The following is a 72,089-nucleotide window of genomic DNA, read 5'->3' on the forward strand; positions in this document are numbered from 1 at the left end:
AGTAATGTAAAGTGGGGAATCACCCTGTCGGCTAACTAATACGCAAGGAACATAGTAATGCTATCGCGTCATACCCGTAACCCACCGCGGTGGATCAGTGGGTAAGGCGCTCGGCTGCTGAGCCGGAGTACCCGGGTTAGAACCCGACCGCGGTGGCCGCGTTTCGAGGGAGGCGAAACGGAAAGGCGCCCGTGTGCTGTGCGATGTCAGTGCACGTTAAACATCTCAAGCGGTGAAAATTATTGATGGAGAAGAATTAAATGGTTATGTTCCTTGTTTCGTGTCAGTAAAACTTTCTCTGCATGATTACGCCGTTCTCTTAAAATAAATATGCAAAAGCTTGATTGTGTTAGTGTGTGAGGAGATCTTACTGTGGGGAACATTAGGTTGATCAGATGGAATAGCCACGGACGTCGACAGAGCACCCGGACGTTAAAAAGTAAATTAATTAAAATAAAAATAAAACAAAACAAACAATAAAACAGAAAATTAATTTTAAAACACAAGAGATAATCAATATAAAATAAAACAAAAAGCAATAATGAAAGAACAAAAGATAAAAATAAAAATGAAATAAAAATATTGTGAGCACATTGTGCGCTTTCGTCGTTGTCGCCTCTTTGGCTGCGAATTCATCCTCTTTAAATGCACTGTACATTCCCATCGTCATCGCTTGGTGCTGTTCGCTGGGAGCACGTCTTTGCCAGCGGGCTGGAATAAGCGTCTCCCTTGAAGTCTTCCCTTAAATATAAACAGCTAGTGTACTGGTGTCGTGGGAAAAAATGCGTTCTAGAAAGTGTTACATGCTTTCGCATTCCTCCACGTAAGCAAAGACGTTTTCAATTTTTTTGGAGTCTTTCAATGAGGCAACTCTTAGTCCCTTTCTTCTTTCTCTCCCTTCTTTATCCCACTCTGCAAATAGATTGAGTATATTACTTTCCCCCGTTACCTCTCTTCCTCTGCCCTCACTCTTTTCATTTATTTTTCTCTCTGCCTGCTATTATTTATTTTCGCTGCCCCAGCTCAGGTGGTGGCGGTGGTTAGGAAGGATAAGATTTTTGCTAGCCCCAGCATCTGCCATCGATACTGAAGCATCTCAGGTGGGGCAGCAGAAATAAAAGTTAGCAGGCAGAATGAAAAATAAATGAAAGAGGTGAGGGGATAGGAAGAGGGGGTAGGGTGAGAAGTAATATATGCAAACAATTTATACAATAAGAAATGTGTCCAGGTTGTGCGCTTGGTTCATTTTAGAGGAAAAAAACACAAGCGCACAGCACTGTGTTGGCTACAATTGGAGTGGGGTGTCCAGTTTAATCTTTCAATGTAGAACTCGCGGAGCGTTAGGTCACTGCGTGTATCAACCTGACGGAGAAAAGACGGGACGTCAAGCCCGTGTGTTCGAGGAATGCACAGAGGTTCACCGAAGTTCGCTTACGAGTGCGCGCACTGCACTGCGGCCACAATAGTGTCTTAATGGAGTCTGGTAGTATGCCCTGCGCCCTATAGGCCGCGAGCATATCGCGACGAACATCAGAGAACGCGGCACAGTGAAGGAGCAGGTGCTATAGTGTTTCCACTGCACTGCATCCGCCACACACATCACTCGTCGCGATTCTGTTACGCACCCGTCATTCCCCGGGCCACACGCAGCCAATGCGCGCGCGGAGGATAATTGCACGTTGTGACCGTGTAAGTGCGCGACAGCCGGTGATACTGTCGATGCGCTCACCTGCTCATGCGCTCACATGCGTGGGTCGGGGTGCTGCTTTCAGAGATGGTCGCGGATGGCCGCACGCACGTCCTCCAGCCCAAGGGGCAGATCGCTGACAGACAGTTGGTGTGCGGCGGTCGCGAGATCGTCAGCTTCCTCGTTGCCGGCGATGCCGCAATGACCGGGCACCCAGAGGAGTGAACGCTGGTGATAGGATTGAGCGGACGCAGCTTGCCTGCGCTCCGTGGATTTTCTCGTCCTGTGCGCGCAAGATCCATTCGCACTTCCACATTTTTGTCCGGATCAGACGTATAACGTCGAGGATTACTCGTGGATACGCTTTGATCCCAAGAAGTGACTTTCTTGGCATTATGCGGGACTTTAAAGCCCAAGCCAAAACGTGGGATCGCTAAGCCTCGCAAGCACTTCGGCACCGGGCCCGGCGTCCGTTGCCGCGTTCGGCCTGACCAGCGAGCAGCTACTCCGCTACGGCTTCGACGATGGATGTGGACCACACCCATGGCTTCGACCCCGAGTCTGGAGGATTGGGAAGTGTTCCGAGCAGCAGCAAACAAGACGAGGGGACCTTTGATAATTCACAGCCAGAACCTGGATTGAAGACGATATACCTCAGGGCAGGACAGCATGCACAAGTGCGCTGGGCACTGAAGACATACGATGACGACCCGAAGTCACCAGCAGCGGATCCCACGAGCCGCAATAGGCCCCCGAGACTGCCTGACCTCGACAAGTATGAATTTAAAGTGATTATCAAGCCAAAAGACCGTTTGGACCTAAAAATGTGGGGTGGGAGTACACACCCACTTAACGTCGCGTTCGAAAACGCGTTACGTGGCAAGACGCTACGCGCCAAACCTTACGTCAGAGTTATTGAAGAGCAAAACATCATCATCGCGGCAACTTCCCATGTCGAAGACGCGACAGTACTTGCGAAGATCGATCACATCAACCTAGACGGGAAAAAGTACCACCTCAATGCCTACGTGAGAACACCGCAAGACTCATGCAAAGGGGTGGTGCACGGGATTGACCCCAACGCATCAGACAGAGACCTAGAGAAAGACTTTTCCTCAGAAACCCACGAAATATTAGGCGTCCGAAGGCTCGGCAGATCCAACTCGGCGGTGATACTGTTCAGTGGATACAAAGTCTCTTTCTTTGTTACGTACGGGTGGATCGAGCGCAAATGTTTTGTTTATAGGAAAACTAGACCGTTTTGCGTACTGTGCGGCAGGGAAGGGCATAGACCGGACGTCTGCCCCAGCCCAGCTGAATCGAAATGTTACTCGTGAGGCAAGCTGAATCCCGGGGAAGCTCACGATTGCACCCCAACTTGTGCGGCATGCCAGGGGAATCACCACACCTACTCAAGGGAATGCAAAGCAAAGTTTCTGGATCCCATCAATAAGCCTAGGAAACATCAACATTTCGATGATCAGGAAGAGAAACCGACAACCAGTGGCACCAGCAAGAGCTACGCGTCAGCTGTACGCACCAGCCGAAAAGAGCAGTTCGTCAAGAAGGAATCCAGAAGAGCGGCCTCCAATTCTACGTCCAGGTCCAGGTGAAGATCTAAGTCTAGTCAACGTCGCAACTCATCAGGCCGATCCGGAACGGAAGGGTCAAGACATCATAAAGAGCAGGGGACCACCAGGTCGGTCTCCTTTGCACCTGAGGCGGATCCACCGGCACAGGAGACGGCACACACCCGAGAACGCGGACCGTCTTCGGAGAAGCAAGAAGACTCAAGAGACATCGTAAATGTGGGCTATGCTGGGTTGCCTCCATCCCTCGCCGGAAACGCGATATCTAAGGAGTTTAGCGACCTAAAAGCAGAAATTATTCAGCTAAAAAAACTGAACGAGGCGTTGAGAGCTGAACCTAAATTGGTCAGGCTGCAGTCACAAACAACTCACAACAAAACACCCGAAGCCCGGCCAAACTCACAGTCAGTTTATGAGCGCGTCATTGCAGAGCTGAGGGCTGATAGAGAGGAGCAGGATAAAAAGTTCCTACAAGTTATTCAGATGGTCAAAACGAGCTCGCAAACGAGTCCGCCAACACTAGGAAATACATAAACTCTGACATTGCCACAGTCCGAGACGAATTCATATCGAAACTCAACGAGTGCAACTTCAGAAATAGGAAGTCTAAATATGCCGACAGGCACCCCCTTCCAGAAGAGGACGAATAAGGACCATGGCACATAGGGGACATGAAACAATTATTTGGCAATGGAATTGTCGGGGGGGATTTAAAAAGAAAAAAGCAAGCCTTCAATTTTTCATCGACACGTCGGAGGCGCCACCTGCTGTAATAGTACTTCAAGAAGCAAATACGGTCATCAGCATGAAGGGGTACAAAACTTTCTAAGACCAGCATAGTCTAGGAATACTTGTTCACAAGGAGTTTACCGCAACGCTGCAAGAACCGCTAGCCGAAAATATCGAGCATGCTTACATTGAAATTCTTCCCCAACACAGGGGAAAACGCAGTTTGCACATACTGAACGTGTACAGTCGCCCCAGGGACTCATGCCGTCAGATAGCCACGCTATTTAGTAATTTTTCAAGAGGGCAGGTAAGGACCCCCTCGTCATAGCCGGTGATTTCAATGCGCCCCATCAAGCATGGGGATATCACTTTAACAACCCGAAAGGTAGGAGGATCCTTGAGATCGCTAACAGAGAAGGGCTCAAAATCTTAACGGATCCCCTGCAACCCACCAGAGCGGGTAATAGCGTCAGCAGAGACACCTGTCCAGATCTCACGCTTGTGAAAAACTGCCTGCAGTCCACCTGGTCTAACACTGGCGAGTCCCTGGGTAGTGATCACTTCATCATCTCCTGCACTGTTCAGGGAGTTGAATGTCGGAAACCATTTGGCAAGGTTAAGATTGTGAACTGGGACAAGTGGAGAGAGGATCTCGCACGTCTCCCGGACGAAGATATCACAGATATTGAGGCATGGACAGCGCTGCAGATGAAAACTGTCGCCAGGCATTCTGCGACAGTGAACACCACGGAGGAAACTCCGGCAGTTGACCCGCACCTGTTACATCTGTGGGAAGCCAGGAGATCTCTGACAAGGAGGTGGAAAAGGCAAAAGTTAAATCGCAAGCTGACCTCGCTAACCAAAACTGGCTCAAGCTGTGTGATGAGCTCAACGGTAGAATGGGCACGGCTAAAGCATGGGGACTCCTCAGATCCGTTATCGAGCCGAACTCAAACCGGAAAGAGCAAACAGACACGCTCTGTAACGCCTTGCACAGCTACAAAGGGGACAACGAAGCCCTCATTGCAGAACTTGCACGAAAATTTCTCGATCTGGGATCCTCGTACCCTCTCCCTGCGTACACCGGTGCACCCAATGAAGAGATGGACCAAGACGTAACGGTTGAGGAACTGAGGGCGGAGCTTGACATCATGCGCAAGAACACCGCTCCTGGACCGGACCAGATAAACACCAAGATTCTCTTTAATATGGATGACATCTCTTTAAGAAAATTAGTGAAATACTTCAACACGCAGTGCTGGCACAAGGGCCAGATCCCCGACTCCTGGAAATTGGCTTTAGTGCGATTTATTCCCAAGCCCAATAAACCATGCGATATTGATCATTTACGACCGATCTCCCTGACGTCGTGTCTGGGTAAACTGTTCGAGAGGGTCGTGAACGCCCGACTGAAACGAATCCTGAGGAAGACTGACATCCTCCCTGAGACGCTGTACGGGTTTAGAGAAAAGCTGTCTACACAGGATATTCTCCTCCGTATCAGAGAGGATATTCTGGACAACCCCGTGAGATGTCAGGTCAAGGCCATCCTTGCGCTCGATTTAAAAGGGGCATTTGACAATATCAACCACCAGGGAATACTGGATGAGCTTAACAGCATCAACTGTGGTGACCGCACATATAATTACGTGAGGGACTTTCTCTCCAATAGAAAAACGTCAATACAAATTGGTGATCGGACCTCCTCTCCGTTCAGTCTAGGTTCCAAGGGCACCCCGCAGGGAGCGCTCTTGTCTCCGCTTCTCTTCAACCTGGGCATGCGTGGGCTACCAGAGAAGCTAGACCGCATCCAAGGCTTTGAGCAAGCTATAAACGCCGGCGACACTACGATCTGGTGTTGCAGCGGTAATGAAGGGGAAATTCAAGGCCGGCTTCAGGAAGCAGCGAATGTTGTGTGCCAGCATGCGGCGAGGCATGGGTTAACGTGCTCTCCCGAGAAATCAGAGTTACTCCTGATCGACCGTGGCAAGAGGCAGAATACGGGGCTTTTGCCGTCCCCTCCCTCTGTCGCCATTACGGTCCAGGGTATGAGCATTCCGATCAAGAAAGAGATCAAGATCCTGGGAGCCATCATACCCAGCGGCAACACTAACACCACTACAATCAGACAGCTCCAAGCCTATTCCGAACAAGTCTCTAGTATGCTACGCCGGGTAATCAAGAAAAGAAATGGGCTAAGAGAGAAGGAGGCCCTAAGATTAGTTCAGGCTTTCATTCTCTCTAAACTAACATACGCCACCCCGTACTTACGGCTTAGCAAAAAGGAGAAAGAACGACTAGATATTATTCGAAAGGCAGTTAAGACGGCGCTGGGACTCCCGTAATGCACATCCACTAAGCGCTTACTACAGCCGGGGATCCATAACACCATCGACGAACTAATAGAGGCCCACCGTGTAAATCAAATTGTCAGGCTCTCAACATCTAAGCCTGGCAGGAAAATATTACAGAAGCTGAGAATCAGTCCATCCCGGGAAGTCGCTGACAAGATCGACATGCCCATGCAGATGAGATCACACATTACGACTCACCCCATACCAAAACGCATGGATGAGGAATATAACAGAGGACGGAGACTAGCCAGAGCTAGACACCTCTCTAAGCGCTGGGATGGAAACAAGGACACGATCTACGTCGATGCGGCTGGACCCGTTAACGGAGTCGCGGCAATTGCAGCAGTTTCACCCCGGGGGGATATCATTGCAAGCAGTCTTATCCAAGCGGTGGATACCACATCGGCTGAAGAAGCAGCTATCGCACTAGCGATATCAAAGAACAGCGAGGCAACGGTTATGTCCGACTCACAAGCAGCGGTACGCAATTACCTCAGAGGCCGCGTTGGCGCTCCGTGTTGGAAAATTTTGGAAAGGTCTAATCCTTCCAACATCCAGATCTTCTGGACGCCAGGGCACCTCTCAACGACGGGCAATGAGACGGCCAACACAGCTGCTCGAGCTCTCCTCCTCCGAGCATCTGGCACGCAGCCTCTCTCTGACATAGTTGACAACCCCTCACCCTTACTAAGCTACGCAGAAATTACGGAGTACTATAAGATCACAAGAAGGGAATATCCTCTTCCTCAGAAAACACTAAGTAAATGTGAAGAGCACATAGTCAGGCGACTACAAACTAATACTCTGCCCAATCCTTACCTAATAAGTAAATGGTGCCCAGAAACCTACAATTCGTCCTGCCCCTTCTGTGGAGCAGTTGGCACACTCTTTCACGCGGTTTGAGAATGTCAAGAAAACCCAGACTTGGACAGCAATCCCGATCCGACTCATAAGCGCTTGGAGGCAACCCTTCATAGCCACAGCCCACTCGACCAGAAATTGCTGGTTGAGAGGAGCCGGATTATGATGACGACCAATGGGTTCTCGTACTGAACCCACCCAGTTTTTCTGCTCTGAATAAATGTTTTTCCTCCTCCTCCGGACACCCACTGTGCACGCACGGCACATCCTCTCCGCGCGAGGCGCTCGATGCGCGAGCGAATTTCCCGCCCTAGTGGGGTACCGCGGCCTTTAGATGGTAGGTGGCTGAGTGGGGCGCGGGAGTCGCAAAGCTGAGCACTCCTGGGCGGCGGAGGGACGAGGGTGAGCAGCAGGTCCAGCCCGAGCCGGATCCCCAACAGCGCCGCCGTGGTGGAGGAGCCCAGGAAGGTTGCGTGTTCCTATCTGTGCAGTCGCAGGGCGGGGTTGGTAGCCGCCGCTGCAAGGGACCAGCTGTCGCGGGCCACTCAGCCGTCGGTGTACACAAGGAGATGGTCCTGGAGCTCCTCGTGTATGACGGCTCTGGCCATCTGCTGCACAGCACAGAGGCGTGTTCTCCGCTTTCCCGCGATGCCGACGATCTCTCGCTGTACCTCCTAGGCAGAAGGCCAGGGCGTGCAGGAGCCCTAGGGGGTGGGCCTTGTGTGAATCGCTCATACTCGAGCAGCCCCGCGCCCATTCGTGAGTGCGGGTGCGAGCGCATACGCTGCAGCAGCGAGCCGCAGTCCGGTACGCGGTGAAGCCGGTCGATATGATTCAGTGCCCGGCGCGCTGCTTGGAGCTCAAGTTGCCACGCTCCTGCTTCGGCCAACGTTGCGGCGCACCGCGAGGTTTTGGGCAGGCCTAGGCACACGCGCAGGGACTTGCGGTGCTGGAGCTCGAGTTTATTCCACCACGGCTTGCGCACTGTGACGAGCGGCAGCGCATAGAGCACCGCCCTCAAAGCTGCAGCATTGTATAGCCGACGCGCGGCTTCCTGGGAGATGCCCTGGCCTCGAGCGGTGAGCTTGTGCACAGCGGCGGTGATCCTCTTCATTCTGCAGACAGGCCTTGGTCGCCGCGGGGCGGAAGGAAAGGCACCACTCGATGTCAAGGCCAAGGTACCGCACCGATTTACGCTAAGGAATCGGAGTCCCGTCCAGTGACAGTGGCGCAAGGTGCGCAGACGAGTGAGAAACGCAGGCCATGGCCACCGATTTGTCCGCGCTCAGCGACAGACCAAGGCCGCGCAAACTGGCATCGATTGCGGCCAGGGCTCCCTGAAGGCACCCCCGCAAGCGGAACGCCTCGCCCGGTGGTCCCCGGCACCAAAGAGCTATGTCGTCTGCATATATGGACATGAACACATGGTGTCGGCCGCTCGTGGGGAGGCAGTCCGGCACCACCGACATGGTCACATTAAACAGAAAGGTGATAGGACAGAGCCCTGCGGCACACCCACGTCTACCGGGCGAGGCTTGGAGAGCTTACCCCCTACTCGAAAGCGCATGGTACGCCCGCTCAGGAAGCCTTGAACGTATCGCAAAAGGCGCCCACTCACACCGACCCCCTCAAGCACCGCGAGAATTAGTGCGCGGTGAACGTTGTCAAAAGCGCCCGAGACGTCCAGTAGTATCAGCAGCGCAACCTTGCCTGCCACCCTGGCATGCTCCAGTGCTGTAACAACGTCAGATAAAGAATCAGCCGTGCACCGCATCCCACGGAAACCCGTCTGAAGCTCGTCAAACAAATCAGCCTCCGCATCCCGCTCGTTCAGGCGCTGCAACGTAATATGCTCCATGAGCTTACCTGCCGCCTATGTTAATGTCACTGGCCGTTATCCGCTCAGCTCCGTAGGTGGGCGCCCTGCCTTTCGGATTGGACAAACCACCGCGGTTCGCCAATCCTCCGGTAGCTCCCCGCGTACCCACACCAGTTTTATCTGCTGCAGGAGGATCTGTCATGTCTGCGCATTCAGGCTTCGCAGCATCTGTTATGTCACCCCGTCCGGTCCGGGTACCGAGCGGCGGCGACAGCGCTGCAGCGCATAGTTCAGTTCCGCCGCGGTAAACGTACCTTGGACAGGTCGTCTGCACGCGCGGAGTGGCACGCACTGCCCCACGCACTGTGGTTTGCGGTAAAATCACCACAGATGATTTGGCGCGGGGCACAGCACGAAGACACAGAACGAAAACACAGCGCGTTCCACGCGACAGCTGGACGCACATAAACACTGCCCACCGTCGTGTCAACACCAACGACGCGCTCTGTCACAACCACGCACTCCTGGGCGTCAGATGTCGCCGCCGCCGAGCCGACGAGGGTGTTCTAGGCGTCCTGCCGCACGTATATAGCGCACCTTGATTTCCCGGGGCGATGAGATGTGTCTCAGGTGGCTCAGTATCAATGGCAGATGCCGGGGCTAACAAAAATTTTTCCTTCCTTTTTACTATTATTTTAATAAAACAACTCACTACTACTTCTTTATCCCTTCCTTTACGGCGCGGCTCAGGTATCCATAGATATATTTGAGGCAGTTGCTGCGTCCTTTCCTTTCCTCAAATCCAATTTTTAATTTTTCATTTTTTTCTTGTCCATAAGGTGGAGCTCTTGTCGTCTCTAAATTTTTTTCGTTGCTGTTGTTTCTTTGCACCCATCAGCAGTGATGTCCTTAAATACGGAGCATTTATGCTTTAAAGTGTTTTTTTTGTGACATTTGATGTAAACACTTGTGGAATAAGAGGAGTACAAAATTCCTGTCATGTTGAGCACAATTGTTACTTGAGCTGCGATGCAGAAATAGCAGTGGGTTTTTTACAGCAACTAATGCGCTACAGTCCGTCCTGTATGAGAACGCAAAACTTTCAGCAAGAGTAGGCTGGCTTCGTTTTCGCAGTTGTCTGCCGGTCTCCTGGATCGAGTGTATTTCCTGTATTATCTGCGTCTTCATGCTTTTTGTCGTGTTCGTACCATCCTCTATAAGTTCTCTTTGTGTTATCATCCTGACCGTATAGAGTCAATCACCTACACTTTGTGTAATCAACCCACAGCTGTGCTTGAGTGAATTAGCAAAGAATATTCAACGCCGTTCATTACCTAGGCGTTGCCTGGCGCTGGAGCGTTCACTTCTCGTTGGCCAAAATTAGAGAGTGCGGAAGAGGAGCCGTTGAAAACAGCTCTGGAATAATTTTAACAGCGGCACGGCACGCGGTTGTCTTTGCAGTTTTGCATCCATCGAAATACTGCCGCTGCGGCTGGTTTTCTGGGTCCTCCTGCTCAGTAGTCGAGCAAACTTACTACGTAGCCACGAAGGCGGGTCGGAGCCGAGCTGGTTGTCGTCGTAGTGGGGTGCGAACTCTTGAGTGGTACAATCATGCTCCGTCCGTCTCTTGCGTTGGCGCTTTCGGCGTCTCCTTTGCGGATGTCATCGCGAGCTTGCGCATCAGAATTTTCTCAGCGTCCCCCCCGTGCCCTCCTCTCCATGGCCGTTGAAGTCTGAAATTCCGCGTAGCAGTCCCGGGTGCTCGTGTTCGGGGCAGTGTTCACGAGGGCGTATTAATGTGGTGACGGCTGCTAATTTTACATGTGCGGGGCGGACTTAATAAAACGTTGAGTACAGAGTCGATCACACTGGTCTACAACGCTCGAGCGGTGTGCTGAAGAGCAAATGAAGTTAAATCTTAGCGCAGCTGCTTTGCTGAGGGCAAGGCGCTGGTGCGTGTGTTTTCACGTGAATATTAGGCTGCGGTCCAGCGCAAGTATTATCAATGAAAGTCAATACCTACTTTATAATTTCACTTTGTTTCCACCTGAATGCAGGGCTCGAGAACTCTAGACAAGTGTGATCGACTCGGTACTTATTGAGGATAGTCTAAGGCACTAAAGTAAAACAATGAATGCCGACTTGCGCGCAGAATAGGTGAAGAAATTCAAGGGGGCACTATGTTGACCTAAAGTGCGGTGAGGCGAAAGCCTTTAGCGTGGTGTTGCTGCTTGTGTCACTGATGTGTGCTTAAGATGTTAATTAAGTACTTGCGTTTGCCCTCGTTCAGAGACTCCATAGAAGCGAGCGCTAGGAGGGAGGTTGTGCTGCACCCGACGTGGTCGACAGCTTCGAGACGTCCGAGGCGGGCGCGGCGCGTGCGCCAGTGGCGCCACCTCGTGCATGCGGGGTGAACTACCAATGGTGCAACATGGCCTCCAAGATTATTCGCGGGCACTAGCGCCGGGCGGGTGATCTCGGAAGCCATGGGCGCAAGAGCGTAACGGATGGACGGACGCACACGCGGACGGACGGAGCATCTGCCATTAAAGGCTTTCGCATTGAAATGTTCTGTGGAGAAGCTACCCACGCTCATTCCATCAACAGTCTCGGTGTTCCCAAAGGCGAGCTCTACAGAGGTGTGGAGAAAATGAAAGAATACAAAAAATAGGAACTGCATATAACGTCTTCTTGACTCCCTCCTTTATCCCTTCTCTTACAGCACGGTTCAGGTGTCCAACGATATATGAGACAGATACTGCGCCATTTCCTTTCCCCAAAAACCAATTCCTATTATTATTATTATTATAACGTCTTGCAAACCTCAGCGTCGTAGTCTTTCCTGCCACCCAGAACAGCTACTGACAATGTGGCAAGCTTTTTTCTTTCTGGCCTACAATCACAAAACCTTAAGTTGACGCGCTGCAAGTCTAAACAATTCACTTGTCCATCCAACAGGCATTATTGGAAGGCGAATAGATTATCCAGCAAAACAAAAAATTCGACTGATCCAGGAAATGAAAAAATATCGGGTAGCTTGGCTGTGGAACTGCTTAGTATGTTACGGGTCATAGAAGAAAACGGTGCCGAGTCCGGTTGGTCAGTGTGTTTATCATTCTAAAAAGTCCGAAAAGATTGCCTAGATATCTCTGGGTAGAGAAGTTCATGTGCCTTCATTGAGAGGATGAGTTAGTTTTGATCTCCGTCTGATTTTGGTCTGAGCCATGCTCCATTTTGTCCACGGGATGGTACAAATTGGGTCGTTTTGAAAGATTCGAAATGAATAACTTTACCTCTATTACCTTCCAACAAGCGTTTTCACATTTCATGGGGGGGGGGGGTGGGTAAGACCAGGACGGCTGGAAATAACTCGGCGATATTTGTTTTGAATAGCTGCGAATAATACAAATGGAGCCATGAAGAGCAACTTTGCGTCGTGTTTTGTCCCGCTACCCCTAGCTTTTATCCCCAACTTTCCTCAGTCCTGTTTCCTGGATACACCGTGGAAACACGCTGCGAGTATTACTGGAGAGATCGTCTTCCTTCCTGACACCTCATGTTTTATTGGGCATGTACTTTCGAGCAAAGCAAACGCCTGGTGATGCTAATATATTTGACGCACTACTATTGTGAAACTACATGAGGAGAAATTAAGACTACAATACAATGCTGTTGTTTGAAGTGTTTATTTACCGAACTAATTTTTAACCCCATGCTTGGATCCCCTGCTTCAGGTTTCTATTTGTCGAAGCTTCTAGAGCAGCACTGTTTACGAGCCATTTCTATGCCGCTGTGCCTGCGTTGAGCGACGTGACCTCCCACTGGTAAGCAAGGCCCGTAGCATATGTTAGATATCCGTAATATCTCCACAGAACCGACCTGTTCCCCAGTCAACTTCTGGATACCAGTTGTGTAGTGATTTTGGGGTGTGATACGCGTAGGTTTCTTTTCAAGCTTTTGTTATTTCCACGTCCTTGTTTAACTCTGTAGAAGATTTGGGACATTCTCTTCGTTCAAAGCTCTAGTGATGTAGTATTAATGCATTATTGTAGAGTGATACATCATGTTTCTGTTCACTGTGCAATAGTGCTCGGAACAGTACTTCATGTGCGAGGTCATAGGCCAGTTGATTGCTCCGTACCCCTTGTTGTCCAGGAGCCACATTATGAGTGCTGATTCCAAGTTCGTGTCCTTGAGGATCCGAGTGGCCCACTCATGGACCCGGCCCTTGATGTAGTTTCTACACTCGGTTTGAGCGTACTGAGGGCACGACTGCCTCAGGATCAAGCCGCAGTAGTCTGCCTCCTTGTTAGGATGCTTCAGTCGTAAAAATGCCATCATCTGGTCCGCCTGTAAGTGTATATTGTTCGTGGAGATGAATTCCAGTTATTTCAATTGCATTTTGCTCTAGCTTCTCTTCTGCCCTTGTTGTAAGTAGGATGAATAATCTTGGGGATGGAGCCAACGTGATTTTTTTTCTTGGTTGTATATCCGCTGTCAACCTCTCAACCGGAGGAATGGTATTCCGAGTATTGCAACAAGCTTTATTATTGTTGTAGTGGATGACAATTTACAGAATTGACTTCAGTGTGTCTATGTTAACTCCTCATCAGTGTGGTGGACAGTGAGCCTCATTAGTCGGCCGTTGGAGGTGTCCGTATGTAACCCCAAGGTTTGTTTCACGGATTTCCTTGCGCTTGTGTCCAAAATATTTGGGTCCCCCTTTTTGAGAGAGGGGTCCGACATCACATACAATCCACCGTTGTCATCCGCGCCGACTGCAGGAATCTGAATTCTGCTTCAATGGCACACAGTTTCTCATCGCTGCATGCTGGAATATGATAATATAGATAGCAGCAGGCAGTTCTCGTCATCTAGCCGCTGCAATACGATAATAGGGCTAGTTGGTTTTACATACTGGTGGATTGGACGCGCTACCTCTAGTAAACTACGCAGGACGTAAACGAAGACTACAAGACAAGCGCGCTTGACATAAGGTCTTAGTTTTTTTTTTCCTTTGTAGCTTCTTAGCGGTAGCCCGTCGAATACACAGATACACAAGCACCCAGCCCCAATTTTTCTGCTGCAGCGGCTATATGAGGACAGATATATTCTGCTATATTTATTATCATTTCGCAGTATGCGCAGTTGGCCAGCTGTGTGCCATTTAAAGTGGAATTCAGGTGATTCCAGTTGGCGTGGGCGGAGAATGTTGACCACGACGTAACGCTGACAGGACGGCTAAGAATACCATTAATTCTGCTCGTCTGCTCCTCGATATTGAATTACTACCGTGCGGTATTACCGCATACTGTTTTTAAAGCTTCTATGGTTTACTGTAGTTTAGAATGAAATGGATCTAACCGAATGTGACATCATTCGCTAGGGTGGTGAGGGACCCGGTCCGACCACCTTCGAGAGCGAAAGCGACGATGAACATTGAAGTTATCCACTACAAAGTGTCACGCATAGCATAACACTCTGTTGTACAATAAGGCATTTGTCCCAGATTATAGCAGCAAGAAATTACTTGAAAATTTCTGCTTTTGTGTAAGAGCTACACTGAGCGAAAATCGAGAAAAAGGTGTGGCCTTTAGTCTAGTATATACCGTAGTATACATGCGTAATGTTCAGGAGACTGTAGAGTACTGTTTATATCTTGTCTAAGTGTCATTGTATTCTCTGATGTATTACAAAAGAAGTTGAAGGAAGATATTTATTTGAACTAAGTGACAGAGTAATACTTACTGCGTTTCGCTCGGACGGCACACCTTTTCACATGATGTTCATTACTGACCCGCTGAGAGTAAAGGAAACCCGCATGTTGGGAAGAGTGCCTTGATCTAGCGCTTAATCAAAGTGAAATTTAAGCAAGATGAGTGTTTACTTTGAGTGATCCGCGCGACTAAATTAACTAGATATCGGACTGGTGCTCTTTATTACAGGGTTTTATAGTCATTTCCTCGCTCTAAGTGCACAGATAAGCTGCCTGTTTTTGTGGTGTCTCATCGCTTAAATATGATGTCAGCACCATGATAACGTTTTTTGGTTGTTAACCACAAAACGCTTCACACGGCAACAAATATTACGATGAAAGAAAACATTATATCCTGTTAACTTATTTATTAGTTACCAAGAAGGCAGTGTTTGAGTAGAAAGATCGGTTGTTTTATTTGTTTAACACCTACCACGCTTGATGTCTGATTCTTAATTTCCTTATAACCGATTACGCACCATGGAACACGAAAAGCTACGGAATTGTACGAGACTTTCTTTCCACCGCGATCGCGTTTGGAACTGTGGGACACGAAAGAAAGAAGGCCTACTCTGCATTAGCACAAAATCGGCAGGATACTCTCAAGCGCCTACAATCGCCTCCGAAACATGGACCATAAAATCCACGCAAGCCGGAGAGGGTCGCGAGCAACACTTTTTATGCGAGGGCGCGGGAATCTACTCAACGTGAGATACACCGACGCGGCGCACTACGCGTCGCTGTCGGCACAGACGGCCAGTGTAGCAAATCATACACTGCAGGAAGTAACCGCAGCCACCATACGTACCACGAGCACTTTGGAGGCCGAAGAGGAAGCTATTGCGCTCAAAGGTGTCTCCAAAATTGAGGGAGAAAGAGCCTACCCCGTCGCCGACTCCCAAGAAGCAGGGGAACAGTTTCCACCGCCGCACATCACATCCTGAAGAGCAGGCAAGAGTAATTATTCGGCGTTGTTCTTTATTGAACAACTGGTCACGCGTCTCTCCGTGGAAACAGCGAACGCAAGCTATCGCCCGAGCTTACGCGAACCGAGTCTCTCATTACGGCTCACGATCCCCAGAAACGGCGCTCCGACAGTATAGCGCTATTCTTCGACACCATAGGCTCAACCGCCAGACCTGCCCCCTCATACAGTCCTCACGAGGGAGGAAGCGGTTGCATGGAGACATACATCACACACTCTACCCCACGAAATGCACACCCTGTGACGCCTTTCTCACAATATGTCACACCCCATGGACATGCTCAGCAATCTCAGTTATCCCCAACCACAACCCGACCAGAGGGAGGCCTCGATGACAAGCTTTAGCCTGTAAAACCAGCGGGAGCTGGTGCACTGGGTCCGGCTTACAGTGAGAGCCATAGGAGCCCTGTACTAAGGGTCCTTCCACACACAGAGGACCTCCTTTTAAGCTAAAAAACTTTTTGCGCCAAAACACTCACTACAATATATGTAAAAAAATACCGTAAAGAGCTTTTCTTGCTTACTTGTGTTTCTCGTGTGACAATTCATTGTGTAATACTCTTGCTGTTTTTCCTGGAAACAATATAATTTTCTCCTCTTCTAAACTGGGTGCCTATCAGACATGCATCGAGGGTCGAGATTCGCCGCTGTTTATTCTCCGAACTTTCTATATAAACAAGTTTACCAATCTTCCCGTGTTTGCACAGTGCAGTTTAAAGTCTCGCTTCAGAAACGCCATGTCCTTTGCTTTCTTCCTATTTTTCTTGCTGGCTTTCGCGAAACATTTTTCAGCAGTATATTGAAAAGGCTGTGAGGTTATTGCAGCAATGGCGCCCAAAGAGTGTACAAATGCACCGCGGCCGAGACAAACAGCGCGGGAATTTGTCGCTTCATTTAAGAAGACGCGGAGAATAACGGCAGTGACGTCAGAGGGCGCACAAAACCCACTCCCATACAACCGGCAAATCTCTTGTAAACAAAGGCTCGTTCGCTCGTTGTACCATGAAGAACCGTGGGAGAAGGAAGTGGTAGCGCGTATGTTGTCACGGAGAAAGGCTGGTAGAAAAAGGATGAGAGTAGAATATAGAATATTCTTATGTTTCTTTTCCGATTTATTTTATGTTTCTATCCTATTTTTGTCTGCGGAAGTGGAAACACAGGCACAGGAGGAAACTTACCCCTGAAATAATAAACAGTCCCGGGAGCGAAGTTCAATTCGCCGGAGCACATGACTTCCGGTTCGCTACGCCTGAATGCTGCATGTAAGCTGCCATTTGAGTTACCACCTGGGCACCTGGGAATGTCCAGTGGCGCTGTTTGGATTCATTATTCATTTTCCCCAAGGTTTTAGTTGAGAATATAGCAGTGCTTTGTGTTGTGCGTCTTGTACAGTGATGCGCTGCACATTCTTTGGTTGTTGTGCTTGTCTTGTACGAATCGGTGAATGTGCAGATATTTAAGCCTCACCTCTTACCACATATTCTGTATTTTATATGTGTGTATAAATCGCACCTGGCCTAGAGTAAGACACAAAGGAGAGGGGCGTGTGTAGGGCAGAATGGGGGCGGTATGCTGTTATGATTTACAGGAAACCCACAGACATTGATGGCCATTTACGATCACTTTGCGAACTTGACGAAGTCTTCTCTGAATCTTTTAACATAGTAGCCTACTATGACGATGCTTGCTTCTTGTACTATATTTTTTCCCCCGAGTCGTAATCTACCCTTGTGTGGATTGCTTACCTCAGGACAAGGGCTGTGAAGGGAAACTTTCTCTACGTTTTGTTATTCTTTTCTAACAAGAACTACTTGGTTATATAAATTACATGACTGGTCTTTTGCTGTTCAAGCTGCAGCCTGATGATCGAAGTTCTGGTCGTTTAATAATAATAATAATAACTTCTTTATTTCTATCAGTGATGGAGGAGACTGCGAGTAAAAGTCGCTTTAGAGGCAAGCGACTTGACAAGAGCTCGCAGCCTCCTTTACAAGGCAAACAGCGATTGAGCAGGAGATATACATAGCAATTGACCACATGTGAAATTTGCACAAAAATAAACGCAAAAACACAAATTACCTGAAAAACGCTCTTCAATTATTTAAGAAAGATTGAGTGACAAAGTGTTGACGTAAAGCTCGTACGTCAGTTATATATATATATATATATATATATATATATATATATATATATATATATATATATATATATATATATAAAGACTTGATTTCAGAAACAAATTTAAAAGTGTTGGTAGTGTGTATGATATCTTTTGTGTAGAATAACGCTCTTAAATTATTTAAGAACGCTCTTCAAATATTTAAGAAAGATTGAGTGACAAAGTGTTGACGTAATGCTCGTACATAAGTTATATAACTATCGGCTTGATTTCAGAAACAAATTTAAAAGTGTTGGTAGTGTGTATGATATTTTTTGTGTAGAATAATGACTCCAGGTTCTTGAAAAAGAGTTCTTTGTTATAGGCTGACAGCCACGAGGGCACAGCGTTTTCACTAGGTGTACCTGTGGCTTCTGAGACTCTGGAAATGTACCTGATGTAACGACATGTCGTCGGTGGAATACGAACCCATCCTGTTCAACTTTGTGAAATTCAGAGATCGTGATTTCGGGTGTCCAACCGGCGGCATGTGGTTTTTTTTCTGCAAGTGTTCTGCTCTTTCTGATTGAGTTCGGGATTCAATAGCGGTGCGTCATCGAGAAGCTCAACGGGGCCGTCATCACCATTTAACTGTCCTTAATGGCCCCCGAAGGTACGATTTTCACAAGTTCATTGAATTGTTTGTTTCTGAAAAGTTTCCATTGTTTATGTTTTCGCGGCTCTCCGGACACTCCTTCGGCAATCATATACATATTTATGACTAAAAAATTAGGAGTTCAAAAAGGCTTAGCTTGGTTATGCCTGGAAGATTGCGAAAGCAATACCCTTGGCTGCGCCTTGGTTCGGCTGATGGTGTGGACATGGTTGCCCTTTGTTAAACTTAAGGCTATACATTGTTTTGCTTGGTTTCTGCAATTGATATCCTTGGTACACTTATGACTTATCTGTGTTATGACTTATAACTGACACCTCCGACATAAGGTAAAGTGACGTATTTTGGTAGTGGCGTTGGTTTTTGTGCGTTGATTTCTTGACGAATGTTGCGTTTTTGACGTCGCATGGTTTTTGAATTAAGTCTTTTGCGTAGCCGTTCTTGATGAGTTTTTTGAACATCGTGCGTTGTTCTGTTTTTCTGTCAAGTTCTGTGCTGCAGTGTGTCTCAGCTCTTTTGAACAGCGTCTTCACCACTGATGCTTTATGGACTGTCGGGTGGTTCGAAGAGAAGTGGAGATACAGGCCTGAGTGGGTTTGTTTGCGGTATACGGAGAATTGAAGGGTATTGTCGTTTCGGGACACGAGGACGTCCAAAAAAGGCATGGAGTTTTCTTGTTCCACCTCTAGCGTCAACTGAATGTCATGTTCTATGGGGTTTAAATGATGAAGGAAATTTTGAGTCTCAGATTTTTTGATGACGGCGAAGCAGTCGTCGACGTATCTGAGGAAAATCTTTGGTTTCGGGTGGAATGAGTATAGGGCTCGTTGTTCGACGTGTTCAATTGTTAAATTGGCCATGGCGATAGAGATGGATGCTCCCATTGGTGTTCCTTTCACTTCTCGGTAAAATTCCCTGTTTGACGAGAAGTATGTGTTTGATAGGCACAACTCCAGGAGGCGGCGCACATCATTTACACTCATCGGGGTTCATGCGCTGAGTGTGTCGTCGCGTTGTAGGGCGTCACGGGTAGCGGCCACCGCAAGCTTCACGGGGATGTTTGTGAAAAGGGACACCACGTCGAAGGAGACAAGGCATTCGTCGGCCTCAATGCTGGCTTGGGACCCCAGTTCGATGAAGTGACTGGAATGACGGATATGGGTTGGTGTTTTCCTGCGATTGGAGATATTTGTTTGTGAAGGTATTTTGACAACGAGCGAAGAGGGGAACACCGGAAGTCGACAATCGGGCGCAAAGGGCTCCCCTGTTTTAGGACTTTGGGCAGGCCGTAGAATGCTGGAGCCGATCCGTTGGTGCTCAGTAACTGAAGGTAGAGGTTTCGGAAGGTGGGGTGTTATTCGAATACTTCTTTCAAAGTTTTGTTTAGCCTTGCATGGGTAGTTGTTGTGGGGTCCTTCTTCAATTTCGCATATTCTTGACTGCAGAGTAAGGTGGATATTTTCTATTCGTAGTCCCGTCTGTCCAGAACGACTGTTGTGTTGCCCTTGTCCGCTGGGAGGATCACTATGTTAGTGTCTGTTTTGAGGTCTTGCAGGACTTGCTTTTCGTCCGGATTTAGGTTTGATTCTTTTCGGCGTGCTTGCACTGATTTGAGTACGCCTATTGTTCTCTAGCATTTTTCGCAGTCAAAGAGGAATCACTGCTTCCACTGCTTCCAATTACTTACAAACACAAGACTACATGTTTCTTCTCGAAATGAGCATAAATTGAAGCTTCTTCCATACCATTGCCGCACTTATTTGTTTAAACAATCATTTTTTCCGCCCACCATAAACTTTCTCACCAAATACGTTCACATAACCTCCAAAACACTACAGCGCGAGGGCTCAACTGCTCTTCCTCAGAGCCTAATAAAGGTATACGTTTAAAATTGCTAAATGAGTAGCCTCCCTACCCTTTTAGACTCGTGCCGATGCATGTCACATTTTTTGTTTAAGAAAACACATAGACATGAGTATAAACATACGCATAAACCACTCATGGTGCATCTAACCTAACAGTCAGGTGAGGTGAAATGAGTCGCAGAGTATCTTCTTCTTGCATCCCTGATTTCTGCGTTGTTACCCTGGCAATCATTCTGACGACTTGCTCGCTAACGAACCGGAGTTTCCGGAGGTTGAGGAAGTGGTTGCAGTTGTTATATATATTCAGACCCAGTATCTTGAGGGTCTGAGCTTCCTAGATGGGCGAGTTGTGAACGCGAATGTTGAAGTTGTCCTGATTCTTGCATTGATGGAAGACTATGAGTTGAGATTTCTCGAGAGAGCACGTTAGTCCACACGCCCCTGCATAATTCTGAACTGTTCTTGGCATTGTTTGTAGTTGTTCTGTAATCATTCTCATACATCCCGTGGTTGTCCAGACGGTTATATCATTAGTGTACAGGGCGTGGTGTAGGCCCTGTACCTGACATAGATGCGGTGGGAGATTTAGAAGTGGTGTTGAGGAGAAGTGGGTAGAGTACTGCCCCTTGTGGAGTGCCTCTCAAGCCCATCTTCACTTGGATTGTTTGTTTGGTGCCGGTGCTGATGGTTCTGTACATAAAGAAATCGCAGATGCATGAGTAGTCTAGCTGGCCGCAGTTCGTGCTGTGGAGGTTGTTGAGGATCCTGGAGTGCTTGACGCCGTCAAACGCTCCAGAGAGGTCGAGAGTTACAAGCGCTCAGTTACTGTTCCTGCGCGCGAGATCAATGACTTCGCGTTTGAGTTACAGAAGCACATCATGGGTGGACTAGTGTGCACTTATTACAAACATCGTGTTTGTAGCTCCAGATATGCCTGTAGCTCGTTGTCCTCGGGATAGTTGGAGGGAAGCGCGTAGACCGCCTTTTCGACGAGTTTGCCTGCGACCGATGTGAGGGATATGATGCGCAGGTTTTCGATATTAATTTTCTTGCCGGATTGGAGGATAAAGTGTACATTGGCTGTTTTCCATGCCTGTGGAGTGGTTCCAGTGCACCAGCATTCTTTTATGTAATCTCTTTGGTTAAAGTCGAAATGAAACACGCCGAACAAGCTGCGGAATAGAGTAGTAATCGGTTTCTCGGGTTTTGGGGAAAGGGAAGGGCGTAGTATTTGTTTCAAATCTCGGCGGACACCTGAACTGCGAAGTTAGGAAAGTGATAAAAGCGGAAATGAGAGAACTAAGAGGTGCCGTAGTGCAGGGGTGGAATAATTTCGGCCACCAAGGGATCTTTAATGTACTAAACATACCCCTTTAATTGCGAAAGCTTTTACTGGCTCATACTCGCAGTGTTCGTCCGTCCGTCCGTCCGTCCATCCGTTCATGACACTAACTCGACAAGATGGGATTCGAACAATCATCCTTCTGTTCCTCGGCAGATCTTGCTAACGAGTACGCTACTTCCTGCCAACGCATATGTAGTTCTTGTCAAGGACGCTGGAGAGTGTATTCAGAAAGGCGTCGAATCATATGGATGGCTCCCAAATGCCCTCCAGTGTCTCCAGTATATAAAATTCATAATAAATTGTGTACTTAAAATCTTAACCGCACATTAGTACAGAAGCAGAAACACCGCGCTAAAGAGTTTGCTCGCTCAAATTTAGGTCAACAAAGTGTCCCCTGAATTTTTAAACGCGGTTGCATGTGAGCACTGTTGCAACAACACGTGCTCGAACTCCCTCACATGGAACGATATGCTAGGCGCTTACGCAGCATTTGCCACCGCAGTTATGGTAGAGTAGCCAACGGCGAAATTTTACGTAGGCTGCATTGCGAGAGGGCCTTAGATGTCGCTTTGGTGGGACGTCGGGCTCTGAAGAGAGCACGTATGCGGGAGGCAGCAGCCAGATTCATCTGAGGCGTAGAAAACAGCGAACGCTCCCGGACAATTTACCGGAAACGCACTGCCCAAGAGGATCAAAGCCGAGCCAAGTCGTCTACTGAGTCGGAGTACCGGTACCAAGGTTCGAACCCTACTGTCGCGGACGCGTATCGATGGAAGCAAAACGCATAAGACGCCCGTGTGCTGTTTGATGTGAATAACAATAATATTATTTGATTTTTGTGGAAAGGAAATGGCGCAGTATGTCTCATATATATGTGGACACTTGAACCGCGCCGTAAGGGAAGAGATAAAGGAGGGAGTGAAAGAAGAAAAGAAGGAAGAGGCGCCGTAGTGGAGGGATCCAGAATAATTTAGACCACCTGGGGATCTTTAACATGCGCTGGCATCGCACGGCACAAGGGCACCGTAGCCTTTCGCGTCCATCGAAACGCGGCCGCCGCGGACAGGTTCGAACCCGGCTACTCCAGGTAAGTAGCCGTACGCACTATTCAGTGAGCCACCGGGGCGGGTTAGTGATGTGAGTGCACAGTAAAGATCCCCAGGCGGCCGAAGTTATTCCGAAGCCCTCCACTATGACACATCTTTCTTGCTGTCAGCTGTGAATCCCTCCTTTACCCCTTCCCTTGCGGTCGGTTCAGGTGTCCACCGAGATATGTGGGACAGCTACTGTGTGGTATCCTTTCCTCAAAAACCAATTTCATTTTTTTCTGGGCCAATACATTTCTCACAAAATAAATCTGCAACCTTGCCCGAACAGCAACACAACTGTCACACTTTCAAGCATAGAGGCAGCCACGAATGAGTTAGACAACAGTAAGTGATAGAAATGCAAAATTTCAAGGCGAAACGTTAAAGATCCCCAAGTGGTCGAAATTATTCCGGAGCCCTCCACTACGGCACCTCTCTTTCTCTTTTTTCTTTCACTCCCTCCTTTATCGCTTCCTTCAGGCGCGGTTCAGATGTCCAACGATATGAGACAGATACTGCGCCATTTCCTTTCCCCCAAAAACAAATTATTAAAAGTTAGCGCTCGTAATCACTGATGTCACGGGTGTAATAAAAATTCACGCAATTTTCTGTCAAACACTGAAAACAAAGCACTGTATATCCATAGCACGCACGACACATAAATTTGAGCTTCGAATAATCTTTGCATCCAGTAAGCAGGCCGCATGGTTTATGTATCAGTTGTATAAAGCGCACGTATGCTGCCGTTCAAACTCAACGTCTGTGAGGTAAGCAGAAGCTTTGTCCTCACACTTCAAGAAATGAAAATAGTTTTGAGGGGAAGCGCTTCACTAAGCCAGCTTTTCGAGCCATCAGCTGGGCCGCAAGTTCAGGCTTCAATGTAGCTAGAGGTCAGCGGTGCCGCAAGATTCACCTTGAATGCAGGCTGTAGCTAGACGGTAAACCGTGAGCCTAACTGGTGGTAGTCAGGTTCGACACACGACGTCAACCACAGAAGCAACATCAGCTTCTGTTACACCAACTACATCGACTTTGACCTTTTGAATTTGACCTTTACATTTGACCTTCACTTTTGACTCTGACCTTGAACTTCGGTGAAGCGGGAAAGCATCAGCCGGCATCGCATGCTCAGGTCACGAAAGTGGGTTCTGCATAAAACGCAAGTTCACGTTGATGCGTTCGTTATAATTATTATTATATAAAACGCCAGTTCACTTTGATGCGTTCGGCGGAATGAACGCTAGGTGTGATCGATGCGACGCCTGCAGTGGAGGTGGTGGTCATTGCTATGAATTGGGGGAGGGGGACGCTGGCCTCGTAGTATGTTGGCCCTTTGGGCATCACTCTACATCGGAACCAGTTGCGAGCGGCCAGAAATTACGCCTGTCTCATATATATCAGTGGACACTCCAGTCGCGCCGTAAGAGAAGGAAAGTGAAATAAAGTTGGTTTTAAGGAAAGGAAATGACACCTGTCACATATCTCAGTGGTACTCGAACCATGCCGTCAAGGAAGGAAAGTAAAATGAAAGTTGGTTTTAAGGAAAGGAAATTACGCCTGTTTCACATATGTTGGGGGACACCCGAATCGCGCCATAAGCGTAAGAAAAATGGCAGTTGGTTTTAAAAAGAGGAAATGACGCCTGTGTCAAATAGCGCCATTTGCTTCCTCCGAAAGAATTTATTTTTCATTTTGGCTTTCTGGATTTATCTGCAAGGTTTGCGCATTGTTTGGTACCGGACTTGGTCCCATATCTCCGCATACAACGAGCAATAATACAGTTGTAAATATCACCGAAGCCATAATAAATGTATATTGTCTTGCGTGAGCGCCTTTAATGTTCTTTAAAAGAAAGTAAGATGTTTAATAAATAAAACATTTGGCTGAAGGTTTAGCTTGGTTAAGCCTGGAAGATTGCGAAAGCAATACCCTTGGCTGCGCCTTGGTTCGGCTGATGGTGTGGACATGGTTGCCCTTTGTTAAACTTATGCTATACATTGTTTTGCTACCATCAACGTCATGTCACCGTCTGGTTCGGCCGTGATGAGAGACTTCTCCCGATTCTTATTCAAGCGCTCCTCCTTCTCTTGGGCTCTCTGCTTTCGTCTCGCCTCGTTGCGTTCTCTCTTCTTGGCTGTATACTGCACTCTTCTTTTAGAAAGACGCTCTGCTCTCCGTTTCAGCGTTTCTTCAGCACGGCGCTTTCTTCTGTTGAAGTTGTAGCGTTCCATACCATTCATAGATGCAGCATCGTCACCCTTTGAAGCATCCATGATAGTCTCTTCGGCATTAAGAGTGTCCATGAAACTTGTCTCCGAACTACTGGTTGTCTCCACAGTTTCGCTACCGTTAACGCCACTCATTAAACTTGGCCCTGAACTTGTGGATGCGCCCGCATCAAGCGATGTTGATCGGCGTGCTCGCCACGCTGCTGCATACGCACGTGTTTTAGCTCGCCGTTCTTTTGTTTCTTCAGCACGGCGCCGTCGCTTGGCCGCAGCAGATCCTTCCAGCCTCGCCTTGTACACCTCATCCGACATAGCGCAAGGCAGCGCGCCGACCACTGCGAGGAGCCGAGCTGTAGCCCCATTTATCCTCCTAGCGTGACGTCACACCAGCGAGCGCCCTCTCTCGGTAGCGCCACAGCAGTGGCGCGCATGGCTTCGCCTCCAACATCAATCCGCGAGCTGGGGCCCCGTCTCTCGGTCTGGCGTGACGTCACACTATCACGTGACGCGCAGCTGTGTAAGGAGGCGCCACTACCACCGATGGGCCGAAAGTGCGATCAGTATTGCTTTCGCAATAAAAATAGGCTGGGGTTTAGCTCCGGTTTAACCTAGTTGGATTGCGAAAGCTTCGTTTCCTCGGCACGTCGTCTACGCAGCGTCTCATTCTGACGCTCTCGAGAACTCAAACCGGTCTCTTTCGCACTCCGGGACGTGGAACGCCTTCTTCTAGCCCCATATTCGTTACAACGCTTCTCGAGTCGTGCGGCGCGTTCTTCGCGTTGAGCGCGTTGTCTCTTCCTCGCTTCGTTCTGTCGTTGTTGCGTCTCTTTCGCGCTCTCCATAACGACTACAATACGCTGACTGACTGATGTTTCTTATAGGAAGAAGGAAAAGGAAAGAGCACGGGCCTGCCAAATTGCTCAAGCCGAGCCACGCTGGCTGCCGCGCGCTGAAAGTAGGAGAGTTAAAGGACAGGAGAGCAAAGAGTGAAAGAAAATACGCGCCGCGGTAATAGTCCCCGGCCGACCCGTTCCAGAGTGCTGGAATCCAAGCACTCCGCCATATTCTAAACATAAGTTTAACACCTTAGGTCCAAGGACCCTCTGCAGATATTAAATCAGGTATCAGGTATGAGCCATAGCCATAGCTACAATACAGTAAGGCGAATCTCATATATATATATATATATATATATATATATATATATATATATATATATATATATATATATATATATATATATATATATATATATATATATATATATATATATATATATGAGATTCGCCTTACTGTATTGTAGCTATATATATATATATATATATATATATATATATATATATATATATATATATATATATATATATATATATATATATATATATATATATATATATATATATATATATATATATATATATATATATATACACCCCGCGCGAGGCGACACCTCCTCTCCCTCTACCTCAGCGGAGCATATCTAGCGGAACGACCGGCGACGGCAGTGGCGTCGACGGTGGCGCCATCTGTTGGAGAGCGGCTGCGGCGTTGCTAGGAAACGGCGGCACAAGGTCGTTTGTCGGTCAGCGCATACAGCATACGCCTGCCTACATACGGCATACGGCGCGACGAGCGAAATGGCTTGCTGGCTGGCCTCGAAAAGCTTTCGTTTTAAAAATGCCTAATACTGTGTGTGTGTGTCAGTGTGGCTATCTATAGAAACCGCCATCCGCTCGACCTCAAATCTATCCAGACAGATGCTGCTTTTTTCCACCAGGGCTAACCAGTTCTAAACCACTAGCATTTTTTAGGAAAAGATATAACGCAGTAACTGTCTCACATATCTCGGTTGGCACCCGAATCGCGCCGCAAGAGAAGGGATAAAGGAGATCGTGAAAGAACTACGGAAGAAAGAGGTGCCGTAGTGGAGGTCTCCGGAATAACTTAGGCCACCTGGGTAACTTCCTGCTACCTCACCGGACTGCACACGGGCGCCTTCTTGCATTTCGCCTCCATTAAAAGGCGGCCGCCGCGGTCCGGTTCGATCCCGGGTACTCCGGCTCAGTAGACGAGCGCCTTAAGCACTGAGCCACCGCGGCGGCTCCACCTTTTAACCTTTTTCTTCTTTAGGGTTTAAGGCATAAGGGCTCCACAGTTCGATATGAAACCCATGCAGACTTTGGCAAAAGCTTTGCAATGGCGGGCACTTTCGGCGCAGATAGTACGTTTATTGGTGAACCTGCTTTAGACGTTTTATCAAGAACCTGGGGAATAGTGGAGTTAAATTTTCCAATACATGATGAGCACAATAATTGCTTATGTTATGAAGCATTAGTAGAATGGTTATCCATAAAATTATTGCGGTATAGACCGTCCTGCGTCATAACGTAAAAGTGGAGCGGTAAGAACGAGCGGCCTGTGTTGGCAGTGCGTATCGAAATTGATATCAGAGGTGTGTTAGTAGCGTCGAATGAATATGTGTCATTCGTTCCACATTGTCTGGCACGGCCTGACTACGTGCGTAAAGCCCAATTGACGAAAAAGGAAAAGGTCTTACTTCGCAGTGAGCACCCGAACCCTGAAATGAGAAAGGATTGAGAAAGAGGTCCCGGTGGGGAAGGCTGCGTATTACTTTAACAACTTTGGGATATTTACGTCAATATGAATATTTCTCGGAGCCAGTCAGAGCTATCAGTGCGCGCTAGCCGTAAGTCACACAGGCATAGGCTTGTTGCGCATGACATGCACAAATTATGCGAAACATAACCGGGCACACACAGGGGTCTAGAATGCAAGAAAAGCAGAAACCAGAAAGTGTCACACAGGCGTGACACGCGCGCTGTGCGCACACACTCAATTTTTCTCAGTCTTCTCAGTAAATCTGACGGCTATTTACAGGCGGTGGCTCTTACTCATTGAGCTAAGGTACCAGCGTTAATTATGAACTTGAGATTGTAGAAGCAGCTTAGTCCACCTAACCACACGCCCCTGCAGATATATTTAATTAAAGAAACAACATGTTGGCTCAGCACTCTGTGTCAGTTAAACACAGAGTTTATTTAAGGAATAGAGGAAGTGTTACTAAGTGGGTAGTAACTAGCACCCAGAGCAAAAAATAGCAAGGGCTGCATTTATTAACTACTCCCTGAAGAGGGTACTGAATAGTGTTATAAAAAGTAGTAAAACGAAGTCATAGTAAGTGCTGCGCTAATTACCTTATTATCTTTTTTTAACAGTGCAGAAGCCAGACACGGGAGAAGGCAAATAAACCGAGGGTCATCTCTTTTCTGGAGTTGTGAAGCGTCAGCAACTCAGAAAAAGGAGGATCGATCTCTTCCAGCACAAAAGACAACAATCAGGAGAAGCGAGTCACCCGGAACGAAAACGAAAGCAAAGACAATGCTCATTTAAGGAGGCTGGCCAGGAAAATAAATCCCTCAAGCAAAAGTTGAATACGGCGATAGCTGAAAATAAATCAGGAACAAATAACCAGACAACAGAATCCTCCTAGCATGGTTGTCTGTCCTCAGGACATTGATAGAGATAGCACTGCCAATGAGAATGACGAACAGCCTGCATGCAGACGCAAGAAAGCGAAAATAGAAAAGGTAGAAGTGAAACTAACACTAAAGTAGCCTCGGCTCCCACAAAAATGGCGGAATGAATTTCGCGCATTTAAGATCTTGGTATGGTACAACTTTCCGCTTCGAATAGAGTAATGAAAGGAGCTTACAAGGTTCTGTATCCGGAGATTAACCCGGATATGCAACAGAAATCCGGTATAAATTACCCCGTCAGTCAACAGTCTGGAGTAATAAAAGGCAAAGTACACTCAGTTGCCTATGCTGCAGTACTTAAAGCAACACCGTTAGCTTGCCATAAGCAATAGGGTGCAGACAAAGATGGCTGAGTCAAAATTCAATTTACTGTCTAGCAATTGAACGCCAGGAGATTCACATCAACACGCAGGGTCTTAGAATTGCAAATTAAAAACTATGCGGAAGAAAAAGCGGATGCCATCGCAAACCAAAAAATTAGAGCGGAAGTTGATATCCCTGGCCAATCAGTCTTTGAAAAATAAGAAGGCGAAGCGTCTCAAAACAAAATAGCCATTCAGGTGCACGAAAACTTAACGGCTGAAGAAGTCGACTTGGGGTACGACATTGAAGCACACGACTTCATTAAAACTTCACCTAACAAGCGCACTGGAAAACCACGTATGTACATATTGACTGTATGCACATCTCCTAGGGACCGAAGTGAGGCGATAGCGAAACTTTCAGACCAACGCGTAATATAGCCAAATGACTGTGGTCCGGCACTTAAACGCTCTACACCTTGCGTGGGGATATACGAACAACAGTAAAAAAAATGCTGATGGCCTAGCTCTGTTAGGCCAGATATACGTAGCGAAAGCGCGAAAACTTTTGCATCAGATGAGTACATTCACAGGATGTGCGTTTAGTCATGGCTACATATTGAGCTGTCGTGGCGGAGCGGTAGCGTCTTCGCCTCATATTCGAAAGGCCCTGATTTGATTCCGAGCCTCGGCACATGTTTTTTTTTATTCAGTTTGTGTGCGGTGGGTTTCAGTGGCTTCCATAGATTCCATCACCGAACAGGTAGGTTAGCGGTTAAGCGCAGGCTGTTAAGGCACGTTTATACTCTGGCGCAACGCGCGCGCGTGCGCTGCACGTCGACGTCACGTCGGCCAAACCGTGACCCTCTAAACTCCAACGGCGCTTGACCGCCGACGCGTTCAGCGGCTTCGGCGCACTATGGCCGCTCTAGCGCAGACTTGGAGCATGTCTCTATATACCGCGGAGTGCGCCAGCCGCTGCCGGCCCGGCCAGACCGGTTCGGCTCTGCGGCGATGCGCGCGTTGTGACGTCATGTGCCTCCTCGGAGCACCGCCATGGCGAAATCTCAAGTTCGCTGCCTGTAACGCTTTCGCTTTAAAAGGTAACGCACTATAGGACATCGCCCAGACATTAGAAATGTGACTCCTTATGAACTGAGATAGAGTCAATAGGACAGGCACAAGCGTAACAAGGGGTGTCCCGGCAGACTTAATGTCCACAAGAAATATTAGCCAAGCGACTTGGAGGGATACAGAATGAAATATGGGGGATTGGTCTTTATATTCTGAATACTGTTGTAAAAGCCAGGGGACACAAAAATAATAATAATAATTGGTTTTTGGAGGAAAGGAAATGGCGCAGTATCTGTCTGATATATCGTTGGGCACCTGAACCGCGCCGTAAGTGAAGGGATAAAGGAGGGAGTGAAAGAAGAGAGGAACAAATAGGTCCGTAGTGGAGGGCTCCCGAATAATTTCGGCCGCCTGGGGATCTTTAACGTGCACTGATATCGCACAGCACGCCGGGCGCCTTTGTGTTGCCCCGCCATTGAAACGCTGCCGCCGCGGTCGGGTTCGAACTGAGGCGGAAGCATTTCGATGGAGGCGATACCGGCCTTAAGGAGGGATTAAGGTGCGCAACTAGACATGTGAGACAGTTACTGCGTGATTTCCTTCACTAAAAGTGCATTTTCACTTTTTCTCATTTCTTCACTAGCTCTTTTATTTGATTTCATAAGAGTGGTTAGTTGGGAAGCAGAAGGGTAGAAAATGCTATGCACCAAACTGAGGCTCGATCGTGTTGGATATTCCTTGAATAAGAGCGAATAATCAAGGTTTAAGAAGCCTTGAGAATTAACATGGCCCCTTCGATCGCCGTTAATGAAAGAAAAAAAGGCGCACCTGTCTGGAAATGGTGATGGTAATCCAAAATAGGTTTCTCCCTTTTTCTGCTGCGGTCTTCGGTGCAAGGTTTTTTCCAACCTTATTAAAAGCGCTAATACTCTCCTTCTGCAGAAAATACGGCGCCGTCATCGCCAACGTTATGAAAAAATCTCCGGAGAAGCAACCTAATGGGCCCCGTCAAGTGTGACATAGGCTGGTGCCGTCATCAAAACCTGCCCACCGGATTGTGACCAAACTGACCATCGTGGCAGCTGGTATTTAAATTAGTGATTGGTCGCGAGAGGTTGCTCGGAAATAGGAACATGTGTCGAACAAGCCCCACCAGTGGGAGCGCGTGCTATCGCTGGGCAGGCGCTCATCGCTTAACCGCTGCACCACCGCGCAAGGTGTGCTATGAGGACTCCCAGGGTCCTATAAATTAATTCGAGAATGTCCAATTCTGCATACATGAGCATAAACGCGTTGACACTATCGCTTTATACTGTTAAGGCGGAGCTTATGCGTCCCCTCCATTTTTTGCTGTTGTGACTATGGCGGGCTGTTCTTGCCTTTATAGGGTTGTTTTTCGGCGCTGTCTTTTCGCGCCGTTATTGTTCCGTTTTTTTTTGGAAACTTTTTCCGCCTCAAGCACCCCCTTCCCTGCCCTTGGCGGATGGCATTGCAAAAAAACTGGCGTAATTCCGGTTTTTCCTCCGGTCTTTGTGTTTCGCCCATTCTCCTGCTTGTGGCTAGTTCGTTTTCGGTCGCGTTCCGCTGTGCAAAACTTTCGCCTTCCGCAACCTTCATTTTTCTAAAGGCGCATTTCTTAGGCGACATTTCCTCGTGCCAGGCCTTTGAGGGGACATGCTAAACCTGAAAGATTTCGCGTCAAGCTTTTGTTGACTTAACATGAAAACATGAAGAGTTGTCGTCGCACCAAATCACCGTTAGTGTCCGAGGTATAATTCCCTGATTGGTAGAGAGAGGTGACGTAACGTCGCGACGTCATCACAAACTGACTACCGCATAATGCGCTAACTGCACAATGTGGCAGGTGGTAGTTATATAATGCATAGTCGAGAGAGGTTACGTGACCTTGCAGCGTCATCACAACCTGCCCACTGGGTTGGGAGCAACCTACTGCCTAGACGGAAACCTAGATCGAGAATCGAAATCAATAATCGCAAAATAAGTGTGATATATGGAAAGGTTGGCACTTGCAACGGTAGCGGATACTTGGTTATGCAGCTAGCAGTCAGAATATTTGATTGATTTATGGGGTTTTAACGCCCGAGAGCGACTGAGACAATGAAGGATGCCACAGTGAAGGACTCCGGAAATTTCGACCACCTGGGGTTCTTTAACCTGCACAGACATCGTACAGTACACGGGCCTCTAAAATTGAAAAAAAAGAGAATTTTCGCCTGCATCGAAATTCGACCGCCACGGCCAGGTGGTGGTGGTGGTGGTAGTGGTTTTATTAAAAATAATAGTAAAAAGGAAGGAAAAGATTTTTGCTAGCCCCGGCATCTGCCATCGATACTGAAGCACCTGAGCTGGGGCAGCGGAAATAAAGGACAGCAGGCAGAATGGAGAAATGAAATGAAAGAGGTGACGGGACAGGAATAGAGGACAGGGGGAGAAGTAATATGTACAAACTATTTACACAATAAGTAATGTGTCCAGGTTGTGCGCGTGATTAGTTCATTTTAGAGGAACTAAATCACACACGCGCACAGCACTGTGTAGGTTACAACTGGAGTGGGGCGTCCAGTTATTAATCGTCCAAGGTAGAACTCGCGGAGCGTTCGGTCACTGCGTGTAACTACCTGACGGAGAACAGACGGGACGTCAAGCCCGTGTGTTCGAGGAATGCACAGAGGCTCACCAAAGTTCGCTCACGAGTGCGCGCACTGCCCTGCGGCCACAATAGCGTCTTGATGGAGTCTGGTAGTATGCCCTGCGCCCTATAGGCCGCGAGCAGATCGCGACGAGCATCGGCGAACGCGGAGCAGCGAAGGAGCAGATGATCTAGTGTTTCCACTGCACCGCATCCGTCACACACATCACTCGTCGCGATTCCGTGACGCACCCGTCGTTCCCCGGGCCACACGCAGCCAATGCGCGAGCGGAGGATCATTGCACGTTATGACCGTGTAAGTGCGCGACAGCCGGTGACACTGTCGATGCGCTCACCTCATGAGATGCGTGGGTCGGGGTGCTGCTTTCGGAGATGGTCGCATATGGCCGAACGCACGTCCTCCATCCCAAGGGGCAGATCGCAGACAGACAGTCGGTGTGCAGCTGTCGCGAGATCGTCGGCTTCCTCGTTGCCGGCGATGCCGCAGTGACCGGGCACCAACTGTGCACGCACGGCGCATCCTCTCTGCGCGAGGCGCTCGATGCGCGAGGGAATTTCCCGCCCTAGTGGGGTACCGCGGCCGTTAGATGGTAGGTGGCTGAGGGCGGCGCGGGAGTCGCAAAGCAGAGCACTCCTGGGCGGCGGAGGGCCGAGGGTGAGCAGCAGGTCCAGCCCGAGCCGGATCCCCATCAGCACCGCCGTGGTAGAGGAGCCCAGAAAGGTTGCGTGTTCCTGTCTGTGCAGTCGCAGGGCGGGGATGGTAGTCGCGGCTGCAAGGGACCAGCTGTCACGGGCCACTCAGCAGTCGGTGTACACAAGGAGATGGTCCTGGAGCTCCTCGTGTATGACGGCTCTGGCCATCTGCTGCACAGCACCGAGGGGTGTTAGCCGCTTTCCCGCGATGCCGACGATCTCTCGCAGTACCTCCGAGGCAGTAGGCCAGGGCTCACAGGAGCCCTAGTGGGGTGGGCCTTGTGTCAACTGCTCATACTCGAGCAGCGCCGCGCCCATTCGTGAGTGCGGGTGCGAGCGCATACGCTGCAGCAGCGAGCCGCCGTCCGGTGCGCGGTGAAGCCGGTCGATGTGATTCAGTGCCCGGCGCGCTGCTTGGAGCTCAAGTGGCCACGCTCCTGCTTCGGCCAACGTTGTGGCGCACCGCGAGCTTTTGGGTAGGCCTAGGCATACGCGCAGGGACTTGCGGTGCTGGAGCTCGAGTTTATTACGGCACGGCGTGCGCACCGTGACGAGCTTCAGCGCATAGAGCACCGCCTTCAAAGCTGCGGCATTGTATCGCCGACGTGCGGCTTGCTGGGAGATGCCCTGGCCTCGAGCGGTGAGCTTGTGCACAGCGGCGGTGATCCTCTTCATTCTGCAGACAGGCCTTGGTCGCCGCGGGACGGAAGGAAAGGCGTCACTCGATGTTAAGGCCAAGGTACCGCACCGATTTACGCCAAGGAATCGGAGTCCCGTCCAGTAACAGTGGCGCAAGGTTCGCGCGCGAGTGCGAAACGCAGGCCATGGTCACCGATTTGCCCGCGCTCAGCGACAGACCAAGGGCACGCAAGCTGGCATCGATTGCGGTCATGGCTCCCTGAAGGCACCCCCGTTTGCGGAACGCCTGGTGGTCCCCGGAACCACAGAGCTATGTCGTCTGCATATATGGACATGTACACATGGTGTCGGCCGCTCGTGGGGAGGCAGGCCGGCACCACCGACATGGCCACAATAAACAGAAATGGTGATAATACCGAGCCCTGCGGCACGCACATTGCCAACGGATGAGGCTTGGAGAGCTTACTCCCTACTCGTACGCACATGGTGCGCCCTCTCAGGAAGCTATGAACGTATCGCAAAAGGCGCCCACTCACATCGACCCCCTCAAGCACCGCGAGAATTGGGGCGCGGTGAACGTTCTCAAAATACGCCCGAGACGTCCAGTAGTAGCAGCAGCGCAACCTTGCCTGCCGCCCTGGCATGCTCCAGTGCTGTAACAACGTCCGATATAGAATCAGCCGTGCACCGCATCCCACGGATACCCGTCAAATAAATCAGCCTCCGCATCCCGCTCGTTCAGACGCTGCAACGTCATATGCTCCATGAGCTTACCTGCCTCCGATGTTAATGTCACTGGCCGGTATCCGCTCAGCTACGTAGGTGGGCGCCCTGCCTTTCGGATTGCACAAACGACCACGGTTCGCCAATCCTCCGGTAGCTCCCCGCGTTCCCACACCAGTTTGATCTGCTGCAGGAGGATCTGTCGTGTCTGCGCATTCAGGCTTCGCAGCATCTGGTATGTCACCCCGTCCGGTTCGGGTGCCGAGCGGCGGCGACAGCGCTGCAGCGCATTGTTCAGTTCCGCCGCAGTGAACGAACCTTGGACCTTCTGACGTGACGGGAGAGGGACTGGCGTCGCTTCTGGGGCTCTCAGGAACTGTGTTAGCTGCGTTTTTCGCGGCTGAGCGGCGCGAACCGATCGGCAAATCGCTCTGCCAACTCTTCAAAGCTGAGTCCGCTGAAGATTGCGAGGTAGGCCAGGGGTTTACGCTTTGCCTGTGATTCGGTGATGCGCCGCGGGCTGTCAGTATCCGCGAGCTGACATATTCCTCCATCCTTTGGCATAGTGAATCCCACTGCCGGCGGTACAGCTTGTTGGCGTGGCGGCGCGCTGCCGCGTCCAAGCGGTTGTAGACAGTCCAGTAGGCGGCTCTGTCAGTCCGTCGCGCCCGTCGCTCTGCGCGATCTCTCTTCTCGCGCAGATTGAGCAGCTTCATATCAGGTGTGGGCTGCCCTGCCCATGCCTCTGCTCGTTGGGTGGCTGGGAGAGCGCTTCGGACTAGACTGGAAAAGAAATCTGCGCCAGTGGCCGCCGCCTCGGCGACCGCCCGCCTGAACGTACTCCATTTGGTAATGGAGTAGGCACCTTTTTGGCGCGCCTCCATATCAGTGGGTTCGATTAAGATGGAGTAATGATCTGAGTCCCAGAGAGATGGTGATTGGCGCCATGTCGCCTCGATGCCTCTGGATGCGAAGGCAACGTCGATGCGAGAGCCAGTTGTTCCTCGTCGTCGAAACGTGGGCTCTCCGGTGTTCAAGGGGGTGAGTCCCAGCTACGTTGCTACGTCGTGCAGGTCGTCTGCACGCGCGGAGTGGCACGCACTGCCCCACGCACTGTGGTTTGCGGTAAAATCACCACAGATGATTTGGCGCGGGGCACAGCACGAAGACACAGCACGAAAACACAGCGCGTTCCACGCGACAGCTGGACACACATAAACACTGGCCACCGTTGTGTCAACACCACCGACGCGCTCTGTCACAACCACGCACTCCTGGGCGTCAGATGTCGCCGCCGCCGAGCCGACAAGGGTGTTCTGGGCGTCCTGCCGCACGTATATAGCGCACCTTCATTTCCCGGGGCGATGAGATGTGTCTCAGGTGGTTCAGTATCAATAACAGATGCCGGGGCTAAGAAAAATTTTTCCTTCCTTTTTACTATTATTTTAATAAAACCACCCACTACTACTACTTTATCTCTTCCTTTACGGCGCGGCTTAGGTATTCGCAGATATATTTGAGGCAGCTGCTGCGTCCTTTCCTTTCCTTAAAACCAATTTTCAATTTTTCATTGTTTTCTTGTCCATAAGGTGGAGCTCTTTTCTCCTCTAATTTTTTTTGTTGCTGATGTTTCTTTGTACCCATCAGCAGTGATGTCCTTAAATACGGAGCATTTATGCTTTAAAGTGTTTTTTATTGTGACATTTGATGTAAAAACTTGTGGAATAAGAGGAGTACAAAATTCCTGTCATGTTGAGCACAATTGTTACTTGAGCTGTGATGCAGAAATAGCAGTGTTTTTTTTAAAGCAACTAATGCGCTACAGTCCGTCCTGTATCAGAACGCAAAACTTTCAGCAAGAGCAGGCTGGCTCCGTTTGCGCTATTCGCTTTGGTCTCCTGGATTGAGTGTATTTCCGCGTCTTCATGATTTTTGGCGTGTTCGTACCCTCTATAAGTTCGCTATCCTGACCGTATGGAGTCAATCACCTACACTTTGTGTAATCAACCCACAGCGGTGCTTGAGTGCATTAGCAATGAATATTCAACGCCGTTCGATACCTAGGCGTTGCCTGGCGCTGGAGCGTTCACTTCTTGTTGGGCACCATTAGAGAGTGCGGAAGAGGAGCCGTTGAGAACAGCTGTGGAATAATTTTAACAGCGGCACGGCACGCGGTTGTCTTTTCAGTTTTGCATCCATCGAAATACCGCCGCTGCGGCTGGTTTTCTGGGTCCTCCGGCTCAGTAGTCGAATGCACCCACTACGTAGCCACGAAGGCGGGTCGGAGCCGAGCTGGTTGTCGTCGTAGTGGGATGCGAACTCTTGAGTGGTACAATCATGCTCCGTCCTTCTCTTGCGTCTGGCGCTTTCGGCGTCGCCTTTGCGGATGTCATCGTGAGCTTGCGCATCAAAATTTTCTCAGCGTCCCCCCCCCCGTGCCCTCCTCTCCATGGCCGTTGAAGTCTGAAATTCCACGTAGCAGTCCCCGGGAGGGTGCTCGTGTTGGGGGCAGTGTTCACGAGGGCGTATTAATGTGGTGACGGCTGCTAATTTCACACGTGCGGGGCGGACTTAATACAACGTTGAGTACAGAGTCGATCACACTTATCTACAACGCACGAGCGGTGTGCTGAAGAGCAAATGAAGTTAAATCTTAGCGCAGCTGCTTTGCTGAGGGCAAGGCGCTGGTGCGTGTGCGTTTCACCGGAATATTAGGCTGCGGTCCAGCGCAAGTATGATTAATGAAAGTCAATACCTACTTTATAATTTCACTTTGTTTCCACCTGAATGCAGGGCTCGAGAACTCTACACAAGTGTGATCGACTCGGTACTTAATGAGTATAGTCTAAGGCACTAAAGTAAAACAATGAATGTCGACTTGCGCGCAGAATAGGTGAAAAAATTCAAGTGGGCACTATGTTGACCTAAAGTGCGGTGAGGCTAAAGCCTTTAGCGCGGTGTTGCTGGTTGTGTCACTGATGTGTGCTTAAGATGTTAAGTACTTGCGTTTGCCCGCGTTCTGAGACTCCATTGAAGCGAGCGCTAGGAGCGAGGTTGTGCTGCACCCGACGTGGTCGACAGCTTCGAGGCGTCCGGCGCGGGCGCGGCGCATGCGCCAGTGGCGCCACCTCGGGCATGCGTGGTGAACTACCAATGGTGCAACATGGCCTCCAAGATTATTCGCCGGCACTAGCGCCGGGTAGGTGATCTCGGAAGCCATGGGCGCAAGAGCGTAACGCATGGAGGGACGCACGCACGGACGGACGGAGCATCTGCCAATAAAGGCTTTCGCATTGAAATGTTCTGGGGAGAAGCTACCCACGCTGATTCCATCAACAGTCTCGGTGTTCCCAAAGGCGAGCTATACAGAGGTGTGGAGAAAATGAAAGAAGACAAAAAATAGGAACTGCATATAACGTCTTGCAAACCTCAGCGTCGTAGTCTTTCCTGCCACCCAGAGCAGCTACTGACAATGTGGCAAGCTTTTTTCGGTCTGGCCTACAATCACAAAACCTTAAGTTGACGCGCTGCAAGTGTAAACAATTCACTTGTCCATCCAACAGGCATTATTGAAAGACGAATAGATTAGCCAGCAAAACAAAAAAATTCGTCTGATCCAGGGAATAAAAAATGTCGGGTAGCTTGGCTGTGGAACTGCCTAGTATGTTACCGGTCATAGAAGAAAACAGTGCCGAGTCCGGTTGGGCAGTGTGTTTATCATTCTAACTAGTCTGAAAAGATTGCCTAGATATCTCTGTATAGAGAAGTTCATGTGCCTTCATTGAGAGGATGAGTTAGTTTTGATCTCCGTCTGATTTTGATCTGAGCCATGTTCCATTTTGTGAACGGGGTGGCACAAAATGGGTCGTTTTGAAAGATTCGAAATGAATAAGTTTACCTCTATTACCTTCCAACAAGCGTTTTCACATTTCATGGGGGGGGGGGGAGGGTAAGGCCAGGACGGTGGAAATAACTCGGCGATATTTGTTTTTAATAGCTGCGAATAATACAAATGAAACCATGAAGAGCAAATTTGTGTCGTGTTTTGTCCCGCTACCTCTAGCCTTTATCCCCAACTTTCCTCAGTCCTGTTTCCTGGATACCTCGTGGAAATACGCTGCGAGTATTACTGGAGATATCGTGTCTCCCTTCCTGACACCCCATGTTTTATTGGGCGTGTACTTTCGAATAAAGCAAACGCCTTGTGATGCTAAAATTTTTGACACACTACTATTGTTAAACTACATGAGGAGAAATTAAGACTACAATACAATGCTGTTGTTTGAAGTGTTTGTTTACCGAACTAATTTGTAACCCCATGCTTGGGTACCCTGCTTCAGGTTTCTATTGGTCGAAGCTTCTAGAGCAGCGCTGTTTACGAGCCATTTCTGTCGCGCTGTGCCTACGTTGAGCGGCGTGGCCTCCCACTGGTAAGCCAGGCCCGTAGCATATGTTAGATATCTGTAATATCTCCACAGAGCCGACCTGCTCCTCTGTAAACTTCTGGATACCAGTTGTGTAGTGAATTTGGTGTGTGATACGTGTTGGTTTCTTGTCAAGTTTTTGTTATTTCCACGTCCTTGTTTAACTCTGTAGAGGATTTGGGACATTCTCTTCGTTCTAAGCTCTAGTGATGTAGGATTAATGCATTATTGTAGAGTGATACATCAAAATTCGGTTCACTGTGATACAGTGCTGGGAACAATGCTTCACGTGCGAGGTCATAGGCCAGTTGATTGCTCCTTATTCCTTGTTGTCCAGGAGCCACATTATGAGTGCTGATTCAATGTTTGTGTCCTTGAGGATCCGAGCCACCTAATCATGGACCCGGCCCTTGATGTAGTTTCTACGCACGGTTTGAGCCTACTGAAGGCACGACTGCCTCAGGATCAACCCGCAGTATTCTGCCTCCTTGTAAGGAAGCTTCAGTAGTGAAAATGCCATCATTTGGCATGTCCCCGAGGACATGCAGATGAGGCCCCGTCTGACATTTAGCGCGGTTGTTGTCGGTGGGGACGCTTGCGTGCTGTTTGGTTTTGAAAGGCGGGAACATTTCCGGAAGGAGTTGTTTTTCTACCGGTACCTCGCATTTCTGCCGTTTCAGCGAGGCGGTGACATTTGGCCTTTCACCCGACTTGCGTGCGAATGGCAAGTCTTTTTTTTTATTTACTAGTGTTCTCAAAAACTTTTTTTGAGCCGCTACAAAACGGCATTGCACCATCGTACCAAGTGATAACCTGTGAGCAAAGAAAAAAGCAAGAAATATGCTGTGAATATTATACTTTTAGTTAGCGTATTATGACAGCATCGTTCACATGTACACCATAACCTGTAGTAATTCATCCTAATTTTGTATGAAGTACGCATGCAAAAAAAAATTGGAGCATAGGTCTTAAAACTTATGGTTCGCTAGGCGAACGCGGTGAATTTTAATCTCTGTTCTTTTTTTTCGTTGTGTTAATAAAAAATCAGCATCCTTTAAAGAAAAGGTATCCAGCTTGTTCGTGATTTCTTTTAGCACATAAGCCGGACAGCGCTTGCTTCTAACAAAAGCTTAAAAGAAAGCTAGCTCCAAGCTACGTGGCCTCACGCGAGTTTTGGCCAGAACATGATATCACCGCTCGTGTTATACCATTTCATATTGCACAAGACAAAATTCAAGTGCGCTCGAGTTTTTCGCTGAAGCGTTGCAATGTTATTCGAGCAAATTGTTGAAGCAGACTAATAGTCTAAACAGGAGGGAAAGGTTTTGTTTTAGTTCTGAAACGTGTGTTCGTGGCGATATAGCTCCCCTAAAGTAAATATCACAGCAAAAAGTAAGGCACGTGGCTTTAGACAACATGCTAAACTAGAGGCCACAACTTAATGCGTGGCAAACGGAAGCGAATGCTCTTGACATCCTTGAATTTTCAATAAGAAAACTAACACAAAACAGACATGTATTTCTTCTTGAGCAGAGGTGAGCGCAAGCGTTTCCTTCGACAGTAATACGGCATTTGTGGCCCCCTGCTCCTGGGCAGTTCTCAGGAACCATTAAAAGAGCAGAAGAAACAAAAACGAATGACAAATCCCCAGAAGGTGGACGCATTTAGCTACGAAGAAACCTCAGCTCCTCACCTCCCAACATCCATGAACCCCTGTAGAAGGCATATCTGCTATCGGCTAATGACACGTCGAGTATTCAAAGGTCTTCGCTTCAAAAGAAAGGAAAAAGAAAACGCTTTAGGGATACCCTGAGCTGCCTACCAATCACTAGAGTTCGAGCGAACTAGCGACCAAGCCCGAGAGCCAATCTCTGTCGTGAACATGGTCGCCAACAGCGTCTTCATGCACCAAAATTTCCACCCTTTGCTCAAGACTTAAAGCTTCGTAATCACCCGGCGTCCAAGCGTCCGGCTGATCACAAAAGACCGATTTAGCGCCAGAACAAAGTTTGTCCAAAGGATTTTTTTTAATTAAAAATTCACCCCCTCAATGCTTGACGCCAGTTACCGGCCTCTCAGCGCTCCACTGTTTTGTCTTATTCGAAACACGACAGCGCCGCCTCGTACACTTCTTTTTTTCATTCTTCTTTAAAGCTGCAAAGAACAGGAGTGCAAGGTGCTTTGGCGCGCTATCTCAACCGTGTCTCGCCGCAGCTCGCCGCCGAGATACTTTGAAGTGCGCACCGTGCAAGGAGGATCACCTGGCAGCTGTCCCGATTTTTTTTGTCTGTCTTTAACTTCCTGCTCTTTCTCTCCTTCTTATACTTCCTATTTTCTTTTCTCTCTCGCTCTGCGTCTCATGAAGACAGCCTTAATGGTTTATGCGTGAGCGTGTCGCTTATTATCGAGGCCCCGATGGGGCGCGGTAATGAACGCGGGGATCCGGTGTTGTTGCGGTCTAAGGCGAGGTGTGCAAAGCGCAGCTAAGCTTATTAAAAGTCAATACCCTAGGCGACAGCGAAACACTGCGCTGCCGCAGATGGCGTTGATCGAAACTTTCTTGGAAACAAAGGAAGGGGGGGGGGGGGGAAGGAGAAGTAGAACGTGGTATGTATGGTTTTGACGTCATCTATGTACAATGTAGCCCGGAGAACACAAGGAAAAGTAACCAGTGGAAAGAAGGAGAGACAAGTGAACAGCTGTGGGCGTGTAGTGATCTCCATTCAGCGCGTGTGTAGACGACAACCGCGCCAGCGTAAAATGAATTTAGAGGGTGGCAGCGTGATTTATAAACTACGCAGCGTCGTAATAGCTTGTCAAAACGCTTGGCGTCTTGTTTGGCTTGTTTCTAGCTAGTGGTTACGAAAGCGATTAACAAATCTGCGTTCAGGGGTCACCGTTCAGGGTTTTTGATTAACAGCAGAACAAAAAAAAAGTAGTAGAGAGAGAAACGTTACGCTCTGGAGTTTTGACGGAAATCATACTTTGTTTCACGCCGAGTAAAGTACGTGTGCGCTCACAGAAACTTTGAGCACCTAAGGAGCAAGAAAGAAGCACAGTTAAACCTCTTCAAGCGAAGTTTGTGGCTCTGAAGATTCTAAATGTTAAGCAGCTGTTTGGTACTGGCGCCGTTAAAAGGTAAAAAAAAACTAAATTTTACGTTGACTGAGTAAAGCCACAACTGTAAACCTGTGTTTTTGTTCTTTACTTTCCTACTTTCTAGCTGTGTTTATTTGACGACATTAGCTCCTTTATTTTACCTTCGTTTGCTTACTTTTTGTTGCTTCGTTCTCTAGTTCGTGCGTATAGTTCACTCACTCGCTAATCCGTGAGCAGGCCTGACATCGCTAAACAACTAGAAGAAATCAAAGCAGAAATGAACGCAGCAATAAAATATTCTGCACCGGTCTGATTCAGAAATTGTGTACAGAAAGGAAGTACGTTTCTTCTATTAGATTATTTTGATTCTCTCTCGATGACTTACGAAGCAGCAACAGCAAAGCTTACAAATATCTTTTGCTTCGAAATGATTGTGTGTGTGTATGTGTGTATGTATGTATATGTGCGCACACACGTGCGCGCACGCACACACATAAACGCACACGCACATACGCACGCGCACTCATGCACGCACGGTTATCTAAACACACTCAAGAAATAAGTAAATTAGGTGCAATACTGTTTATAATTACTTACGTGAACAGATAAAGTGAAGACTGGGCCTAATAGCGGCCCTGAATTCTATTTCATAGACGTTATGAAAAACCACAAGGAGCAGAGTGACAATATGCAAGCGGAAGTACCATACACTAACGGAACACGGTAGTACTGCCATCTGGTATTTGAAGACGGTCGTATTAATAATGCATGAGCATTAAATGGTGTTGCAGAGAAAATGAAGCCTCAGCTGAAGCCCTATGAGCGAAGCCCTGCTCACAGGATTGTGAACAAATTGCTCAGTGTGGCAGATTGCAGTTTCATGAATGATCGGTCGCGAGAGCCTCCTCGGGAAGAGCAAACTGGGTCGCACACACCCTGCCGGTGGAAGCACCTGCCATCGCAGTGGAGTGGCGGATAGCTTAACCACGGCACCACTGCGCCAAAGTGTGGCATGAGGACTCCGAGCGATATATGAATGCATAGTAGAGGATGCCTAATGTCGCTGCGTTAAGAAATGATGACAACGAAGACGACAAGAACTGCAAACTAAAAAAAAAACGCTGTCCGGTCAAAGAGTGCACTTCGTGACGGCGACCGCTCACGAGATTTTCTTCCTAAATGATCGAGGCGCAGGTGGCGAATAATTATGAACATTACTATGATGCGTGAGTGCATTTGTGAATTTGAAGCGTGGTTTAATAGCGCAGTTCTAGCGTCCAAGACAGCCGTTTATGTATACACTGCGACTCACATTAGTCTTGTTCTGAAATAAAGCATAATTAACCCAAAGAAAGAAGACAAGCCAACTTTAACTGAACACCTGTTCGGAAGCGAAGAATGCTAGGCATTTTTTGAAACACTTCCTAGGTAATCATTATGATGATGATGAATGATGTTAATGACGCAAAGGTAGCGTAGACAATGATGGTCTTGACACAACGTTTTTCGTCTACAGAAGGTGAGGTCAGAAAAGCGTTTTTGAAGCATTTCACCACAAGGAAGCCGAGCAAAACGCCATGAAAAAGCTTATGCGCATTGTACCCGAAATGATACCAGGCGATGCTAGGGATTGAACCCCGTAGTTTTCGCATACGAGGCGGATGCTCCGTTCACCGAACCCGACCGCTGCGGCCCCGTTTCGATGAAGGCGAAACTCAAAAGGCACCTATGTCATATGTGATGTCAGTTATCGTTAAAGATCCCCAGGTCGTCGAAATTATACCGGAGCCCTCCACTACGGCATCTCAATCTCTCTTTCTTCTTTCACTACCGCCTTCCTCCATTCTCCCACGGCGCAATTGAGGTATCTACCGAGAAATGCGACAGTTAGCACGTCTCTCAATTCCTGGTCACCAATCATCAAAATAAATTCGTTATGTCATCAGCTTCAGCACCAGAATCATTAGAATGTTGAGTCATGCCTCAACACTATACCGAATTTCGACGGAAACTACAGTCAAGGAAGCGGTGCTTTGTAACTATTCCACTTGTTGGTTGCGTAACAGATGCAGGGTGAAAGTTGCGAAAACGTAACAACGTAACGTGGGCTCGAAGCCCCGTGGGCAGTTTTCGGTTATAGAATATCTGATACGGGTCCCATATGAACCCAACATATTTTGGAAATGTGGCGGTGTGCTTGAAGGTTGCTTCACTTCCGCCACCGGTTGGCTCGGTATTGCACTGCCTCCGGGATTGGCCTGGGACATTATAGCGCGCGTCTTTTCTATCCTATGTTTAAACTCTCCTACTTTCCGCACGTGGTAGCGATTGTGGCTCAGCTTGAGCCAGAGGGCAGGCCTGTGCCTTTTCCTTTTCATTTTTCCTGGCAACAACAGAAGAAGAAGATGAACGTAACAAAAAGTTCATGTTTTGTATTTAATAGGTTGTGCCAGGATATCTTACTCGGGCGTCAATTTCATAATCGCTTTTTTTTCATCGTTCATTATGAGGGCAAGTTAGCGAGTAAATGAAGTAACAAAGAAAATAAAGAAATAAAGAAACGAATGACCAGTTTTAAACTTTTCAACCTTGTGATTGCCACGCAATGTAGCCCTGTTCAATTCATTGCTCTCCCACAAAACTTATACGGTTGTGAAAGCTACACGAATCGAATTTTATGAACTACACGGTTAGACAGCAGTTCAGCAATTGAATTGGTTTAACTGCCTTGTCGCTACATTTTTCAGTGAGTAGTTAGTGCTTCGCGCCATCACGTGCCATGGATTAGCGTTAGGAACATTTCTTAGACTTTCAGATTACGAAGGTTGTGGTTGGCTCGTCGCTGTCAACTTTTAGACACAGAAGCATAGATTCGTTGATAAATACACTATCTTTGTGGTGTGGAAGAAGAAAACTTTAGTAAAAAAGACAAGTTGGGGTCAATCTCTGCACCGTAAATTTTAATCTTTGCCCATTTATATTGCTTGGCTCATGAATTTGATTAAGAATAACCGTTCTGATTAAGTTATGCCCAGGGTGAGCCATAAACGTCGTCAGAAGGCAGCGGAGGTTGAACGCCGTTGATTTTGGCGATAGGGCTTTATATATTATTCTCGGATCTGAAGTCATGGGAATATTCTTGGAAAAAGAGTCGTTAACTTGCTTGCGCTTGCGAGTATACCTAGCAGCCATGGTGCATACCCGGTGACCCGTATGCCTAGCGTGCAGGGGGCGGGGGAAAACGCAGTCCATTTAAGAGACTGCGATATCTCATTTTTTTGAAACGTAAATGGTTCCTGGGAAATCAGGGATTGATGTTCTCCGGTATCACAAACGGCAACATTCAACACGCCATCCAGACGACCCACGCTGCGTGGTTCTTCATACGGCTGAATTCTGATCTTCTATGTTGAGGTTTGAAGTAAGGGAACTGCTCCTTGTCAATCCGATCATCCCGACAAACACTAATTAGAACCGAGGCAAATAAACCAAGTAATGACTGAATATTCTATTAGCACAATATTTTGCACATTTTTACCTTTTAGACTTTTCTCTGAGCACTCATGCTAACACCTTTGATTCCCTAAAACCCCCAAGTGTAGCATAATAGTAGAATGTCGGCGGTCTTTGCGCAATAGCTAATTTCTCTGTTTTCCCCTATAAAGACCATTCTGCTCATCCACGTGTCTGCACTGCTTTGTTGTTTAAAACGGTTCACCATACCAGAGCATTTCGTCCCTTACGAGCAGCCATGCCATTGCATGCTTTTCTTGACAGCGTGGAAAACAGCAATCCGAAACTCATTTTGACAGCGTCTCCATGGGCCGGAATGATTCTCCATGCAAGAAAGAGAAAATACCCCCGGACAGCTCATCGTAAATGCGGGTTCGTGAAGCTCAATTCGATTGGAGTTTTCCATGCTCTTGCGCGCCAGAAAAGCGATCGAGTTTCAGGAGCGAAGGAGCGGGGGATGAGGGTCAACAAACGTAGTCGCTACATAAAGCAGAGAAGGCTTGTCTTCTCTTTGTCAAGCACGATGCGAAACTGTGTAGCAGCTGCGCTTGCCCTGCTCGTAAAACAAGGAGGTGCTCATCACAAGGAATTAACTTGTCATGAGCGACGAGCTCCTGTGCCCGGCGTATAGCATTAGTGCGACCTGTAAACAAACATCTCCGCTGTGTTTTCGGTGGTTACTTTGGTCTATAGCTATATTCTTCTGTTTGTTGCTGTCAGAAAATGGCCTTTCTCTTGTCTCTCCTCACAAGTGCACTGTCTGTCTTTGCTGGCTGCATTGTTCAGAGAAGGCGATGATGGTGAAGGGCTGGGTGAAAAATGGAGGCCTTGAGCTTGGGCCGGTTTGCTCCGGTAGTGTGTCGCAGGCTGGGAGGTTATTTTGTCTAACCTTCCAATTATAACCTTCCAGGTAAGTATGAGAGATAATTAAGAAGAAAGGTTTGCAGAGTAACTGGCTACCTGGACCAGGATAACGTAATGACTGCGTACAAATTGAGCACTGATTTAATTATGTAGTTCGTCTTTGGATTCGGAAATGCGCCGCCGTCACTGCTTCTGTTATCGGCCTCTTTATGAGGTCGATGATAATATGGTGTGCATGAGATTACAAGAAATGGTTGACTGCGTGGGGACAAACCGGAAGCAATCGATTAAGCTACCTATGGAAGCTGCACTTGACACGGCCGCAGCAGGATTGGTTTTATGTACACCAGCTAAGTACTGAAGCCTGGCCTCTCATATAAGCCCGTGTAAATGTCGAGGCTATCTAATTTTCTTCTTCACTTCCTCTCCTGCCTTCCTTCTCTGTGTACTTCCTTAATTCCTTTCTCTGGCATCATCGACTCCAACAGATTCTTGTCACCTTTACTCCAAGAATAAACATTTGGAGTGGAGAGCACAGAACAGCAAAAAATAAATGAACGAAACTTGCACGTTATCACTGCTCATGTCTGAGTGCTGCTCCCTGCTTTGAGATTGTAACAGAGCACTGTCAAATGCCGAAATAGAACAATAAGCACAGGTGATATGCGCATGCCCATACAAGGTAACAAGAAGAGGGGAACACAGAAAACGTCAAAGAGGTAAGCTTGTGCCATCTTATAGCTGCAGAGGTTATTTTCTTTATTCACCAACTGGAAACATGTTTCGATACAAATAGCAACATCGGTATTAGGCAGGAGTTAATTTTTGAGACAGGTGCGGTGTAAACCAAAATGACCTGGATAAAATAGAGTTGTGGTGCACTACGTGGCTAATGTCCCTAAATACTACAACGACTGTATATATTTCTCTTCATCGCCTACGAAATTATACTCCGCTTACTTATAAAATTACCGATACTGCCATTATTTCTACTAAATTTTTAATTATCTTGGTATTAACCTCGCTGGTGACTTCTCATGGTGTTGCCACATTAAACACATAATAAACTAGTCTAATCGAGCATTTGGGTATCTCCGTCGTAACCTGCGCATGGCACCTTCTGCCTTAAAATTACTAGCCTATAAAACATTTGTGCGACGTAAGCTTGAATACGCTTACGGAATATTTGACCCCCATCAGTCTAACCTTACCTCAGCCCTTGAATCTGATCAGAATCGGGCCACTGGCTTTATTCTTGCAAACCACTCGCGATACTCTCGCATCACCGCCTTGAAGTTCCCACTAAAACTTCCTTCTCTCGCTTCCCGTCGCCGAATTTCACATGTCTGCCTTTATCACAGGTTTTTCCATTGTTCACCTCATGACAGAAAGGTCATTCTACCAGTACGTCGAGCACACCGCACAGGCCATCTAAACAGCGTCATCCAGCTTCGTGCCCGCACTACCACATTTCAGAAATCTTTTTTTGTCCACACAGCTCACGACTGGAATGACCTTCCCGGAGACTTAGCGCTAATCCCTGATCCAGCTCATTTCAAGACTGCCATCGACGAAGCCGTGTCATCGTCGTGATTCCCATGTAACATTCATTGTTAACCGCTGTTCTTGTGCCCACATCTCATGTGATGTCCCGCGAGGGACCCTTGAGGGTCAAATAAATAAATAAAACTACGCCGTACATTTTAACGCATGTGCCGACAGGTTAAATCTTCCCATTTCAGGCATGTAAAAAATTTAGTTCATTTAACCTTGTCAGACCCGAGCAAAAGTTGGGCCTGTCAGCGTTAACCCAGATCCATATCTCAAATCTAGGCGGTCCTGTGAATGTACACACAAAATCTGGTAGTCATTGGTCCAACATTTCGTCCCATATGAGATTTCTCCATGATCTCTGCTACGGGCCTCTGGGCCTACATAAACATGCAACAGCGTTTTGTGGTATATATTTAGTTAAATACATGCATGCCAGAATGTGCATTTAAATCAAAATGGCAAGAAATCTCATTAAAAGGGCGAGTGACTTGGGAGCTGTTCGGCCGCTAGGGCCAGAAATTTGGTTTAGACATATCCACCAACTTAGGAGGCTGCTCAGAGCGCCCGTGTCGTTTCACACTTTTTGAAAAGCTGACTACTTGGGAGAACAGGGAGTGGTTTCTGGCTTCCAATTGCATAACAATTCCGCAAAACACAAACGTGCATTATAATGTACGCGGGGCCTGACGAGGTTAAAATTACTTTTAGTTGATGCTTTTTATTCTTTAATTTCAGAACACTGCACAACACTATAGCTGCTTTCCCCTGTTTTTACCCCTGCTTGTCATTCAAGTATCCACGATACGCCGAGATTGAGCGTAGCTTTCATGCATAGGTACCTGCATTTATTTCAACTCGCGGACTCCTCAGACTGTTCTTCTGAGGCCACTGAGACTATATTGCACGCTCTTGCAGAACACCCTGTATATGAGCGAGAAGTGGCTTTGAGCGCTTCCTTGACGCGTTTCGAGAGCGGGCCACTTTTGGAGGAGGAGGAGGATAAACTTTATTGCCGTCGACCAAGGTAGCAGTTGGTGTGGGGTTATAGCCCCACCATGTGGCCATGAGCCCGTGGCGTTCGGCGACTTCTAGGGCTCTTGTCACAACCCGGATCTGGATCTGCGTGTCCTAGCCGGAACTGAGCAATGCGGCCTCCAACTGGTCTGGATTCGAGAGCTGCGCACCTCGCGGAGGGGAGTCCTGAGGGCAAGTGCAGAGTATATAGGATAGAGTGGCATGTTGGCCATATAGACGAGAGGAGGGAGAGTAGACACCAGAGTATATGCTGGCATATATCGCGGGATTGAGGAAGGTGTTCGTTTGGAGTTGCCTCCAGGAGACCTCTTTTGGAGGACCTTGTGCTGGGCGCTCGGCCTGAGAGCTACGAAGATCTCTAAGGAACGCGAGCGCTTCTGTTTCTTGCGCAGCTACTACCCTCCTCTTCTCTGCGTCCTCTCTTTCCGAGTGCACATTATCAGGCCTTATAATGATCGCTAAGGCCAACCTCTCTGCCGTTCTTTCAAAGAAGCCTCTCTATGCGTTTACGCATATATTTCATCACACCGAATAAACAGTGCAAATAACAGACGGACAAGACGAAAGGCGGACAGAGGACGAGCGCTGGCTTTCAGCAAAGGAGATAGTATTCATCGACAACCTTAGAGCATCGCGCGCACCTGTGTGTGGTTTCTGTGCTCTTTCACTCTCTATGATCGCGTGCTGGTCTTTGAGTATTCCTTTTAGAACACATGGGTTCTGCTATAAACGATAGCTGAGAGTCAGCGCTCATCCTGGTCTGCCTTTATTCTTGCTTGTATGCTTTTCGCGCTGTTTATTTGGTATCCGCGTTTAACAACTCGGCGAAATCAACATTCTGCTAAATAACATAATCAAGGGTTCGATGAAAGTTTGTCTGCTCATGTATAGAATGAAGTGAATCACGGTAACTGACCGGGTTTGAAGAAGTGTGTGACGTTTCAGAATCGCATGCGGGTTTCTTGTCACGTAAGTGACAATTCTTTGTTTCACTCAGTGAACGAGGAATCCGTGTGCGTTTCCGAAACGACATATAGTTCTTCGGACTTGATCTGTTGCTGTAATTCAATTTATTCTGCTAAGTTTATTTAATACTTTATTTTTACATTCTGCATCGTATATTGCAAAATCTTTTCTATTTATTTTTTCTTGTTCGTAACGTATTGTATAACAGTGCCCTGCCAGTGTTTCAGCATAAATTGCGTTCGTTGCTAACCCTCTCACCCTACCTTCACGTAGTATTCAAAGGTTAAAGCCCTTGAAGTAACCTGAATAAATATATAATAGCAGAACCTGCTTAAGCTCCTCGCAGTCATTATAATCTCTCACTTTTTCTGACCGCTTACCTCAGATATTCCACCGAAAGTACGGATTGCTTAACGCTACTTGCATGTGGTGTGTTAAGAAGTTTTAATCTCGGGTTTATTTTATAAGCTAGCTTAATCTTTTGGTGCATATAACAGAAAGCTTCATCGCTCCGACTGGATTCCTTCACAAAAGACGGCAGTTTTAATGAAGCTGGTGGCTCCGTGAGATTAAATTTTGGTGGCAGGCCACACGTACACCAACGCTGAGGTCTTTAATTATTCACAAAAAAGCGGGCATAATTCACACGCTTACACCGACGATGAGGTCTGTAATTATTAACAAAAAGGCAGGCGTAATAGATTGTTCGACATTACGCCAGCCACATTCATCATCAGCATTATCATTACCATCAGCCTCACTACGCCCACTGCAGGGCAAGCTCACTCCCATATCTTTCCAACTAACCCGGTTCTGTACTAGCTCCGACCACCTTATCCGGGTAAACCGTCTGATCTCATTCGTCCGCCGCACTTTCTGCCGCCCTCTGCCTGCTACACTTGCGTTATCTTGCTATCCAGTCCGTTACCCTTAAGGACCAGCGGTTATCTTGCCTTCGCATTGCATGCACTGCCCAAGGCCATTTTTTCCTCTTGATTTCCAATAGGAGGTCATACCACCCACGCTTTTTATCCTACCCACTTTGCTCTCTTCTTGTCTCTTAACGTTACACTAATCATTATTCTTTCTATCGCTCGCTGTTCCTTTACTTAGGCTTAACCCTTCTCGTTAGCCCCCACGTTTCTGCCCCGTAGGTGAGTACCGCTAAGATACACCTGTTATATATTTGGTCTTGAGAGCTAGTGACAAACTGCCATTGATTACCTGAGAGCACTTGCCAAATGCGCTTTCCTACATTCTAATTCTTCAAGTTATTTGAATATCGTGGTGCGGATCTTAGGTCGCTACCTCTCTTAAGTTGATGTATTCGTTTGTCACTTAAAGCACCTTGGTATCTATCGAAAACTGCTATTCTCTTTCGAGGCTGTTGAGCAGTACTTCAATTTTATGCAGAACAATTTTAAGCCCGCCGTTCTACTTTGCCTTCGTAGGACACTGATGATACCTTGTAGTTCGTCCCCTGAGTTACATAGCAATGCAATGTCGCCGCAGAGCTGCAATTACTAAGGCATTTTTCATTATTTCTCATTTTCAGATGTTTCCAATCCTGATCTCAGCATAGCTCCCGTAACAAGCGATTAACAATACAAGATGATGCGCATCTTCATGCCTGACACCCTTCCTTTTTTTATTCAGGATCCCGGTGGATGTGCACCTGATATTGATATTTGCAGAATTTTTATACACGTCTCTTCTGCACGTTTATTCCGCAATGATGGCTGTGGTTCCGACTAAGTAAAGTGCTTTGTCGTAATTTATGAAGGCTATTTATTACATAATTGTTTGCTTTATTGTCCGCATTTTTTATCACCTGGTTGGTAGTGTAAACATTGTCTATTATCCATTATCTTCACGAAAACCTTCCTGGTTCTTTGCTTGATTGAAGTCTAAGGTTGTGCTGATTCTATTAGAGATTACCTTTGCAAACACTTCTTAGAACATGGACAGGGAATTAACCATTCTGTAAATTTTCAGGTCGAAGTATTCTTTCCAAAGAATTAAGATAGTGTTGGCGTTCCCCGAGATTCCACTACGGTCGAGGTCATGAGGCATTGGTTATACAGGGTGGTCAGTCTTTCCAGCCCATTCTCCCCACCATTCTAATAATGAGCTAATCAGACCTAATCGCCGATTTCACTAGCCTTCGGAGAGTGTAATTTAATCTCAAACTCTATGTTAGCCGCACGTATTTTGAAAGGTGTCTGTATTGAAACTGTTCAAGTTTCCGTGAATGCTGAGTGGTTTGAAAAATCTTTAAATTGATTCATTTTTTCAGCACTTAATTCTGGAAAATAAGGCGATTCATTCTCTTATATGGAATACCTGCAAGTAGTATTGTAGGCCAACGGGTAAAGGAAATTTCATTAGGATAATAATAAAATCGCTTAAAAAACTTCATTTGCCTGTAAGTTAAAAACACTGTTCACACAGTTGCTACATTTAACAGTGCTAATATATTCATTCCGAGAATTGAATTTGCTATGCAACGAAAGCATTCTTGCAGTTCGGATGCACTCAATTCAGAAAGTTGAAAATGAACGAGGGACGAAAGCTTCTTTTTAATATATAAATATAACTTCCTTAACCCGGAAGTCAGAAGCCAGTATTTTTGCAATCGTCGCTTTTGATTTGACTTTTTTTTGCTAGGAAATTTAGTGTCCTGCAGCCTTGAACCAAAGACAAAGTGAAGTGTGGTGACCTGGCAATCGGCTCGGAAAAGCGGGCTCTATCGAGCGGTCTCTTATTTCTTTTAACACTTTAACATTAAAAGCATCACCATGAAGAGATAATGCGTTAGCATTTGAAGCCCTACTGTCAAGAAATATTGTCCGGCGTCCTCCAGTCATTCACTACTGAGCACACTTGGCGCCTGGAACGATTTGTGCACGGAAGAGTCAACTGCTACCTGCAACACTTACGTGCGGGTAAGTTGGGAAAGCGAAATCCTGTAGGAGAGGTAAGAAGGTAGCTACGCCGTGAAGAATAAAAAATGGCTGTAAAATTGATTACCAAGGTAATGACCAAAGTAATTACCAAAGTAATTACCAAGGTAATTACCCAAGTAATTACCAAAGTAATGACAGCGAATGACAGTAAAAATGACAATGTCCAAGTATGACTCAGCAAAAATTATAATGACTATGAATTACACAGCTAAGAGTAGAGCAAGGCACAACAAAGAACCTTTGAAAAGGAGGAAAAAAATACATTGAAAAGTATATAAGAAAATTTGAAGGGAAATCAGAAGTAGAAGAAAATCTATTAGTAGCAACGAGAACACCTATTGGGCTAACAGACTGCCATCGCATATTAATAATTAAGCGCTCCCCCCCTCTAATTTTTGCTTCCATTCTGACAGTAAATGCACATCCCATTCACAGGCCATAGAGTCACGGCCATAGAGTCACAGGCCATAGAGCTGGCTTTTGCGAGCAAACGGATGAACCATGCGAAGCAAAAAGCAAGTTTGGTAGCAATGCGCAGCTATGGTTGTAATAACACCGAGATAGATAAGTTAAGACGATTAACAAAGGAGTTATACTCGCAAGTGTCTGCTTGCGAGTACCGACATCGGGCAACAAATATTTAGCGCTAGGCACGAATAAGTTTAAGATTGCTTTGCCACATAGACATTGTTATAAAGGCGGAGCACGCTTCACAGGAGCAGCAAAGCAGGAATTTTGAAGCGATAGCTTCTCTACGCTAGGAAAAGCCGATTTCGCCGTGCGTTGCCGGTGGACATTCAAGTTAGCCAGAGATCAAGCATGTCCTGACCATATGTGGCCTACCATCGTGTCGCACCACTTGACCTTTGCTCTTTGACCTATGGATTCGCCGTAGAGGGCGGTAGAATAGGCTGCAGCATTCAGTGGGAGACCAACCTCACGCGATGAACGATTAAACTGCATCCAGCCAGGCTGGCAGGGTGGGTCGCTGCCTCTCCAGTATGCGGAACCCACTCGACGTTACAGACATCAAGCCGCGTTTGGTTGCCCGATACACCACTGCTTTCGCTCTCTAACCAGGTTCAGCAGTAGTTAAATCGAGGCAATTTTTTTTGTTTGGCAGATACACCTCAAAATCATTGTAAGCAGTTTTTGGTAGAGGCTAGAGCCAGAAATTAAATTGGCGCAGCTAAAGGATTAGCGGAAAAGACAAGTGCAGCAGAAAGACCGACATGACGGACGCTGACGACGTCTCATACACGGCACGCGCATAGGCTTGTCCGACTCCGCTTACTTTATAATATAATTCATATATCTTCCCCATACTTTTGAAACAATGAATCAGTTCTTGCGCCAAATTTTCATTCGAAGTCGAAGAACGCTCCCTCTACACACCCTTAGTCACCCTTACAAGGAGTCTATAGTTTAACAGGGTAAAGTTGTAGGCCTGTCGGTGCGACATTTTGACTAAAATCCGCAACAAAGGCAACAGACAACACAGGGCGGTACCGCCCTGTGTTGTCTTCTCCCTCTGTGCTGCGTCTGTTGCGGTTTTTTGATAAGAGTGTGTAGTAATAGAGCCACCTTTATAGTTGGTTGCCTTTTATAAATCAGCTTACTACTGTGCTACAGGCGAAATAACCCGTTTCTAGCTTTCCACAAGGAGATTAAATCTGATTTTGGAACGAAAATATATATTGGCGAGTACATTTTGAACTAAGTGCGCGTCATAAGATATTGCCGCGTGTTTCTGAAGTCGTAAAGGTACGAAGCCCAGAGCGTGGAGGAGAGGTCATAGGCAGGAATCTCATCGACGTACGGGCGAGAAAACTTTTTGTGGTTGCTGATGAAAACACCCCGAGTTGAGAATGATCGTTTTTATTACCACTGATCAACCGATCATGTTATCACATCTCGATACGGTAACAAAAACTGAAAACAAAGTTTTCATTGATTGTATTTATATTGTCACCGACAAACGTAGAGGACGCGGGAAGCACTGCCGTTTACTGGGGCGAGGCTTGCCGAACAGGCGCGCTCATTCGAAAGAAGGAAGACGTTCGCCCACGCGCTGGGAGACAGGTTCGTCTAACAGGTGGCGCCAGCAGAATGTCAGGAGTGTGGCATTGCCCCTCTTTCTTCCAAAAGGCATCGACTTGATGCCGTACGCGAGGAGAAAACATATATAAGGCGGAAAGTTAACGGCGCGAGCGTCTTTGTGGAAAGGGGCTAACGGGAGTAACACGGCTTCATTCGCGCCACGTGGACTACTTCGGAAGTCGGTTGTCGAGACAACCGACAGTTCCTTGAGGGAGCACCTCGTAGGTCACCGCGCTCAGGCGGCGTAACAGCTGGTATGGACCAAAGTAACGGCGAAGAAGCTTCTCAAGCGCCCTCGCAAACGGATCGGTCTCCACACCCAGACTTGGTCACCGGGTGTGTAATTCACCTCCCTGCGGCGGAGCTTGTGGCGCCAGGCGTCGCGTTGTTGTTGGCATCAGATTCGCTGTCGAGCAGCTTGGCGAGCGGCTTGGGCGTCACGAACAAATTAGTCAGCGTCCACGACAGAAGAGGGAGTAGGATCCGGGAGAAGCATGGCGTCCAGCATGGTCAAGGCTTCGCGACCGTGCACCAAATGGGATGGAGTGAAGCGCGTCGTTTCGTGGAGCACTGTATTGTACGCGAACGTGATGTAAGGCAGTATCCAGCTTCAGTCCGCATGGTCATCTTCGACATACATAAAAATCATATCGGCAATTGTCTTGTTATGCCACTCAGTCAGTCGATTTCTTTGCGGAAGGTAGGGTGTGGTCTTGTAGGCTGTAAAAGCGGAATGTAGGCTGTGGCTGTGGTGCCACTGAGTCGAAGTACCTCGCTCGTAAGTGCTAACGTAAAGGCTGTTCTTCTGTCAGTTAATACGACTGTTGGGGCTCCGTGACGAATCCAAATGTTGTGAATGAAAAAATGTGCGACTTCAGTGGCGGTACCACGTTAAAGGGCCTTGGTCTCACAGTAGCGGCTAAGATAGTCAGTGGCAACAGCAATATAACGGATACCCATGGGAGACGCCGGAAATGGGCCGAATATGTCCATGCCGACCTGTTGAAGTGGGAGGCGCGGAAGATGGATAGGCTGCAGGAGCCCGGCTGGTTTATTCGGCGGCGTCTTCCGGCGCTGACACTCGCTACAGGTTCGCACGTAGCGGTGGACAACCGCAGCAAGCCTGGGCCAGTAGTACTTGCGGCCGGCGTATGCAGTGCAACGTGCGGGAAAACCCGTGGTGGCCCAAAGGAAGGTCGTCGTGGCAGGCAGAACTTAGTTACGAAGGGTTGTTGGCACTGCAAGCAGATAGACAGTGTCCGTTGGGCCGTAGTTCTTTTTGTAGAGGACACCATCGCGCAAGGAAAATGATCACAATCCGCGCTTGAAGAGTCGAGGTTGAGATGGAGCGGTTCCTTCGAGGTACTCGATGGGGGGCAGCAGTTCAGAGTCGTCCCTCTGTTGGCGGGCAAGGGTGGATGTGGTGACAGCACCGAGAAAAGCGGAATCCTCGTCGGACTTGCCCGGGGGGCCGGGAATAGGAGTGCGGGAGAGGCAGCATCACTGTTTCTGGCCGGACTTGCGCACGATGTTGACATCAGATTCTTGTAACCGAAGACTGCACCGAGGAAGCCGCCCCGAGGGATCTTTCAGGTTCGCCGGCCAACACAGTGAATGATGATCGCTCACGACCTGAAACAGGCGGCCATACAAGTACGGCCGAAATTTCGTAACTGCCCACAGCACAGCCATACATTTCTTTTCCGTGGTGAAATAATTGACTTCGGAACGGGAGTAAGTGCAACTGGCGTAAGCAATCACGCATTCTAGACCATTCTGCCGCTGAACAAGGACCGCACCGAGACCAACGTTACTGGCATCTGTGTGCAGTTCCGTGTCGGCGTCTTCGTCGAAGTGGCCTAGCACATGCGCACATTGGAGACGGGACTTGAGTTTCGTGAAGTCTCATTCCTGGTCCTGGCCCCATAAGAAGGGTTCAGCTTCTTTCGTCAGGCTGGTCACAGGCTCTGCTAGCTTGGAGAAATTGTGAACAAACCGGCGATAGTACGCGCAGAGGCTCAAGAAACGACGCAAGCTCCGTATGTCTGTTGGCTTCGGGAAGGCAGCTACGGCGGCCGTCTTTTCGGGGTCTGGACTAACACCTCGAGCGCTGAAAATGTGACCATGAAACGCAATGTGACATTTTTCTGGCTTGGGAGAGAGACCAGCGGAACGTATGGCCACAAAAACAGCACGCAAACGTTTCAGGTGCTCATCGAACGCGTGAGAGAAGATCACGACGTCGTCGAGATATACGAGGCACGATGCCACTTCAGGCCAGACAGCATGGTGTCCATCATTTGTTGTAATTTGGCAGGGGCAGAGCACAAGCCGAAAGGGAGCACCTTAAACTCGTACAAACCGCCAGGAGTTAAAAAGGCGGTCTTCTCTCGGTCGTGTTCGTCAACCTCGATTTGCCAATACCCACTGCGGAGGTCAAGGGATGAAAAGTAGGTGGCATGGCACAGGCGGTCTAGGGAGTCATCAATGCGTGGCAGACGGTACACATCCTTTTTCGTGACGTTATTGAGGCGTCTGTAATCCACGAAGAAAATGAGGGTGCCTATTTTCTTCGTGACGAGGACAACAGGCGATGCCCAGGGGCTCGTAGACGGTTGTATGACGTCATCCTGCCGCATTCGTGTAACTTGGCGGCGGATGGCGTCACGTTCTCTGGTTTTTTGTCGGTCTTTTGTGGTCTTTTGTCGTCGGCATCAAGTCGATGCAAAAGAGTCATGAAAGGAACAGATGAGGTTTTCCACGCAGCGTTTCTGACTGGCCAAGAGGTGCGGACTTACGTCGGTCGGAATGGCTGTAGCCGTTGCATCGTCGAGGTCTGACGAGGTGGACAAAGTGCACTGCCTGGTTTCTCCAAGCTTGTTAAAATAAGCCACGACCTCTTTCTTCCTTAAATGCTGCGGTTCACGGGTAAAGTTGGTGACTAAGATGTCGGAGCGACCGTTGGCAAGTTCTGCTAGGCCTCGAGCTACAGACGGACACGGGACAGCGCTCGTCCCGTGTCCTTGTTGTTCTTGTCCGTCGTTGTTCGCGCTGTTTTACAAAAGATGAATATATACCAACTCGCCCAACTGAACGTTCTGCTGAGCTACGCAAGCTTGCCGAGCGAGTAGCAGCGACATGGTCGCTTCAGCGCTGCCAAGAGTGCCGGTGTTGTCATTATACTCGACGGTGACGAGCTTGCTGGCTCTCGGAGGGATTGTTATGTGGTCGTCACATACGCGTAACATTACTCTGCTGGGCTCGGGGTTGGTGTCAACGGCTCGCTGTGCCGAAAAAGATACCGTGAGCTCCCGAAGGTCAATGATCGCACCATACTCTTGAAGAAAATCTTTGCCGAGAATTAGATCTTTTGAACAGTCACGTAATACGGCAAAGGAATCAGTGAAAGTAAGACCGGGGATCTGGACACGAGAAGTGCAGACGCCGATCGGCGTCACTACATGGCCACCAGCGGTGAGGATCACGGGTCCACACCGAGGCGTCAGAACCTTAGGGAGGGTTGTGCCGAGCTGCCTGCTCATCACAGAAAAATCAGCGCCGGTATCGACGAGTGCGGTCACTTCATGACTGTCGGCGGTTACTAAAATTTCAGCAGAAACTAATCGTTCGCAGGGCGTTGGTGAGGCCGTCGGATTGGGTCGTCGGCGCTCGGGCCGTCGCGTCGAATCGTCGGGTGGAGGCTGTTGGCTCTGTGCAGTGGCGGCGGCGACCGTGCCCCGAAGGACGCCCTCTTCAGTTTTCCCGGCGAGGGGACGTGCCTCTGAACTGACCAGAAGATGAGGGCCGACTGGGATAAGCAAAGCGCCTCGGGGATGGCGATCGCGACTGTCACCGCTGCGCGCTCGGGGACAGCACCTGAGTGACCAGGTACTCCTCTATGTTCTGCGGTTTTTCGCCACAGTTATGTCGAGGTGCGTCCGGTGGGAATCCTCTCAAAACCACCCGCCGGCACGGGCAATTCCACAGAATATGGCCGGGCTCCCCGCAGTGGTAGCTGAGCGGGCGATTGTTGGATGCTGGCCACACGTGCGCTTTGCTGAAAGGAGGGCACAGGTCCTGCTGCTGCTCGACGGGCCGCAGGTAATGATGGGGTGGTCGTGGTCCAGCAACGGGGCAAAACGCTTGCGGAGCGGGGACAGGTCGGCGCAGGGCATCGCTGTAAGACATCACGTACGCCTCCGATAGTGGTGCCGGTGGTGGCTGCACCGCTCGCCGGATTACGTCACGGAAGACACCGCCTGTAGAAGGTATGCTTGCCGACAGAGCACCCAAGAGTATGTGTCGCAGTTCTTCGCGGACAATGCTCCGCACAAGCTCTCGCAACGCCTCATCCCCGGGGGCTGGCAAAGGCGTGCAGTAGTGAGCGGCCGCTACATTTCCCTCACGGCTGTTTTGGGCACTCCATTCCTGCAGTGAACTTTCCATGCTCGTAGCTTCCTTGGCGAAGGCGGCCACGGCTCTCGGAGGGTCGCGCATGAGGCCAAAAAACAGCTGCTCCTTTACCCCCCGCATAAGGTGCCGTACCTTTGTAGTTTCGGGCATAGCCTGGTCGGCCCGATTGAAGAGGCGGGTGATGTCCTCAATAAACATGGCCACGCTCTCTTTGGACTGCTGTGACCTGGAGCGAAGGGCAATTTCAGCATTTTCCTTTCGCTCGCTCGAGCTGAATGTGGCGAGCAACTCACGGCGAATAGCTGCCCAGTTGGAAAAGGACGCCTCGTGGTTCCCGAACCAAGTTTTCGCCGATTCTTGCTGTGCAAAATACACATTCATCAGCTTCCAATCACCGTCCCTATGTTTGAATGCAGCAACACGGTCAAAACTGGCCAACCAGTCTTGAACATCGTCGAACCGGTCAACGTGGAAGGATGGTGGTGACCGAGGTGCGAGAAGGACGAACGGCGGGGCACTGCCGGAGTACTGACCTGTTTGGCTGCCAGTGGTGGAAGTCATAGCTCGCACAGGCCTTGTGAGTGGCTCAAACGCGTGCTGCAGGCCTCGAAGGCGACGGTTCGCTTTGTGGACAGGTGTGGCGTCCGCGCGCCGGGGAGAAGCGTCAAGGATATCATCGGGGTCAGCGTACATGGGATGTTATCACAGCACCTCCACCAAATGTCACCGACAAACGTAGTAGGACGCGGGAAGCACAGCCGTTTACTGGGGCGAGGATTGCCGAACAGCCGCGCTCATTCGAGAGAATACGTTCGGCGACACGCTGGGAGACAGGTTCGGCTATGAGTTGGCGCCGGCAGAATGTCAGCAGTGCGGCAATAGGAGCGCTTAAACTACTTCAGAACTAGCACTAAGAGTGCTTGGATGGTTGAGAGGCGCTCAATTTCACCTAATAAAACTCTCAACAAAGAATTAGCAAAATAAAAGACCTTTTATGTCCTATACAGTACCTGCGGTTTCGTGATCACAATCTTTTATTTGCATCATAAAGCTGCATAAGCTAGATTCCTAGTTCTACGGAAAAAATAAGACTACACAAGGTTGTAGACCTTTTTGTCTACAGGCGCGAAAACAGGCACAACACAAGTTCGAAAGACGGGACGGAGCGCCTCCCATCCTGTCTTTCTACCTTGTGTTGTGTCTGTTTTCGCGCCTGTAACGAAAAAGATGTACAGTTACTAACTTGCCCAGCAAGATGTTCTTTTACACAAGGTTGAATTATAAAAAATTGCGTTACGCCGTTGTAAAATGTTCTTGACATCCATAATATCGGGACCACAATATAGACACTAGGTCTGGAATTGACTAAAATGATTTGAAAACTATGCTTTTTATAACTATTGTCTTCATACTCGCCGTGTTGCTACCACAGCTGGCCCCGCGTTGTAAGTTAAGATGTCATTATTTAATGACAAAGTGCACTGTATTTATTCAGTCAGGCTGATGGCGCCGAGTAACATAAAGACGCAATCACTCCGTCTCGGTCGTCCTCCTAGCTCTTACTCATCACGTTTCGAGATTTCGTGGAGTCTCCTACCACCCTGAGAACACAGCGCCATTTGTGTCAACAAGTAGGAAACAGTACATCTCACATTGAGACTTGTAGTGCCATCTACAATAGCACTGTGCAATTTTGACGTCACGGTCAAATGTGGTGGATAGAGGTGGAACTATGTGAGTATGACGTCAATGGTATGGTCATCGAACGAGAAAACAGGAAGTGGACCTGGAATAGCCCCAATGGTGAGATTAAAAATGAAATCGACTTCATACTATGCGCTAAACCTGGCATCATTCAGGATGTGGCCGTCCTCGGAAAGATGCGTTGCAGCGACCACAGAGTGGTAAGGTCTAGAATTAGCTTAGACTTGAAGAAGGAACGGAAGAAGCTAGTGAAGAAGAAGACCATTAACGAGTTAGCCGTAAGAGGGAAAGCACAGGAGTTTAGGATAGCGCTGCAAAAGAGATATTCGGCTTTAACTGAGGAAGATTACCTTGATGTTCATTCAATGCACGATAATCTGACATCAATAATTACGGAATGCGCAGTAGAAGTAGGCGGTAGGACAGTTCGAAAGGATACCGGGAAGCTATCTCAGGTGACGAAAGATCTGATTAAGAAGCGCCAAAACATGAGGGCATCTAACCCTACCGATAGAATAGAACTAACTGAGCTATCAGAGTTAATAAATAAGCGCAAGGTAGACGACATAAGGAAGTTTAATATGGAGAGAATCGAGCATGCTATAAAGAATGGAGGTAGCCTAAAAACAGTGAAGAGGAAACTAGGCATAGGTAAAAACCAGATGTATGCATTAAGAGACAAGCAGGACAATGTCATTAGCAATATGGATAAGATAGTTAACGTTGCCGAAGAGTTCTACACAGACCTGTACAGTAGCCAATGTAATCAGAGCGTTAATGAGAAAGACAGCAGTGCACAGCAATGCGTCATCCCACCAGTAACGAAAGATAAAGAAATGAAAGCCTTAGAAGCAATGAAAAGGGGAAAAGCAGCTGGGGAGGATCAGGTAACAGCAGATCTGTTGAAGGATGGAGGGGACATCGTGCTAGAAAAACTAGCCACTCTCTATATACGCAATGCCTTATGACCTCGACTGTACCAGAAGCTTGGAAGAATGCAAACATTATCTTAATTCATAAGAAGGGACACGCCAAGGACTTGAAAAATTACAGGCCGATCAGCTTACTATCCGTTGCCTACAAAGTATTTACTAAGGTAATCGCTAATAGAGTCAGGGCAACGTTAGACTTTAATCAACCAAATGATCAGGCAGGCTTTCGTAAAGGATATTCCACAATAGATCATATTCACACTATCAATCAGGTGATAGAGAAATGCGCAGAATATAACCAACCTCTATATATAGCTTTCATTGATTACGAGAAAGCATTCGACTCAGTGGAAACCTTAGCAGTCATACAGGCATTGCGTAATCAGGGGGTAGAAGAGCCTTATGTCAAAATACTGGAAGTTATATATAGCAACTGCACAGCTACTATAGTCCTCCATAAAGTCAGCAATAAAATTCCAATAAGGAAGGGCGTCAGGCAAGGAGACACGATCTCGCCAATGCTGTTCACCGCATGTTTACAGGAGGTATTTCGAGGCCTGAATTGCGAACAGTTGGGAATAAGAATAAATGGAGAATACCTAAATAATCTGCGATTTGCTGATGACATTGCCTTGCTGAGTCACTCAGGAGGTGAACTGGAAATCATGATCAATGAGTTAGACAGGCAGAGCAGATCGATGGGTCTGAAAATTAACATGCAGAAAACTAAGGTAATGTTCAACAGCCTAGCAAGGGAACAACAGTTCACAATTGGCAGCGAGAGCCTAGAAATTGTGACGGAATACGTCTACTTAGGACAGGTAGTGACAGCTGATCCGGATCATGAGAAGGAGATAACTAGAAGGATAAGAATTGGGTGGAGCGCATATGGCAAACTCTCGCAGATCATGAGTGGCAGTTTACCAATTTCCCACAAGAGGAATGTGTACAACAGCATAATCTTACCGGTACTCACCTACGGGGCAGAAACGTGGAGGCTAACGAAAAGACTTAGGAGAGCAGAAAGTTGGGCTGGTTGGTTGAAATGCATACTGAAGAAGTTGGCGCGGAAAAACGAGGACAAGCTATACAAACCAAGACGAGCGCTTCTCACAACTGGGCTTTGGCAGGGCATCTAATGCGAAGGCAATATAACCGCTGGTCCTTAAGGGTAACGGAGGGGATTCCAAGAGAAAGTAAGCGGAGCAGGGGGCGGCAGAAGGTTAGGTGGGCGGATGAGATTAAGAAGTTTGCAGGCAAAGGGTGGATGCAGCTCGCAAAGGATAGGGTTAATTGGAGAGACATGGGAGAGGCCTTTGCCCTGCAGTGGGTGTAGTAAGGCTGATGATGATGATGATGACGTCGAGAAACAAAATGGCGGCATAGTTTCGGTTTTTCGAATTCAGGAAGCCGGCCATTAAAATTGGTTGTGCCCTCCTATCCCTCCCCTCCACCTCCCCCCTTGGTTGTCTGCATTCCTTTGCCGTCTTTACTGTTGTATCCCCACTCCACATGCAGAGCATTGAAGTCTCCTACGATGAAGAGGGGGTCCTTTCCCGCTGCTGTTAGAGCTTTTCGGAAGATGGCCCTGAACCTGATCTTTTTCTGTTTAGGGCTTGAGTAGATGTTTAGTAGAAAGAGACTGGGCTCTTCTTTCCTACCCGTAAGCATCTATACTAAGACTCCCTCTATGTCCCTGGACTGAATATCGTGTTCAATTTTTGCTATGTTTCTTTTCACTAGGGTTGTTACCCGCGATTTTTCCCCTTTATCACTGTGAAACGCCTGATATCCTGGGAGGGATGCTAATTTTCCGGTCTCTTGCAGCGATATTGCTAGCGGCTTCTCTACTAATGTGTCTATGTAGTTTTGCAGTAAGGCTCGCTTGCGATGGAATCCTCGGCAGTTCCACTGCCAAATGATAGACTTATTTACGGCGTTTCTGGCCATATTGAATTTGAGTAACAGTGTCCTTTAAGTTTTTCTGTCAATCTCCAAGGGCAATCAGCTCGGTTATTTGTGTTTCTCGTTCGGTTCTCTGCGCCTGCAGTTCTGCGTTCAAATCTTTGATTTATATTCTCTTGTATCTGGCTGAGTGCAGCCATGACCTGCGCCATGAAGTCTCTTTGTTCTGTCTTCATTACTTTTATCGCGTTCCTATTTGCCTCATATTCATTCTTTAGCTCTACCCATATGTCTGTTTCATTGTCTCCTTTTCGTTTAAGGGGGGGTCTTCTGACTGTTTCTGCCTCCTCTATTTTCACTCCCACCATTTCCTGCCGCTTGAGTGTTGGGGGGGGGGGTAGTTTGTTGAGCTACCTCACCTTTTCCTTGCCTATCGTCAGCTATCTGTTCGCTGCGTATTTATTCCTCTTTATTTTGTCCTTCGTAGCGATGAGGATCGTTTGCTGCTTTGTGTTGAACGTGATTATGTCGTTCACGCCTTTGTCGCTTGCCCCAGCCGCTGCGCTGATTGCGTCAGCCAGGAAGGCTTTTCCGAATTTGAGTAATTTTTCCAGTCCCCCTTGAGGTCTCATAATTATCTTTTCGTAGTCGGGCGGAACTCTCGTACATTGCCTTTCCACCAACTTCTCTGCCTTTCTTCTTCCTTCGCGTCGCTCCACTGCACGCCCTCGTGCGTCTCGGTTCCCGGCCACGTGGCCGCTATCTTCTATCTCCGCCGGGGCTATTTTCCCGCTTTTCCTCGCTTTGAACCATTGACCCGGTATGATCAGCTCTTCCGGATCTATATTCGTGCCTTCTACGACTTCCATTTCTCTTAGAGTAGCCTGCTGGAGGCCCTTAGGCCTCGGTTCCTTCCTTCGCCGACCTAAGCCTCGTTAGGCTTAACTCCGCTTGCTACACGTGGGGTTCCGCAAGCCTCGAAAAACAAGATAACTCGGTCCCACCATGTGAATATCGGTGCGCCCGATGATGGAGCTTCCTTGGTCGGTGATTCCAGACAGTTTCTACGCATCCAGAGTCCTGGGTGCTGCGTCGCCCCCGTTGTCGTCGGAGCTCGTCGGACGCACGACCGACCACCTCGACAGCCGGCGGAGGAATCCCCTAGTCCCATTTATCCTCCTTGCGAGACGTCACACCAGCGAGCGCCCTCTCTCGGTAGCGCCACAGCAGTGGCGCGCAAGGCTTCGCCTCCACCATCGATGCCGCGAGCTGGGGCCCCGTCTCTCGGTCTGGCGTGACGTCACACGGTCACGTGACGCGCAGCTGTGTAAGGAGGCGCCACGACCACCGATGATCCGAAAGTGCGAGCAGTATTGCTTTCGCAATAAAAATAGGCTGGGGTTTAGCTCTGGTTAACCCTAGTTGGATTGCGAAAGCTTCGTTTCCTCGACACGTCGTCTACGCAGCGTCTCATTCCGACGCTCTCGAGAACTCAAACCGGTCTCTTTCGCACTCCGGGACGTGGAACGCCTTCTTCTAGCCCCATATTAGTTACAACGCTTCTCGAGTCTTGCAGCGCGTTCTTCGCGTTGAGCGCGTTGCCTCTTCCTCGCTTCGTTCTTTCGTTGTTGCATCTCTTTCGCGCTCTACATAACGAATACAATATGCTGACTGACTGATGTTTCTGATAGGAAGAAGGAAAAGGAAATAGCACGGGCCTGCCCACTTGCTCAAGCCGAGCCATGCTGGCTGCCGCGCGCTGAAAGTAGGAGAGTTAAAGGACAGGAGAGCAAAGAGTGAAAGAAAATACGCGCCGCGGTAATAGTCCCCGGGCCGACACGTGCCAAAGTGCTGGAAGCCAAGCACTCCGCCATATTCTAAAAATAAGCTTAATACCTTAGGTGCAAGGACCCGCTGAAGACATTAAATCAGGTGTCAGGTATGAGCGATAGCCATAGCTACAATACACTAAGGCGAAGCTCATATATATATACCCCGCCCGAGGCGACACCTCCTCTCCCTCTACCTCAGCGAAGCATATCTAGTGGAACGAGCGGCGACGGCAGCGGCGCCGAATGCGGCGCCATCTGTTGGAAAGCGGCTGCGGCGTTGCTGGGAAACGGCGGCTGAAGGTCGTTCGTCGGTCTGCGCATGCAGCATATGCGTGCCTACATACGGCATACGGCGCGACGAGCCGAAATGGCTCGCTGGCTGGCCTAGCAAAGCATTCGTTTTAAAAATGCCTACTACTGTGTGTGCGTCAGAATGGCTATCTATAGAAACCGCCATCCGCTAGACCTCAAATGTATCCAGAAAGATGCTGTTTTTTTCGACCAGGGCTAACCAGATCTAAACCACAAGCATTTTTTAGGAAAAGAAATGACGCAGTAACTGTCTCACATATCTCGGTGGGCACCCGAATCGCGCCGCAAGAAAAAGGATAAAGGAGATTGTGAAAGAACTAAGGAAGAAAGAGGTGCCGTAGTGGAGGTCTCCGGAATAATTTAGGCCACCTGGGTAACTTCCTGCAATCACACCGGACTGTACACAGGCGCCTTCTTGCATTTCGCCTCCATTGAAACTCGGCCGCCGCGGTCCGGTTCGATCCCGGGTACTCCGGCTCAGTAGACGAGCGCCTTAACCACTGAGCCACCGCGGTGGCTTCAACTTTTAACCTTTTTCTTCTTTAGGGCTTAAGGCATAAGGGCTCCAGCGTTCGGTATGAAAACTATGCAGCCTTTGCCAAAAGCTTTGCAATGGAGGGCACTTTCGGCGCAGATAGTACGTTTAATGGTGAACTTGCTTTAGACATTTTATGTAAAAACCTGCGGAATAGTGGAGTTAAATTTTCGTATACATGATGAGCACAATAATTTCTTATGTTATGAAGCATTAGTAGAATGGTTATCTAAAAAATTATTTCGTATAGACCTTACGTCATAACGTAAAAGTGCAGCTGTAAGAACGAGCGGCCTGTATTGGCAGTGTGTATCGAAATTGATATCAGAGGTGTGTTAGTAGCGCCGAATGAATATGTGTCATTCGTTCCACATTGTCTGGCACGGCCTGAATACGTGCGTAAAGCCCAATTGACGAAAAAGGAAAAGGTCTTACTTCGCAGTGAGCACCCGAACCCTGATATGAGAAAGGATTGAGAAAGAGGTCCCGGTGGGGAAGGCTGCGTATTACTTTAACAACTTTGGTATATTTACGTCAATTTGAATAAGTCTCGAAGCCAGTCAGAGCTATCAGTGCGTGATAGCCGTAAGTCACACAGGCATAGGCTTGTTGCGTATGACATGCACAAATTATGCGAAACATTACCGGGTACACACAGGGGTCCAGAATGCAAGAAAAGCAGAAACCAGAAAGTGTCACACAGGCGTGACACGCGCGCTGTGCGCACACACGCAATTTTTCTCAGTCTTATAATACTACGTAAATCTGACGGCTATTTACAGGTACCAGTGTTAATTATGAACTTGAGATTGTAGAATCAGCTTAGTCCACATAACCGCACGCGCCTGCAGATATATTTAATTAAAGAAACAATGTGTTGACTCTGCAGTCTGTGTCAGTTAAACTCAGAGTATATTTTAGGAATAAATGAAGTGTTACGAAGTAGCAACTAGCACCCAAAGTAAAAAATAGCAAGGGCTGCATTTATTAGCTACACCCTGCAGAAGGTACTGAATAGTGTTATAAAAACTAGTAAAACGAAGTCATAGTAAGTGCTGCACTTACTACCTTATTTTTATCTTTTTTTTAACAGTGCAGAAACAAATACAAGGCAAATAGTAAACCGTGGGGCATCTCTTTTCTGGAGTTGTGAAGCGCCAGCAACTCAGAAAAAGGAGGATCGATCTCTTCCAGCACAAAAGACAGCAATCAGGAGAAGCGAGTCACCCGGAACGAAAACGAAAGCAAAGACAATGCTCAGGTAAGGAGGCTGGCTGAGCAAATTAAATCCCTCAAGCAAAAGTTAAATACGGCGATAGCTGAAAATAAATCAGGAACAAATAACCAGACAACAGAATCCTCCTAGCATGGTTGTCTGTCCTCAGGACATCGATAGAGCTAGCACTGGCATTTAGAATGACGAACAGCCTGCATGCAGACGCAAGAAAGCGAAAATAGAAAAGGTAGAAGTGAAACTAACCCTAAAGTAGCCTCGGCTCCCACAAAAATGGCGGAAGGAATTTCACACATTTAAGATCGTAGTATGGTACAACTTTCCGCTTCAAATAAATTAATGAAAGGAGCTTACAAGGTTCTCTATCCGGAGATTAACCCGGATATGCAACAGAACTCAGGTATCAATTACCCCGTCAGTCAACAGTATGGAGTAATAAAAGGCAAAGTACACTCAGTTGCCTATGCTGCAGTAATTAAAGCAACACCGTTAGCTTTCTCTCGCCAAAAGCAATAGGGTGCAGACAAATATGGCTGAGTCAAAATTCAATTTACTGTCTAGCAATTGAACGCCAGGGGCTTCACATCAAAAGGCAGGGTCTTAGAATGGCAAATTAAGAACTATGCGGAAGGAAAAGCAGATGCCATCGCAAACCAAGAAACCAGAGCGGAAGTTAATATCCCTGGCAACTCAGTCTTTAAAAAATAACAAGGCGAAGTGTCTCAAAACAAAAGAGCCATTTAGGTGCACGAAAACTTAACGGCTGAAGAAGTCGACTTGGGGTACGACATTGAAGCGCACGTCTTCATTAAAAGTTCACCTAAGGAGCGCACTGGGAAAACCACGTATGTACATATTGACTGTATGCACATTTCCTGAAGACCGAAGTGAGGCGGTAGCGAAACTTTCAGACCAACGCGTAATATAGCCAAATGATTGTGGTCCGGCACTTAAACGCCCAACACATTGCGTTGGGATATACGAACAGCAGTAAAAAAAAAATGCTGATGGCCTAGCTCTGTTAGGCTAGATATACGTAGCGAAAGTACGGAAACTTTTGCATCAGATGAGTACATTCACTAGATGCGCGTTTAGTCATGGCTACATATTGAGCTGTCGTGGCTGAGCGGTAGCGTCTCCGCCTCATATTCCAAAGGCCGTGATTCGATTCCGAGCCTTGGCACATGTTTTTTTTATTCAGTTTCTGTGCGGTGGGTTTCAGTGGCTCCCATGGATGCCACCAACGAATAGGTTGGTTTTTATTTTCAGATACTGCAGACCATACATATACATGGCCCAGGCAGGCTGTTAAGACAAGTTTATACTCCGGCGCAATGCGTGCGCGTGCGCTGCACGGCGACGTCACGTCGGCCAAACCGAGACCCTCTAAACTCCAACGGCGCTTAACCGCCGACGCGTTCGGTGGCTTCGGCGCAATCTGACCACTCTGGCGCAGACTTGGAGCATATCTCTATTTCCCGCGGAGTGCGCCAGCCGCGGACGGCCCGGCCAGACCGGTTCGGCTCTGCGGCGATGCGCACATTGTGACGTCATGTGCCTCCTCGGAGCACCGCCACGGCGAAATCGCAAGTTCGCTGCCAGTAAAGCTTTCGCTTTAAAAGGTAACGCACTATAGGACATGGCCCAGACATTGGAGATGTGACTCCCTATGAACTGAGATAGAGTCAATAGGACAGGTACAAGCGTAATAAGGGGTGTCCCGCCAGACTTAATGTCCACAAGAAATATTAGCCAAGTGAATTGGTGGGATACAGGGTGAAATATGGGGATTGGTCTTTATATTCTGAATACAGTTGTAAAAGCCAGAGGACACAAAAATAATAATAATATTTGGTTTTTGGTGGAAAGGAAATGGCGCAGTATCTGTCTCATATATCGTTGGGCACCTGAACTGCGCCGTAAGGGAAAGGATAAAGGAGGGAGTGAAAGAAGAGAGGAACAAATAGGTCCGTAGTGGAGGGCTCCCGAATAATTTCGGCCGCCTGGGGAAATTTAAAGTGCACTGACATTGCACAGCACGCGGGCGCCTTTGTGTTGCCCCTCCATTGAAACGCTGCCGCCGCAGTCGGGTTCGAACTAAGGCGGAAGCATTTCGATGGAGGCGATACCGGCCTTAAGGAGGGATTAAGGCGCGTAACTAGACATGTGAGACCGTTACTACGTGATTTCCTTCCCTAAAAGTGCATTTTCACTTTTTCTCATTTCTTCACTAGCTCTTTTATTTGATTCCATAAGAGTGGTTAGTTGGGAAGCACAAGGGTAGAAAAAGCTATGCACCAAACTGAGGCTCGATCGTGTTGGATATTCCTTGAATAAGAGCGAATAATCAAGGTTGAAGAAGTCTTGAGAATTACCATGGCCCCTTCGATCGCCGTTAATGAAAGAAAAAAAGGCGCACCTGTCTGGAAATGGTGATGGTAATCCAAAATAGGTTTCTCCCTTTTTCTGCTGCGGTCATCGGTGCAAGGTTTTTTCCATCCTTATTAACAGCGCTAATGCTCTCCTTCTGCTGAAAATACGGTGCCGTCATCGCCGACGTTATGAAAAATCTCCGGAGAAGCAACCTAATGGGCCCCCTCAAGTGTGACATAGGCTGGTGCCGTCATCAAAACCTGCCCACCGGATTGTGACCAAACTGACCATCGTGGGAGCTGGTATTTAAATTAGTGATTGGTCGCGAGAGGTTGCTCTGAAATAGGAACATGTGTCGAACAAGCCCCACCAGTGGGAGCGCGTGTTATCGCTGGGCAGTCGCTCATCGCTTAACCGCTGCACCACTGCGCAAGGTGTGCTATGAGGACTCCCAGTGTCCTATAAATTAATTCGGGAACGTCCAATCCTGCATACATGAGCATAAACGCGTTGAAACTATCGCCTTATACCGTTAAGGCGGAGCTTATGCGTCCCCTCCATTTTTGCTGTTGTGACTATGGCGGGCTGTTCTTGCCTTTATAGGGTTGTTTTTCGGCACTGTCTTTTCGCGCCGTATTGTTCCGTTTTTTTTTTTGAAACTTTTTCCGCCTCAAGCACCCCCTTCCCTGCCCTTGGCGGATGGCATTGCAAAAAAACTGGCTTAATTCCGGTTTTTCCTCCGGTCTTTGTGTTTCGCCCATTCTCCTGCTTGTGGCTAGTTCGTTTTCAGGCTCGCTCCGCTGTCCAAAGTTTTCGCCTTCCACACCCTTCATTTTCCTAAAGGCGAATTTCTTAGGCGACATTTCCTTGTGCCAGGCCTTTGAGGGGACATGCTAATCCTGAAAGATTTTGGCCCAAGCTTTTGTTGACTTAACATGAAAACATCAAGAGTTGTCGTCACACCAAATCACCGTTAGTGTCCGAGGTATAATTCCCTGATTGTAAGAGAGAGTTGACGTATTGTCGCGACGTCATCACAACCTGACTACCGCATAGTGCGCAAGCTGCACAATGTGGCAGGTGGTAGTTATATAATGCATAGTCGAGAGAGGTTACGTCACCTTGTAGCGTCATCACAACCTGCCCACTGGGTTGCGAGCAACCTACTGCCTAAACTGAAACCTACATCGAGAATCGAAACCAATAATCGCAAAATAAATGTGATATATGGAAAGGTTGGCACTTGCAACGGTAGCGTATACTTGGTTATGCAGCTAGCAGTCAGAATATTTGATTGAGTTATGGGAGTTTAACGCCGCAAAGCGACTGAGACAATGAAGGACGCCGCAGTGAAGGGCTCCGGAAATTTCGACCACCTGGGTTTCTTTAACCTGCACTGACATCGTACAGTACACGGGCCTCTAGAATTGAAAAAAAAAAAAGAATTTTCGCCTGCATCGAAATTCGACCGCCACGGCCAGGGTCAAACCCGCGTTTTTCGTGCTGCAGCTGAGTGCCAAAACACTGAGAAGACACAAGCGCTCGTGTCGTCTTATGTTTCTTCCTCTTGTCCTGTGTTTCGCGCTGCTTGAA

This window comes from Amblyomma americanum, chromosome 10 (assembly GCF_052857255.1).
Source record: "Amblyomma americanum isolate KBUSLIRL-KWMA chromosome 10, ASM5285725v1, whole genome shotgun sequence".
Taxonomy (NCBI): Eukaryota; Metazoa; Arthropoda; class Arachnida; order Ixodida; family Ixodidae; genus Amblyomma; species Amblyomma americanum.